At 36.3% G+C, this 72,089-nt stretch overlaps 1 protein-coding gene across 1 annotated transcript; it reads right to left on the bottom strand.

Annotated features, from left to right (window-relative positions):
• Positions 1 to 22,018: 22,018 nt before the first annotated feature.
• Positions 22,019 to 50,532, bottom strand: LOC128664321 (uncharacterized). Its single transcript, XM_053719161.1, is given in 3 exon segments — positions 22,019 to 22,071; positions 45,533 to 47,945; positions 47,947 to 50,532. Coding segments are annotated over 3 exon segments (4,464 nt in total). The 5' UTR covers positions 49,945 to 50,532.
• Positions 50,533 to 72,089: the final 21,557 nt, after the last annotated feature.

The following is a 72,089-nucleotide window of genomic DNA, read 5'->3' as shown; positions in this document are numbered from 1 at the left end:
GAATGGCTAGGCCACTCCAGAACCTTGAAATGCTTCTTACGAAGCCAATCCTTCATTGCCCGGGCGGTGTGTTTGGGATTATTGTCATTCTGAAAGACCCAGCCATGTTTCATCTTCAATGTCCTTGCTGATGGAAGGAGATTTGCACTCAAAATCTCACAATACATGGCCCCATTCATTCTTTCATGTACATGGATCAGTCGTCCTGTTCCCTTTGCAGAGAAACAGCCCCAAAGCATGATGTTGCCACCCCCATGCTTCGCAGTAGGTATGGTGTTCTTTGGTTGCAACTCAGCATTCTCTCTCCTCCAAACATGACGAGTTGTGTTTCTACCAAACAGTTCTACTTTGGTTTCATCTGACCATATGACATTCTCCCAATTCACTTCTGGATCATCCAAATGCTCTCTAGCATACTTCAGACGGGCCCGGACATGTACTGACTTAAGCAGGGGGACACGTCTGGCACTGCAGGATCTGAGTCCCTGGCGGCGTAGTGTGTTACTGATGGTAGCCTTTGTTACGTTGGTCCCAGCTCTCTGCAGGTCATTCACTAGGTCCCCCGTGTGGTTCTGGGATGTTTGCTCACCGTTCTTGTGATCATTTTGGCCCCCACGGTGATAGATCTTGTGTGGAGCCCCAGATCGAGGGAGATTATCAGTGGTCTTCCATTTTCTAATTATTGATCCCACAGTTGATTTCTTCACACCAAGCTGCTTGCCTATTGCAGATTCAGTCTTCGCAGCCTGGTGCAGGTCTACAATTTTGTTTCTGGTGTCCTTCGACAGCTCTTTTGTCTTCACCATAGTGGAGTTTGGAGTGTGACTGTTTGAGGTTGTGGACAGGTGTCTTTTATACTGATAACAAGTTCAAACAGGTGCCATTAATACAGGTAATGTGTGGAGGACAGAGGAGCCTCTTAAAGAAGAAGATACAGAAATCTTGCTTGTTTGTAGGTGACCAAATACTTATTTTCCACCATAATATGCAAATAAATTCTTTCCAAATCAGAAATGTAATTGTCTAGATTTGTTTCCACATTTTGTCTCTCATAGTTGAGGTATACCTATGATGATAATTACAGGCCTCTCTAATCTTCTTAAGCAGGAGAACTTGCACAATTGGTGGCTGACTAAATACTTTTTTGCCCCACTGTAATGGGCTAGATTAAAAGTGGCACGCAAATTGTTTGCACGCAATAGAAATTTACGTTAGAATCATTGCCGTAATCTCAGTTTTGCAAAATTAAAAAGTTGCACAAAACACTTCAAGTTTCTAAATAAATATTGGACACAAAAGTTATAAGTGCTCAAAGATATGAGGTCTCAGATGTTAGAAAAAAAAGGCAGGCGATGGAATTTAACATAAATATATACATATACATCTTTAAAGATGGATATATATGTGTATATATATATATATGTATATATATATATATATGTGTGTGTGTGCGTGTGTGTGTGTGTGTGTATGTATGTGTATATATATATATATATATATATATATAGTAGCTTTGAAGGGTGGAGGGCACTCACAGGACTTTATAGGAAAGGTAAAAATGCAATCTTTATTTACAACATCATCTTCATATCACAGAATGTCGACGTTTCGGCCCTTACAGAGGCCTTCTTCAAGACAAATCATAATCTTCTATAGTGCCAGCTGCACTTAACATAACGCCGGTGTCCCGGGCTCCCAGTAACAGAATCGGAGAGGACCGGGATAGGTACCTCCGACATCCAATACTTCTCTCACCTATTCCATCGAAGAGTCGTGTCTCCTTGCTCATCGGGACACAGACTTTAATAGGCAAAGTATAACCGCCTCTGTGATTTACCTTCCGGACAGCTAGACACTACCGCTTACTCATTGCAGGTGCCTAGATTACTGCTCCTGTTTGAAAATGTCTGTCAGACATGCGTTTCGCACCACAATGCTGAGCGAAAAGGGGCCTTGTCAGGACTGTCAATCACTCTTTACTCAAGGCTTTTGTCAATTTTCCTTAGTGGGGAGTGGCCGCAATCATACTGGCTGTCCAATATATTGGCTGTTCACGCCAAGCCTCCTTTACTTCTATAATACAAAATTACCTTTAAGGCGAGTATCGAGTAATACATATAGTAATAATCAATTGCATTATCCTAACCTAAAGCGTGCTGTAATTCAATATAAACATATATATTTCAGTTATGATGACCATAACCTTAATGGGGAGAGTATATATAGATATGAATGGAAAGTCTAATAAAAATGTATCATTAAATGACGTTTACAAAATCTTTCTAATGCTTATTATCTGAAGGCTAGCATAAACCAAATAAATTCAAACAGAGAATATCGAACACAAGGATATCTTGTTAAAAAAATGCTCATCATACGATTTTTAAATTTAGAACAGAGATAAACACAACATTTACCCTGGGTCATATTTACATGTAACCTATCAAAAAAGATTTAGTACATAGAAAAAATTTAGTACATAGAAAAAAGAAATTTAACCCAGAAAAGACCCATACTCTATTCTTCCATTAAGGCCATAAAGGGACACTGTTTTTAGCATATTTGTCCACCTTGCTTCTTTATTCAAAAGGCACTTATTTTTGTCACCTCCTCTTCCATTTTTCCATTCTTCCATTCCCCTATCAATCCCTACAAATTTTAAAGAGACAGTACTGCTATTATGTGCATCCCTGAAATGACGAGCAACACTCGTATCTCTTTCGTAGAGGATGTCATCTCTATGCTCCTGTACCCTATCTTTAAACATCCGTTTTGTTTTTCCAACGTAGAATAGGGGACAGGAGCATTGTAAGAGATAGACAACCCCCACAGAGTTACATTAGAAAAGCACCTACTGTCAAACTGTCTACCAGTATTTGCTGAGAAGGACTTGCATTTTAGCATATATGGACAGTAAATACAGTGTACACATGGATAATTGCCTTTTACCTGTTGGTACTTATTCAACCAATTGCTTTCAGGTTCTAGCCTTACAAATTTACTTTTTACTAACTTATCTTTTAGGTTAGGAGATTTTTTAGCGGTCAAAAGTGGGCTTTTTCCCACTTTGTCTGCAATTTTGTCATCTCGAGTTAAAATATGCCAATTTTGGGATAGTATTCTCTTTAATCTTTCGCTACTGACAGTTATAGGTTGTAATAAATCTTAGATTATCGTCAATTTTTTTATCTTTTTTTTAATACAGGAGCTCATTTCTATTTAGTATTCTAACTTTATTCAAGGTACGTTTTATTAGATTATGGGAATAACCTCTTTCTATAAATCGTTTACACATTGTTTCTGCATGGTGCTCAAATTTTATTTTTCAGGAACAATTCCTTTTTAATCTTAGTAGTTGGCCATATGGAATACCTTTTTTACAAAGGTTCTGGATGGCTACTAGATGCTTCCAACAGGCTATTTGTGGCTGTATTTTTACGGTAGTTCTCTGTTAAAATGTGATTGCCTTCTTTTTTAATAGAGATATCTAAAAAAGGCAATTCTTTTTCACTAAACGCATATGTAAGAAAGATGTTCCAATCATTTTTATTCAGAATCGAAACAAATTCATGTAGACAGGCCAGGGGGCCATCCCAAAGCATAAAGATATCATCTACATATCTGATCCAAAGGGACACATGGGAGTCAAACGTCACACCAAATTTCTCAAAAATATCTAACTCCCATGCCCCGAGATGAAGACATGCATAAGTTGGCGCACACACTGCCCCCATGGCTGTCCCCCTGACCTGTCTATAGACAGAGTTATCAAACTGAAACACATTGTTTTCAAGAATAAATCTTAGGAGATCAATGACAAAGGCTGTGTGTCTGTCACTACCTGGTCCTCGAGTTCTCAAAAAATGCTCACATGCATCAATTCCTTTTTCATGAGGTATAGATGAATATAGACTTTCCACGTCTAATGACACCAGGATTGTCTTAGATGAAACAAAGAGATCATCTAATTTTCTCAACAGATCTGGAGTGCCCTTCACATAGGAGGGGAGGGAGATGAGATAAGGCCTGAGAAAGTAATCAACATTTTCTCCAATGTGTTCACTGATGCCGCCAATTCCAGATACAATTTGTTGTCCCGGAGGATGAGACCTGCTCTTATGAATTTTGGGAATTATATAAAACGTATGCATCACTTTATATATATATATGCGTTCAAAGTAGCCTGTTTGCGCGCATCGGGTTAGCAGGAGCGCGTTACATTTTTACTTTCAGCTCATAACACCAGCGCAACCTGACGCACACAAAAAGATTACTTGTAGCGCAATTAGCGCTCTAGCGGAAGCAGTAAATACTGCTCCACTTGTAATCAGGCCTAAAAAGTTTCCCAAACTAAGGTAGAAAGGTGTATACACTAACTAACCAATTCATACCCAGCAACAAGTTACAAAATACAGATTTAGGGCTAGATTTATCAAAGGCTAGGTGAACTCTGTATGTGCCTTGCCTGTAACTGCGCCCCAGCTCGCCTCCGGAGAAGCGCACATGTGCGTCTGAATTTATCAAAAAAATAGACTTAACTTGCGCAGGCGAGCTGGGGCGTAATAATGATAAATTTTGCCTGTTGGAAACAGCATTTACTCCCTATTTACTCCCTATTTATCACAGTACATCCCTATAAATATTTACGCAGCCATGTTTTGATTATTAAAAAAAACGTTTTTTAAGTTAATATTTAGCTTATATTTATATTATATAATTTAACACAGCAAAGGAACAATGGCACTATTTAGGCTTTTCCCCTATTAAATAATACATGCGTGGGAGTATCTTATATTAAATCTCGCATTTGTGAAGAGGAAATGGTGCTAGTGCATAAAATAATATTAACACTCAGAGGGATGACACTAAAAGACAGCGTGCCCTCCCCAAGTATGCACATGTAGCACTCTAGGCCCTGACTATTGGGCAGTATTGTCCCAAACGGGTTTTAAAATATAACTTTTATTAACATCAACTTAAAATAAAAGTGACAAACAACTTAAAAACGACTCAGACACTGGTTATGGTTGTTGGTGACTGTGGTATGGGGAATAACAATATAAAAAATTCAGGCCTATTGGTAACTCAGATAAGTTATACTCCGTGATACTTACTATAAGTTTGCTCAATATGAGATGGATCACCATGTGTGGGTTTATATATCCATTGCTATATCACAGTAGATAAGAATATAGTGTACTGTTGGTGTGCCACTATTTGGTCCACTCTAATATAGTGGATTGATTAACACTCTTGGGAAAATGTAAAAAGTTAATTTAATCTGAAATTCTTACAGTTACACTGGTATATTAAGATACAAATCTACGATCGCTCTTCTGATTCTGAGAGAGGCACAATTCTGCTAGGTTACTATTTCACTAGCCTTCTACATATTGATCTGGGATACATCGAATAGTTACAAGATAATGTGTTTTGGGAGACAAATCAGTGGCCTGTTATGTGTTGTTTAAACCTCAGGTATCTAGCATCGCTGGCGTGATCTACAAATCTTATATAATGAAACACTAGTATTATTTGGATGCTTGGTAATCAATACTGATGTTGCAATTTATTTGAAAAATCACATACATATATTATAAGATGGTGAATCAGAATTCAGTGTAAGAGAATCATTTCTCAAAGCGCATTGCATATTACTTTGCAGAGTCAGTCATAAAAAGATATGTACTTCTTTTATTACTAGCTGATTGTGTCTGATAGAATGCCAGGTTATATTATATACCTGGTTAATTCAAACTTATATAGATTGCTGTGGTGTGAACTCTTAGAAATGATATTTAGTCACATTTGAGTAATTCGAGTTCTGCCCCTTTAAATCTGAACCAAGTGATACAATATCGGTTCTTATAGTTCAGTAACACAATTAGTGTTGGGTTACCGTTCAAGCTAATATAATCTCTGGTTTGCACACTTATAAATGCAGCATGTAGAGTGGAATAATGATTGTGTGACGGTTAGAACCCTATAATATAATGTATGTTTGTATACTTCTGTAACACAATTTCTGTTGTGTTACAGTTCAATTTGGTTACAAATAATATATCAGGTTTACACACTAATATATGCAACATGTGTACTGAGATGATGATTGTGTAACATTTAATAGTTGTTCCAGATAGTAAGATTATAAGCGTTTATGCTATTTGAGTTTACCACTGCATTGCTTACTATAGTATAGTCCCCTTTGTTCTAGTCTAATAATTGTGACCTCAAATTGTCTAGTAGTTCGGTCAAATTCTCATGTGTTGTGAATTGTAGTCTTGTGTGACTCTCTTGGTCATGTCTATGTAAGTCATTTTTAGAGTCACTCGTATCTATAACCCAGCTTTCATTCTAACCCCATAATGGAGTGGCGGTTCATTTAAATTTTAGTGCTAATAGATCCGTTGAGTATCATTCAGCTAGGTACAACCCAGACTGTACAACATATTTTACTATAGCAGTTAACAGTGTGAGCAAATTCAAATAACCAGTGTCTGGCAAATTAAAATAAGATGAGCGCCCAAACGCTCTCAACTCTCCCCTGACGCTTACTAGCATGTACTAAATGTATTATGTACGCCATCAGTGCTCCTGTAAAGAGGAGCTTTTTTTACGGAGATCTCTTAATGTTGAAAATGGCACTAATCATGAACTCCTATGTATTTATGTGTTGTCTTCCCTAAGTTATATATGCAAGTCTTCTGTGTTATTAATCTTCTGTGTCATCTCCTATTACAAATATTCGGAGTGTCAATATTTTTCCCTTATCAAAACGTAACAGTGCTTGTGATGTGGTTGTTTGTGATTGCAGGAGTGATATTGGAAAGTGACAAGTAAATTTCACTCTATATTCTAATGTGAAATGCATGATGTGCTCCCTTATACAAACCTAATAAAGTGCAGAGCTGCTGGGATTATATATTAATCTAATGTAATAGCAACAGTTAAGACCTTGATATATTCATTAATTCATATCTGAAAAAATGCCCAAATGTTTTGAATATTTCATGTGTCCTATATGGTCTTTTAAAATATTTTTCATTACAAAGTAACTAATTTGAATACTGGTGGAATGTGTGAACACCCTGGCGCTAATGTGAAATACAAAATAACATACTTAATGTGATCAGTGAAACTATGTGCAAGACACTATGCAAGTCTTACAGAGATTAGAGAACTTAACCCTTGATGAATCTAACAGGCTTGTGACCACAGACGTGGAGTCCCTATATACCTCAATAAATCATAAACAAGGCTTACAGGCCATCAAATACTTCTTTTGCCCGAAATTCAGTGGAAAATGTGGAACATGATCATTTTGTCTTGAATTTATTAGAGTTCATACTCAATTACAATTTCTTTGTATTTGACGGACAATTCTTCCTCCAAACAAGAGGAACAGCTATGGGCACCACTTGTGCGCCCACATATGCCAACTTATTCCTAGGATGGTGGGAGACTGAACATGTCTTTACAGAATGTAATCAAAACTACACAGACCATATACCTTTATGGATTTGTTTTATTGACGACATCTTCTTCATCTGGGAAGGCACACATTCTGAGTTACAACAGTTCCTTACTCATCTAAACCAGAACCAACTAAATATAAAATTGACACATGAGGAAAGTCTGACCAACATCAATTTTCTGGATATAACAATCTGTAAAACCACAGGAGGACAGATCAACACAAACCTGTATAAAAAACCCACGGCTACAAATAGTCTACTGCACAGCACAAGTGCACATGCTCCAGGCACAATGAGAGGTCTACCAACAGGCGAATTTTTAAGACTTCACCAGAATCGTTCAGTGGATCATTTATATAAAATCAGAGCTTCTGAATTGGAAGAAAGATTAATCATAAGCGAATACAGTAAAAGATCATTTAAAAGAGCCAGGTACAGAGCCTTACATACACCGAGGCAAAATGTATTGTCTAAAAGAGCCAAGAGTGGCTAAAATATACCTAGATTAATCAGGACCTATAATACACAAACGCCTCAAATCATAAATATAATAAAGAAGCATTGGGACATTTTGATGACGGATCCTACATTAAAAACTACACTGGGAGAAAGACCCTCATTTGGATTCAGGAGAACTAAAAATATTAAAGATATTGTAACCAGTAGCCACTTTCAAAGAAAGAAAACCATTTCAGCCTTCAATCCAAGAGCCCACAAATGTGGCAATTGCAGTACTTGTCAATACATGCGTATTACAGAAACAATCAGAGATAGATTCGGTAAGAATCATAAAATAAAACGCTACATAAGCTGCAACACAGAAAGTGTTATTTATGTACTGCTATGTACCTGCAATTTATTTTATGTTGGGATAACATCAAGGAAACTCCATTTCAGACTCATGGAGCACCTCAGAAATATAAAAAAGCTGCCAAAGACAGAAAAGAGCATAAAACACTGACAAGTGTTGCTGCTCATTTTTTAAAATTTCATATCTCTAACCAAAATAATTTACAATTTTGGGGGATAGAAAAAGTCAGCCTTGGTATGAAAGGAGGAAACTTGGAGTCAGCATTATTAAAATCTGAAAGCCGTTGGATATACCTATATTCGGTCCAACCTTGGGGACTAAATGAACAAAATAATTATTATGTTTACTTATAAATTTCCAACAGAGTGTACCCCAGATATTTCCTTATACATTGAACACTTACAATTAGAACAAACTTATTAATGTTAATAATAATATATATTTTAAGCACCTACAGTATGTAACAGTGAAATAATAGAGCAATAGTGTGCATATTATAATAAGGAGAACCATTAGGTCAGCTATGGTTTGAGATACCAATAGATAACAATTAGAGTTAGATTGGACCTAAGTAGTAGAATAAAATACAATGTTCACTTGGCCCAATAATCAGAGAAGCTCTTTGAAATGAGTGGACAACACTAAGATATCACATTAGTGAATTGCTATTGCACATAGTTTCACTGATCACATGAAGTATGTTATTTTGTATTTCACATTAGCACCAGGGTGTTCACACATTCCACCAGTATTCAAACTAGTCACTTTGTAATAAAAAATATGTTAAAAGACCATATAGGACACATGAAATATTCAAAACATTTGAGCATTTTTTCAGATATGAATTAATGAATATATCAAGGTCTTAACTGTTGCTATTACAATAGATTAATATATGATCCCAGCAGCTCTGCACTTTATTAGGTTGACACAGAAGATTAATAACACAGAAAACTTGCATATATAACTTAGGGAAGACAACACATAAATACATAGAAATCTGCTTAACCAAAGTTCCTCCTTACAGGAGCACTGATGGCGTACGTAATACATTTAGTACATGCTAGTAAGTGGTCATAATTTATAAGTGTCTACAAGTACTCATCATTTTTTCATACAAATAAATCATTCAATATTACAAGGTTCAACTGATTTGATAAAGAAAATTGTATACGATCCCTTTCCTTCAATAGCAGAATCACTGACCTGCTGTCAATCATTCCGGAGGTAAGCAAATACATGACCAATCAGATAAAACCCGGAGGGGCGAAACACGTCAGGAGAGAGTCAAGAGCGTTTGGGCGCTCGTCTTATTTTAATTTGCCAGACACTGGTTATTTGAATTCGCTCACACTGTTAACCGCTATAGTAAAATATGTTGTACAGTCTGGGTTATGCTGGCTTAGATAGTGCACTGAATCACTGTTCAGAAGTTCCACTCGATATCTAGCTGAACGATACTCAAGGATCTATTAGCACTAAAATTGAAATAAACCGCCGCTCCATTATGGGGTTAGATTGAAAGCTGGGTTATAGATACGAGTGACTCTAAAAATTACTTACATAGACATGACCAAGAGAGTCACACAAGACTATAATTCATGGCACATGAGAATTTGACCGGACTGCTAGACAATTTGGGGTCACAATTATTAGACTAGAACAAAGGGGACTATACTATAGTAAGCAATGCAGTGGTAAACTCAAATAGCATAAACGCTTATAATCTTACTATCTGGAACAGCTATTAAATGTTACGCAATCATCATCTCACTACACCTGTTGCATATATTAGTGTGTAAACCTGAGATATTATTTGCTACCAAATTGAACTGTAACACAACAGAAATTGTGTTACAGAAGTATATGAACATACATTATATTATAGGGTTCTAACCATCACACAATCATTATTCCACTCTACATGCTGCATTTATAAGTGTGCAAACTAGAGATTCTATTAGTTTGAATGGTAACCCAACACTAATTGTGTTACTGAGCTATAAGAACCGATATTGTATCACTTGGTTCAGATTTAAAGGGGCAGAACTCGAATTACTCAAACGTGACTAAATATAATTTCTAAGAGTTCACACCACAGCAATCTATATATATATATATGAATTAACCAGGTATATAATATAACCTGGCATTCTATCACACACAATCAGCTAGTAATAAAAGAAGTACATATCTTTTTTTTTTTTTTTAAATCAAAGTTTTTTATTAAGGTATTAGGCGATACAATATTCATAATGCAATGACATGTATGCTCTTTCAACAATATGACAACACATCTTTTGGAAAACAAAAAAGAGAGAGGAAAAAAAAAACATAAAACAATATTAGAGTGTCTACACAAGTCCCCAATCTCTCTTCACAGACACAACTCCATAAAATTGCCCAACGTCAATTAGCTAAAGTCATATCTAAACATTGAAAATAATTAAACTAACTATTTGGTGAGTACACATGTCATACCAAAGTTCTAATGTAACAGATCCTTATATATTACTATTCTTATAAGAATACCTTAGATTTTTATAAATTTTATTAAGATTATTATGATACCTCTTTATCAGGGTATACTGCCCAATAGCATGATATTTTAAATTGAACTACTTAGATTAATAATAGACTATCTTGAATGAGAGGTATAATACTTTACTATAGTTTATGTAACTCTAAATGGCATATTAAGTAAAATAGTAAAGTAATAATGACAAATAGGGTTAAGTAGGTACTGTATGTATAGGATAACTAATCCTGTAACTTATAATGTATGGAGAAATAAAGGAAAAAATATTAATGGAGCTTGGAGGATGAAAAGTGGAAAGAGAGAATGAACCTGAATGCCCAGATGAGGACACTTTTATATAATGAGGCCTGTCTAATATGATGGAAGGTCTAGTGAAAATAAAAAAAGAAGGTAGGTCACTCGCAAAGTTCAGAGCCAAAGATATATGTTGGGTTTACTATAAGAAAGTCCATAAATACTTATATCTATGTGGTAGGGTCATAAACACTAAAGCACCAGTGCTACATAACACATTGAAGCCACCAAAGGACATGACTAAACCATCCTCTTCATTCGCATAATTAAAAATTGGGACTACAAAACTGGGAGTTATGACATATAGAAAGCCACGAGAGGGCCTTGTCCCCGAGGGCAATCCAACCCCCCAATCAAAATATTTACTTGTTGGGCATCTCTGACACAAAACCAGTTAAGACCCACCATCTCGGCCGCTGACTGTTACATTATATAAGATTTGTAGATCACGCTAGCGAAGCTAGATTCCAATCCTGAGGTTTAAACAACACATAACAGGCCACTGTTTAGTCTCCCAAAACACATTATCTTGTAACTATTCGATGCATCCCAGATCAATATATAGAAGGCTAGTGAAATAGTAACCTAGCAGAATTGTGCCTCTCTCAGAATCAGAAGAGTGATCGTAGATTTGTATCTTAATATACCAGTGTAACTGTAAGGATTACAGATCAAATTAACTTTTTACATTTTCCCAAGAGTGTTAATAGTGACACACCAACAGTACACTATATTCTTATCTAATATGATATAGCGATGGATATATAAACCCACACAGGGCCTAGACTGCTACATGTGTATACTTGGGAGGGGAGGGGGCATGCTGTCTTTTAGTGTCATTTTAGTGTTAATATTAGATTATATAATGTTTCTGTGCTGTTTTTGCCATATGTTGATAATTTAAGATCGCAAAAATAAATATATCAAAATATCGATATATATATATATATATATATATGAAACTGTTGGTACCCATATGCGCCAGTGGATGCGCAAATTTCTGGCAATAACAGTCTCTTCTTGGCGCTGAGCTTTTGTAAAATCAGTTAAAAGAAGAAAGTACTGCATCACAAGATGTAAAAGCATGTATTATAATGGTGTTCACCTCAGTCTGTATGGTGAAATATATAACACGCAATGGAAGCCGAAATTGCAGTTCCCTATCGGCGCAAAGCAATGATAAATAAGAAACTGGCCGTATTTGTAGGTTGGGCTGTTAAATTACGCCTATTACTAATGTTTATTGTTGCACTCAGGAACGCGCCTGTGTGCCTAGGCGAATGCAAGCAGAGTGCGAAGAAGTTTCCTTCAGATTTGCGCAATTATAGACGCAGAGTGCTGTGATAAATATGACGATCAGTTCATATGAGTTATTTTGGCCGTAATTATAGGAGAAGGGCTTTGATAAATCTAACCTTAAATAACAAAAATAGGTTGTGCTAAAAAATCACTGTACTAAGTTTATTTTATATAAAAGAGGCTGCACTCATATTTAAACGTCATATAACTTTGTGTTTCAAATAAAATGTCTCTATAAGTAAAATACTCAAAATATTTCATTAATATGAATACTTAGGGCTCCATTTACTAACGGCCGGACGCACAAGGGCAGATATCTCAGTCAAGCAACATTTACAAGCATCAAACAGCATCTTGCATACAGCAAACATCAAATCTCTACCGGACACGTAGTGTTTAACAAGTTGCCCAGTAGTACAAATCACTAATGAGGGGGTTTAAACAGCTCGTGTTAATGTACAGCTTTTTTGTAAGTAGATGACTGAGACCCACAGTGTGGAAAATATGTGTATATCTCACACTCTGCCCATTTACAAAGCATCAACGCGTTTTGACTGATGATTTTTTCAAGATTCTTTGAAATCATCTTAACTGGAATTTATAGCATAATCTTCTACACAACTCTGTACTGCTATTGTTATCTTCCCTAGACATACATCATCATAACAACATTTCAAAACAGTCTTATATCAATCCATTATGCAAAAAAAATGATTATGTGTCCCATAATAGAATACAAGCGACTCCATATTTGTTAAGTATATTTTTCTTTTTTAAACATTTATATCTTAAGGGGGCACTAAAGTCAAAATAAACGTTTACGATTCAGAAAGAGCAATCAGTATTAAGACACTTTCCAATTTACTTCCATTACTTATATTCACACTTTCTGGGGAACAATATCCTACTGAGCATGCTCACAAACTCACATGGTATATGTATACTGGTCTGTGATTGGCTGATGTCTGTCACGTGATACAGGGGCCCAGAAAATGTGAGAAAAAATAAATATGTCAGAAAAAAATCTACTGCTTATTTGAAATTCAGGGTAGGTGTTAAATAATTGTCTTTTTATTATTCACTTGTTAATTATGCAATTCTACAGCATTTGGTGGTCTTTTAAGAGAAGCTTGAATAATAACATAAAAACAAACATCAATAATAATGCAGTGAATTGTGTTAAATCGGATATAGGAAATAAATAATGATATAATATAAATAAATAAGAATAATTCATAATTAATCAGATTGTATATAATTGTTAATATTTTTATAAAAATATAAGTAAAAATTAAAGAGACAGGAAAGAATTTCCCCATTTACTTATATTATCTAGTTTGCTTCATTCTTTTGGTATTCCTTGTTGAAAGGCATACCTAAGTAAGCTTAGAGCTGGGACCTAGATGTTGATTGATGGCTGCACATATATGCTTGTTGTCATTGGCTTACCAATATGGACAGCTAGTTACCGGTAGTGCATTGCTGCTTCTTCAATAAAGAATAAAAGAGAATGAAGAAAATTGATAATAGAATTAAACTGGGAAGTTATTTAAAATAGTATGCTCTGAATCATGAAAGAAAAAGTTTAGGTTTCATGTCCCTTTAATATATCAGTGCATATGATATTACCACATAAAAACAGTGAAAATAAATCATTATTAATAATTATTTGTAGGAATAGAGGAAAGGAGCGCTAAAGATAAGGACAAATATCAATGATACCACAAACAGCAATTTAACAGTTACAGGAAATGCAGACACTTCTGCAGAAATAACACTAGTAGCTGAATACCAACTGGTCTCATAAAAATGTTGTGTTAATTACCACTCCAAATACATTAATAGCAGTCCATATTTATCATATGTAATTGTGCTCACTTAAGGATAACGTCCCAAACAAACATGGAAGAAAAAGGCCTAAGTTTAGTGTTCACTCCTCGTTTACCTCTTCACAGTGCTGCTGCTTCTGTAGATCTCAGCAGAGAACCGGGTCAGGATGAAACATGTGGAAAGAAGAAATAACAGTGCATCCACGATTCAAGTTACACTTTAATAATAGTTAACACGCAAAAAACAAATAAAATGCACTTACAAGAAGTGAGTGTAACAGATGCCCATCTGTAGAAATGTTCTAACAGTCAGTTAATATGAAAACTCCACGGACAAGGATAGATCCTCCACTCAGCCACCAGCAGCTTTATGTGGATACTAGGATGTTAATACTCCTATTTCAGCATTTGAAATAGCTGATTTAGCCTGTGGTATCGCCACCTATACTGAACAAATTAATACTGGAAAATAGGCAATTGAATAGCCTAAGTATACACAGCCAGCAGAAGAGATTACACTCTCAGTGGGATGCAGGATAGTTAAGTAATAAAATGATAATTTTCCATTGTTCTCTCTATGTATTGAGTTTTGGTGTTCCAGTCAAATAAAAGATAAGAAAGCAAGTCTGTTTACGCAAACTTAGAACATAATGAGATCTGATATTACCTTTAAGTTCAACCCATTGTAATAGGCTGTGGTTTCAAAGCACAAAATCAGTTACTTTATATACACAAATAAGCATAAAATGGAATTTCTCAAATATTTTATACTCTGCAGTTGGTATAACAAGTCATTTAAAATACATTAATGGAAAAACAATTTTACAGTGTACTGTCCCTTTAAGTGAAGTGACCACTTTGACCAGCCAGGCTAGCTAGTCCTACCCTCACTGCTGTCTGCATTCTGTGCCGGTGCTACCTAGCCTAACTACATCACTGCTTTGCTTGGCGCCCTCAGCCTCTAGCCTCCCGAGTCCCTTTCAGCCCGCTGCTTCCCTCTCTTACAGAGTCACAGTCTCCTGCCTCACTATTGCTGCGCGTGCTGCTGTGTGCAATGATAGAATGCTGGGAGTAATGGGAGGAAGGTCAGGAAAACGGAAGTGATGAGTGTGAGTGTCAGGGCGGGAAATGGCACCTAAGAGGGAGAGTAGACTGAGTGTCAGGTCACATAAGGCCCCTGTTGTTCCTCCCACCCGTCCCCAGCACATGTTACCAGATTAATAGTTTGTTGTTTCATAGAAGGCTAGAAGCCTGCACCAGCCAGCACCACATACCGCACCGCTGTATGCTTGGGCGGTCGCGGCCCACAGTCACAGACATGTCAGTCACTACAAGACAAACAGAGGCATGTGTTGTTTCATAGCAGGCTAAAAGCCTGCGCCGGCCTGCACCGCTGTATGCTTGAGCGGCCGCGTTCCACAGTCTAAAACATGTCATCCACTACAAGACAAACAGAGACATGTGGTGGAAAGCAGTCGGTGTGTGCGGTGCAGTAAAAGTGGGTGGGGCTAAGGTAACTGGGCTGGCGGCGGCCCACCAGGCATTTGCCCGGCATGCACTATGGTCAGTCCGGGCCTGGTCGGATTGATCTCGCGAGAGCATATATAATGCTGAACATTGCAACATTTGACGATGTTGACACTTTGTTAACTACTGCGGATCAGATTTGCATAGAATATGACACGGAAGGGGGGCGGAGCCGGCCGTTGTGTGGAATGGCCGCACATTAGAGTGAGCTCCGATTGCCGATGCCCATATTCACCTAAACTGCAGGACAATTAACATCCCAAAGTCGATGTTTAGATCCTAATCACATACAGGACAAGTGCCGGACCCGATGGAGACAAATGGAGTGAGCTGCGCTAAGTATCTATACACGCTCCGTACTGCGGCCTACACTGTGAACGCCATCTTTGAGACCTAGCTGTGAGTAACCCAGTGCCGCATACGCACGGACACCATCATCACACATACCCAGCTGAAGTGACGATTAGTCACATGCGCTACTTAACTTGAGCCCCAGCCTAGACTTTAACAACTCTCAGCTGGCAAACATATAGAGAGAAAACGGCGCTGCTATATCTTTACCGCAAGGTCGGAACTTGACAAGGGAGTAATGTGACACCGGACAACTAACGGCCAGTGAGTAATGGGAACTTAAAATCATACCAATGTTTATATTACACGCAAATGTGTAGCTGCTGCTCCTAATCCCTATATGCTTTGAGTGTCATATAACAAAAAATCCTTTGTGACGCAGATGTCAAATTAACAGCTATAAAAGCGAAACTGAGGTGATACATATCATACTATTCTGATGTTAAGAGGAACTGCTTAGCAAGAGAAGGCATAAAACTGCTGCGCATTCTCTGTCAAACTCAGGACAGTGAAACACTGTGATCTGCACTATAGACATGTCGCCAAAAAAACTCCCAAAAGCAGGGAAGGAAACTAAGAAGTCAGCAGTGAATCGACCTACTGTCAGCTCCTTTTTCAAATTATCAGAAAACCCACAACCAACTACACCTGACTCTGTTAAACCACAACAGGTTGAAATGTCTCCATCAGACAGTGAAGACAGTGACACAGAGGAATGTGTTCAGATTTCCAAAGCTTTTCTAGCCTCAATCCCGTCTAAACGTGATCTGGACGATATAGTAGGTAAAGTGAGAGAATGCATCAAGGAGAAAATGGCTGGTCTGAGGAGAGATATAACAGAAATAGGTAACCGTGTTGAAGTGCTGGAGGAGGATAATGACTTTAACCAGAATGAGATTTCAACCTTGCAAACCACAGCACAATCCCATGATTTACAAATCACACAGCTACAAGACAAGCTGGAGGACTTGGAGAACAGGGAACGCCGCCAAAACCTCCGAATTAGGGGGATTCCAGAAACAGTTCTGCCAAACACTATCCCTGATTTTCTCAAGGGCCTCTTTTGTTACCTTCTGGGGCCTTCATCAAACATGGACTTATCTATGGACAGAGCCCACAGGGCTCTCCGGCCAAAACCCCCAGATCAAGCGCCTCCACGTGACATTGTTTTAAAACTCAAAGAATACCAAACCAAAGAAGAGATTCTTAGGGCTGCCAGACGCCTTAAAGATATCTCCTTTCAAAATTACCGCCTGCAAATCTTTGCTGATATAGCACCCCGCACTCTTCAGCGGCGGAGAGAATTTCAGCCATTGACATCTCTGCTTAGAGCACAGGAGATCCCTTACCGCTGGGGTTTTCCCTGCTCTCTGAACATAATTTATAAAGGCACGAAACATATATGCAAGACCCCAGACGACATCGCAGAGACCTGCATCGCCTTAGGATTAGCTCTTCCATCAGTCGCAGCTACAGAAGCAGTTCCTGATCTCCCTACAAGTTTTATCCCTACTAGGCCACCTAGATCCCCGTGGCAGCAGCACAAGAGCAAGAAAACTAAGAAAGGGCAAGACACCCCACAGGACAGTACTACCTGAGAGATCCGGCTCATCAGATGGGTGAGATTACTTTGTGTTCCAGATCAGGAGGGGAGACGTGAAAAACGTTTGCCCCTTCTCTTATGTCCAGGCTCTGCAAAAGTTGGGACTGAACTATTTCTATATTTATTGCAATACAGCCCTATTTTGACTATCAGTTCAAATTTGAACATTTGTCCTCTAAATGTTTTATTATCGAGTTCTTAATGGGATAGGCTATTCTTCCCTTTTGAGTGTGTGACATTTTATGTCAAATTGTTTGTTTGAATTCATATTATTGTTTTATTGTTTGCATGTTGTTTATTTTTTTTACCCACAGGTAATCGCGGTACGGTTCGAGATTAAGTATGATATTGCCACAATACTGTCTGGTACACTTTCATGTATTTATCTCTGTAATAGGCTTAGAAATGATGAGTTATCAGTCATACCTAGAATGCATTTACCTCTAACTTGGTGTGAATAATGACAGTTCGGAAACAGGTAACATTTATGACACAAAATGTTAGGGGTTTTAACAACCCTCATAAGAGACGAGTTGCTTTTGCTGATATTGTCCACAAACAGATTGGAATTTTATTTTTACAGGAGACACATTATTTAAGAGATCAAGAGCCTAAGTTTTTCACAAATTCATACCCCATCCATTACCATAGCAGCCACTTAGATAAAAAGATTTCAGGAGTTAGCATCCTAATCCACAAGTCCTTATTGTTCCATGTACAAGATGTAGAAAGAGATAGTGAAGGGAGATTTCTGGCTATAAGGGGATTACTATATGGCAAACCTGTCACATTAGTCAACATTTACGCCCCCAATACCCGTCAGGCATCCTTTATCCGCAAGATCACTACTGACATCCTAGCTTTTTACAAGGGGTCATTAATAATTGGAGGGGACTTTAACACTCCACTGAACCCATCACTAGATAGCTCCACCACCCAATCTCAACTTTCAAAAAAAGCGCTTAAATCCATCAAGGATGACCTGACGCTTTTGAGGGTGCATGATCCATGGCGTATCCAGCACCCCATAGGGAGAAACTACACCTTTTATTCCGCACCTAAAAGCTCCCACTCACGCATTGACTACATCCTCATAGACCACATAACCATCTCATCAGTGGTAAACACTGATATCTACCCCACAGCCTGGTCAGACCATTCCGCAGTTATTTGTACCACTCACTGGACATCCCTTCCTTTTAAACCCTACCAATGGCGCTTTGATGACACCTTACTTAATGATACCCCTACTTTACAGCAAATTGAGAAATCGATAAGCGAATACTTCTCAATTAACACCACCCCAGATATGGCCCCATGTACTGTCTGGGAGGCCCATAAGTGCTTTGTAAGAGGTGAATTGATAAAAATTAAAGCAACACAATCCAAAAACCATAAAATGAGTCACCGAGACCTCACAGACAAATTCCAACAGCTTGACAGATCCTATAGACAGAACCCCCAAGATGAGACACTGAAATCTCAGAGAGAACAAGTTAAAAACAAGTTAACAACATTTTTAGAACACTCAGCCCACACACAAGCAATGAGGTTAAAACAAAAAAATTTTGTTGAAGGTAACAAGCCGGGCAAGCTGCTAGCCAGAGCACTTAAAGTTAGACAAGCGACACATTTTATTAGCACGCTACAAGACCCACATAGAGAAAGCACTGTAGAATCACATAGAATGGCTGAAATATTTAGAGATTATTACTCTACCCTTTATAACTTAACTCCTAAAAGAAATTTAAAGGAACATCAAACACACTGTCTCCAGTACCTGGAGCAAGTGACTGTGCCTACTATCCCATTAGATGATCTGGAAACTCTTACCTCGCCAATCAGCTCAGAGGAGATTAACACAGCTATACACTCTTTAAAGCTAGGGAAAAGTCCAGGTCCAGATGGACTTACAAGCTCTTACTATAAAAAGTTTAAACATTTACTAATACCGCAAATGCTTACAGTTTTCAATCCGGCCGACTGACTGACTACATTCCCACCCTCTATGCTTGAAGCGATAGTTACGGTCATACCAAAACCAGGTAAAGACCCTACAATCCCTTCGAACTACCGCCCGATCTCACTTCTAAATGTAGATGTGAAGATTTATGCAAAGATCTTGGCTACTAGGCTCAACAAATTCTTGCCCCTGCTCATTCACCCAGACCAGGTGGGTTTAGTACCGCAGAGAGAGGCTAAAGATAATGCCGTAAAAGTTCTTCACCTAATGCAATATGCTATAAATCATGACATACCCTCCGTTTTACTCTCGACAGACGCTGAAAAAGCCTTTGACAGACTAGACTGGACTTTTTTTAAATTGACCTTAAAGAAATTTGGCTTCCCCGACAGTTTTATCTCAAGTATATTTGCACTTTACTCAAAACCGACGGCTAAAGTTAAAGTAAATGGGATTCTATCCACCCCCTTTCCAATTCTCAACGGCACTAGACAAGGCTGCCCATTGTCCCCTCTTTTATTTGTTTTATCTATGGAGATCCTGGCAACAGCTTTACGAAATGACCAGAACATTCATGGACTCACCATAGGTTCCACCCCTCATAAACTTGCGTTATACGCTGATGACTTGTTATTAATTCTGACGCGCCCAACCACTTCTCTCTCTGCGGTGCGGAATTCCCTGGAAGCGTTTGGCCACTGTTCCAATTACTCAGTGAACCAAAATAAGTCAGAAATTCTCCCCATCAACTTAAATAGTACTGCTATACAACACCTTAGGCTACAAGTACCCTACCAAATACAACAATCTGCTTTAAAATATTTAGGCATTTATCTAACAGATGACAAACAGAAATTAATTGATCTAAATTATGAAGCCCTAATGACTAGGATATGCGGAGACACTTCTTTATGGCTACATAAGCAAATCTCCTGGCTTGGTAGAATTGGAGTAACCAAGATGACTATCCTTCCTAAGATACTCTATGTGTTCCAGACCCTCCCCATACCCCTCCCAGAAACTTATATCTCTAAACTGCAAAAGGTGCTGAACTCCTACATCTGGAGAAAACGCCCACCCAGGGTAGCTAGATCCACCCTATACTTACCAAAACAATTTGGAGGCTTGGGGGTTCCAGATTTATCTAAATACCGTAATGCCATATTTTTGAGAAGAGTGATAGATTGGTGAACACTCCCCATAAATAAGAATAGACTCTGGGTGGGACTGGAGCATGACCTTACCAACTCAGCACAATTAGGAACATACTGTTGGCAACCTAGAGGAAACCAACCACCACTAGCTAAAGATTATCCAATCATAAAAGAAACATTCGAAATCTGGTACGGTGTTTTACATAGACATCCACATATATCCGCGATCCCCTCCCCCTTAACAACAGTGTTATCAAATCCTGACTTTCCCATAGGGTTGCCACTGACGCCTAAAATACCAAAGGGACTGGATGATTTAATCCCATTATGTTCCATACTTGAAGAAGGTAAATTGTTCTCGAGACAGCACTTAGAGGAATTGGAGGTCACACAATTCACACACTGGTTCAGATACCTTCAACTTAGTCACTTTGTCGACTCCCACAAACTCAAACACCAAATCACAAGAGAATGTACCATATTTGAGAAACTTTGCACTCAGGACTCACCGTTACTGCACGCCATCTCCCTCCTTTATCAACTCCTAGTCACTCCCCCCAAAACTTTACACACTTCCACAGTTAATTCCTGGCACAAGGAGCTCCCCTACACTCTTACGGAACAAGAATGGTTAAAGATCTTTCAGAACACAGCTAGATCCGCACACTCAGCAGCCCTACTGGAAACAAATTACAAATTCCTACTCCGTTGGTACCTTACCCCCCATAGGTTGAAATTTATATTCCCCGAAGCATCTGATAGGTGCTGGAGAAAATGTACAGGGAAAGGAACCCCTTTCCACATTTGGTGGGAGTGCCCCAAGATAGTAGATTATTGGAAGAATATCAACATAGAGATGAATAAGATGCTGAATCTTAATATTCCGCTAGACCCCTTAGTATACCTGTTTAATACAATCCCTAAATTCCCCTTCAAGCAATACACATCACTTCTCCAACTAGCTATATGTAGTGCAAAGCAGATTATTCCTAGACTTTGGAAGTCAGATACAGAACCCACTGTAACTATGTGGATAGCACAGATGAAAACTAATTTATCATTAGAAAGATTCTACTACTACACAGTGGGTAGACTGGATTACTTTGCAGAGATGATGTTCCTCTGGGACTCCTACTATCATCCTAAAACCGAAGAGAGATAGGATCTACAGGATTAGTCTAGATATTCGTACATAATGAAATTATTCTTGCAGAACTCATTGTCTCCTTAGTAAAAACGAAAAGGCTACGGATAAACAATACTATAAGCAACTTGTTAATGTAATATTTTGAGTGTGCTGATTTCTGACTGTCTGTTTGTATTATCATGTGGTAATATACCTTGTGAACTTTAGAGATAAAGACAAACTAATGATCCTGAACAGAAATGCGAACTTGATAGAGCAATATTTTTCTATTCTGTGGAATTTTTCTTTTTGAAATGTTTGTAATTTCTTTTTTGTTTCTTTATTGTTGAATAATTTTTGAATCACCTAAATAAAGAAAATTAAAATACAAATTAATATTTAAAAAAAAAAAAGAATATGACACGGAATTCAAGCCCATTATTAGTTGACACTTTGATAAATAGGCCTCCATGTTTGTAATTCATTTTATATCATATCATATATTTACATTTTTTTTTCCAATAGCTGAAAACTTCCCTACAAAATATAAAAAACATTCTGATGACCATATTTAATTTCAAGCAATAGTTTTTACTTTTTTATTGAAGACAAAATTTTCATTTTAAATTTGAAATGTGTAAAAAATCATTTGGAAAATTAAACTTATTTTTTTTATATACAAACAAGCATGATTCTAATTTAGCCAACAATTTTGATACAGGCATTATACCAATTATTAGAAGAGCAAATATCTAATATACATTGAGCACATAATTTAAAGGGACATTAAACATAAAGGGCAAGATTACAAGTAGTGTGCTAACAGTTAGTTCCGCACTAGCATTATATGGTTTATCACTGCTGTTAGTGCACGTCAGAAGGAGCATTTGTAATTTACAAGTTGAAAGTAAAGGGGAACACGTGAGGGCAATCGCAATTTATGCTAGACTGATTACTGGGACATCAGATCTCTGGTTAACTGTTACTCAAAACAAAAAAATATTTCGAAACATATCAAAAATACATTACAAAGTTTAGTTACACTTATAATAACACTATAATTTATATATATATATATATATATATATATATATATATATATATATATATATATATATATATATATAAAACAAAAATTCATTAAAATTATGGGGGGAGATAAAAAACTGAAATTAAAATTAAAATCCTCCGGCCTAGATTTAGAGTTCGGCGGTAGCCGTCAAAACCAGCGTTAGAGGCTCCTAACGCTGGTTTTGGGCGCCCGCTGGTATTTGGAGTCAGTGATTAAAGGGTCTAACGCTCAATTTTCAGCCGCGACTTTTCCATACCGCAGATCCCCCTACGCCATTTGCGTAGCCTATCTTTTCAATGGGATCTTTCTAACGCCGGTATTTAGAGTCGTTTCTGCAGTGAGCGTTAGAGCTCTAACGACAAGATTCCAGCCGCCTGAAAATAGCAGGAGTTAAGAGCTTTCTGGCTAACGCCGGTTTATAAAGCTCTTAACTACTGTACCCTAAAGTACACTAACACCCATAAACTACCTATGTACCCCTAAACCGAGGTCCCCCCACATCGCCGCCACTCGATTAAAAATTTTAACCCCTAATCTTCTGACCGCCACCTACGTTATACTTATGTACCCCTAATCTGCTGCCCCTAACCCCGCCGACCCCTATATTACATTTATTAACCCCTAATCTGCCCCCCACAACATCGCCGCCAGCAACTTAAAATAATTAACCCCTAATCTTCCGACCGCAAAGCGCCGCCACCTACGTTATCCCTATGTACCCCTAATCTGCTACCCCTAACACCGCCGACCCCTATATTATATTTATTATCCCCTAATCTGCCCCCCTCAACGTCGCCGACACCTGCCTACACTTATTAACCCCTAATCTGCCGAGCGGACCGCACCGCTACTATAATAAAGTTATTAACCCCTAACCCGCCTCACTAACCCTATCATATATAGTATTAACCCCTAATCTGCCCTCCCTAACATCGCCGACACCTAACTTCAATTATTAACCCCTAATCTTCCGATCGGAGCTCACCGCTATTCTAATAAATGTATTAACCCCTAAAGCTAAGTCTAACCCTAACACTAACACCCCCCTAACTTAAATATAATTTACATATAACGAAATAAATTAACTCTTATTAAATAAATTAATCCTATTTAAAGCTAAATACTTACCTGTAAAATAAATCCTAATATAGCTACAATATAAATTATAATTACATTGTAGCTATTTTAGGATTAATATTTATTTTACAGGCAACTTTGTAATTATTTTAACCAGGTACAATAGCTATTAAATAGTTAAGAACTATTTAATAGTTACCTAGTTAAAATAATAACAAATTTACCTGTAAAATAAATCCTAACCTAAGATATAATTAAACCTAACACTACCCTATCAATAAAATAATTAAATAAACTACCTACAATTACCTACAATTAACCTAACACTACACTATCAATACATTAATTAAACACAATTGCTACAAATAAATACAATTAAATAAACTAGCTAAAGTACAAAAAATAAAAAAGAACTAAGTTACAGAAAATAAAAAAATATTTACAAACATAAGAAAAATATTACAACAATTTTAAACTAATTACACCTACTCTAAGCCCCCTAATAAAATAACAAAGCCCCCCAAAATAATAAATTCCCTACCCTATTCTAAATTAAAAAAGTTACAAGCTCTTTTACCTTACCAGCCCTGAACAGGGCCCTTTGCGGGGCATGCCCCAAGAAGTTCAGCTCTTTTGCCTGTTAAAAAAAACATACAATACCCCCCCCCCAACATTACAACCCACCACCCACATACCCCTAATCTAACCCAAACCCCCCTTAAATAAACCTAACACTAATCCCCTGAAGATCTTCCTACCTTGTCTTCACCATCCAGGTATCACCGATCCGTCCTGGCTCCAAGATCTTCATCCAACCCAAGGGGGGGTTGGCGATCCATAATCCGGTGCTGAAGAGGTCCAGAAGAGGCTCCAAAGTCTTCATCCTATCCGGCAAGAAGAGGACATCCGGACCGGCAAACATCTTCTCCAAGCCGCATCTTCTATCTTCTTCCATCCGGTGCGGAGCGGGTCCATCTTGAAGCAGGCGACGCGGATCCATCCTCTTCTTCCGATGTCTCCCGACTAATGACGGTTCCTTTAAGGGACGTCATCCAAGATGGCGTCCCTCGAATTCCGATTGGCTGATAGGATTCTATCAGCCAATCGGAATTAAGGTAGGAATTTTCTGATTGGCTGATGGAATCAGCCAATCAGAATCTAGTTCAATCCGATTGGCCGATCCAATCAGCCAATCAGATTGAGCTCGCATTCTATTGGCTGATCGGAACAGCCAATAGAATGCGAGCTCAATCTGATTGGCTGATTGGATCAGCCAATCGGATTGAACTTGATTCTGATTGGCTGATTCCATCAGCCAATCAGAAAATTCCTACCTTAATTCCGATTGGCTGATAGAATCCTATCAGCCAATCGGAATTCGAGGGACGCCATCTTGGATGACGTCCCTTAAAGGAACCGTCATTCGTCGGGAGACATCGGAAGAAGAGGATGGATCCGCGTCGCCTGCTTCAAGATGGACCCGCTCCGCACCGGATGGAAGAAGATCGAAGATGCCGCTTGGAGAAGATGTTTGCCGGTCCGGATGTCCTCTTCTTGCCGGATAGGAGGAAGACTTTGGACCCTCTTCTGGACTTCTTCAGTGGATGTCTAGCCCCCGCTTGGGTTGGATGAAGATATCGGAGCCAGGACGGATCGGTGAACCTGGTATGGTGAAGACAAGGTAGGAAGATCTTCAGGGGCTTAGTGTTAGGTTTATTTAAGGGGGGTTTGGGTTAGATTAGGGGTATGTGGGTGGTGGGTTGTAATGTTGGGGGGGGGTATGGTATGTTTTTTTTTACAGGCAAAAGAGCTGAAATCCTTGGGGCATGCCCCGCAAAGGGCCCTGTTCAGGGCTGGTAAGGTAAAAGAGCTTGTAACTTTTTAAATTTAGAATAGGGTAGGGAATTATTTATTTTGGGGGGCTTTGTTATTTTATTAGGGGGCTTAGAGTAGGTGTAATTAGTTTAAAATTGTTGTAATATTTTTCTTATGTTTGTAAATATTTTTTTATTTTCTGTAACTTAGTTCTTTTTTATTTTTTGTACTTTAGCTAGTTTATTTAATTGTATTTATTTGTAGCAATTGTATTTAATTTATTTATTGATAGTGTAGTGTTAGGTTAATTGTAGGTAATTGTAGGTAGTTTATTTAATTATTTTATTGATAGGGTAGTGTTAGGTTTAATTATATCTTAGGTTAGGATTTATTTTACAGGTAATTTTGTATTTATTTTAACTAGGTAACTATTAAATAGGTATTAACTATTTAATAGCTATTGTACCTGGTTAAAATAAATACCAAGTTGCCTGTAAAATAAATATTAATCCTAAAATAGCTACAATGTAATTATAATTTATATTGTAGCTATATTAGGGTTTATTTTACAGGTAAGTATTTAGCTTTAAATAGGATTAATTTATTTAATAAGAGTTAATTTATTTCGTTATATGTAAATTATATTTAAGTTAGGGGGGTGTTAGTGTTAGGGTTAGACTTAGCTTTAGGGGTTAATACATTTATTAGAATAGCGGTGAGCTCCGATCGGAAGATTAGGGGTTAATAATTGAAGGTAGGTGTCGGCGATGTTAGGGAGGGCAGATTAGGGGTTAATACTATTTATGATAGGGTTAGTGAGACGGATTAGGGGTTAATAACTTTATTATAGTAGCGCTCAGGTCCGCTCGGCAGATTAGGGGTTAATAAGTGTAGGCAGGTGTCGGCGACGTTGTGGGGGGCAGATTAGGGGTTAATAAATATAACATAGGGGTCGGCGATGTTAGGGCAGCAGATTAGGGGTACATAGGGATAACGTAGGTTGCGGCGGTTTACGGAGCGGAAGATTAGGGGTTAAAACTGTAATGCAGGGGTCAGCGATAGCGGGGGCGGCAGATTAGGGGTTAATAAGTGTAAGGTTAGGGGTGTTTAGACTCGGGGTACATGTTAGGGTGTTAGGTGCAGACGTAGGAAGTGTTTCCCCATAGGAAACAATGGGGCTGCGTTAGGAGCTGAACGCTGCTTTTTTGCAGGTGTTAGGTTTTTTTTCAGCTCAAACAGTCCCATTGTTTCCTATGGGAGAATCGTGCACCAGCACGTTTTTGAGGCTGGCCGCGTCCGTAAGCAACTCTGGTATCGAGAGTTGCATTTGCGGTAAAAATGCCCTACGCTCCTTTTTTGGAGCCTAACGCAGCATTTGTTTTAACTCTCGATACCAGAGTTAAATTTATGGTGCGGCCAGAAAAATGCCCGCGGAGCGTTAACAGCCCTTTTACCGCCGAACTCCAAATCTAGGCCTCCATGTGTCAAAATTTAGCACATCTAGGCAAGATTCCCCTTTTGCTTTTTACCAGAAATGCCTCATAAACAATGTTACCAATGTACAAGAGAATTCTGGGTAAGATATGCAAATTAGATATGCAAGTTCTCAGTTTTTTTGCTTCAAAATACTGTTTTAACACAGCTATCCTTTTAACAGGATTATAGCAGCAAACCAGAAATCACTCACTAGACAAGCCTGTTTTGTTCTTTTTGGAACTCATCAGTAGGAGATAGATTTCTGGTTGCTGCATTGGTAAAGCTATTTTCAAGGTTAAAAGAAAATTCATTAAAATTATGGGGGGAGATAAAAAACTGAATTTAAAATCCTCCATGTCTCAAAATTAAATCAATGTAAATATTTGCATAGAAAATTAGCACATCTAGGAAAGATTCCCCGCTTGCTTTTTACCAGAAATACCTCATATACAATGTTACCAATGCACAAGAGAATTCTGGGTAAGATATGCAAATTATCAGTTTTTTTGCTTCAAAATACTGTTTTAACACAGCTATCCTTTTAACAGGATTATTGCAGCAAACCAGAAATCACTCACTAGACAGCCTGTTTCGTTTGTTTTGGAACTCATCAGTAGGAGATAGATTTCTGGTTGCTGCATTGGTAAAGCTATTTTCAAGGTTAAACCTAGATGTGCTAATTTCCTATGCAAATATTTACATTGATTTAATTTTGAGACATGGAGGATTTTAATTTCAGTTTTTTATCTCCCCCCATAATTTTAATGAATTTTGGTTTAACCTTGAAAATAGCTTTACCACTGCAGCAACCAGAAATCTATCTCCTACTGATGAGTTCCAAAAAGAACGAAACAGGCTGTCTAGTGAGTGATTTCTGGTTTGCTGCAATAATCCTGTTAAAAGGATAGCTGTGTTAAAACAGTATTTTGAAGCAAAAAAACTGAGAATTTTCATATCTAATTTGCATATCTTACCCAGAATTCTCTTGTGCATTGGTAACATTGTATATGAGGTATTTCTGGAAAAAAGCAAGCGGGGAATCTTGCCTAGATGTGCTAATTTCCTATGCAAATATTTACATTGATTTATATATATATATATATATATATATATATATATATATATATATATATATATATATATATTGAATAAAAAATGTATAAGGGCTCAGAGATTTGAGGTCTCAGGTGCTAGAAAAAAAGTCAGGCAAAGTGCTTTAGTATAGAGATACATGTATATATATATATATATATATATATATATATATATATATACATACATACATGTCTAAAGGTGTATTTGTATGTGTATGTATATATATATATATATATATATATATGTGTGTATGTTAGTATTTAAATGTGTATATATGTATTTAATGCATTGGAGCCCAAGTATATGAAAAGCATGTAAAAGCATATTTATGCAATATTTATATTTAAAGAGACATGAAACCCACAATATTTATTTCATGATTTAGATGCTTCTATTATCTACTTTATATCTATCTATCTATCTATCTATCTATCTATCTATCTATCTATCTATCTATATATATATATATATATATCTATATTGAATAAAAAATGTATAAGGGCTCAGAGATATGAGGTCTCAGGTGCTAGAAAAAAAGTCAGGCAAAGGGCTTTAGTATAGAGATACATGTATATATATATATATATATATATATATATATATATATATATATATATATATATTATATACACATGTCTAAAGGTGTATGTGTATATGTATGTGTATATACATATATATATATATATATATATATATATATATATATATATATATATATATATATATATATGTTAGTATTTATATGTGTATATATGTATTTAATGCATTGGAGCCCAAGTATATGAAAAACATGTAAAAGCATATTTATGCAATATTCATATTTAAAGAGACATGAAACCCAAAATATTTCTTTCATGATTCAGATGCTTCTATTATATACTTTGCTTCATTCTTTAGATATCCTTTGTTGAAGAAATAGCAATGCACATGGGTGAGCGAATCACATGAGACATATATGTGCAGCCACCAATCAGCAGCTACTATTTAGATATGCTTTTCAACAAAGAATATTAAGAGAATGAAGCAAATTAGATGATAGAAGTAAATTGGAAAGTTGTTTAAAATTGCATTCTCTTTCTAATGCATAAAAGAAAAAAAAAACATTATTCATGCTTACCTGATAAATTTATTTCTCTTGTGGTGTATCCAGTCCACGGATCATCCATTACTTGTGGGATATTCCCATTCCCAACAGGAAGTTGCAAGAGGACACCCACAGCAGAGCTGTCTATATAGCTCCTCCCCTCACTGCCATATCCAGTCATTCAACCGAAAACAAGCAGAGAAAGGAGAAACCACAGGGTGCAGTGGTGACTGTAGTTTAAAATTAAAAAATACCTGCCTTAAAATGACAGGGCGGGCCGTGGACTGGATACACCACAAGAGAAATATATTTATCAGGTAAGCATAAATTATGTTTTCTCTTGTAAGGTGTATCCAGTCCACGAATGAAGGGAGGGACAAGGCAGGTACTTAAATGGAAGGTACCACTGCCTGTAAAACCTTTCTCCCAAAAATAGCCTCCGAAGAAGCATCAAATTTGTAGAATTTTGAAAAAGTATGAAGCGAAGACCAAGTCGCCGCCTTGCAAATCTGTTCAACAGAAGCCTCATTTTTAAAGGCCCATGTGGAAGCCACAGCTCTAGTAGAATGAGCTGTAATCCTTTCTGGAGGCTGCTGGCCAGCAGTCTCATAGGCTAAGCGGATTATGCTTCTTAGCCAAAAAGAAAGAGAGGTTGCCGAAGCCTTTTGACCTCTCCTCTGTCCAGAGTAGACAACAAACAAAGCAGATGTTTGACGAAAATCTTTAGTAGCTTGTAAATAAAACTTTAAAGCACGAACCACGTCCAGATTGTGTAATAGACGCTCCTTCTTTGAAGAAGGATTAGGACACAAAGACAGAACAATTGATTGATATTCTTATTATATACCACCTTAGGTAAAAACCCAGGTTTGGTACGCAGAACTACCTTATCTGCATGGAAGATCAGATAAGGAGAATCACATTGTAAGGCAGATAACTCGGAAACTCTACAAGCCGAGGAAATAGCTACCAAAAAAAGAACTTTCCAAGATAAAAGTTTGATATCTATGGAATGAAGAGGTTCAAACGGAACCCCCTGAAGAACTTTAAGAACCAAATTTAAGCTCCAAGGTGGAGCAACAGGTTTAAACACAGGCTTGATTCTAACTAAAGCCTGACAAAATGCCTGAACGTCTGGGACATCCGCCAGACGCTTGTGCAAAAGAATAGATTGCGCAGAAATCTGTCCCTTTAAGGAACTAGCTGACAATCCTTTCTCCAATCCTTCTTGGAGAAAAGATAATATCCTGGGAATCCTGACCTTACTCCATGAGTAGCCCTTAGATTCACAGCAATAAAGATATTTACGCCATATTTTATGATAGATTTTCCTGGTGACAGGCTTCCGTGCCTGAATTAAGGTATCAATGACTGACTCGGAGAAACCACGCTTTGATAAAATCAAGCGTTCAATCTCCAGGCAGTCAGCCTCAGAGAAATTAGATTTGGATGGTTGAAAGGACCTTGAAGTAGAAGGTCCTGTCTCAGCGGCAGAGTCCATGGTGGAAAGGATAACATGTCCACCAGATCTGCATACCAAGTCCTGCGTGGCCACGCAGGCGCTATCAAGATCACCGATGCTCTCTCCTGCTTGATTTTGGCAATCAGACGAGGGAGCAGAGGAAACGGTGGAAACACATAAGCCAGGTTGAAGGACCAAGGCGCTGCTAGAGCATTTATCAGCGTTGCCTTGGGGTCCCTGGACCTGGATCCGTAACAAGGAAGCTTGGCGTTCTGGCGAGACGCCATGAGATCCAGTTCTGGTTCGCCCCAACGAAGAACCAATTGTGCAAACACCTCCGGACGGAGTTCCCACTCCCCCGGATGAAAAGTCTGTCAACTTAGAAAATCCGCCTCCCAGTTCTCTACACCTGGGATATGGATAGCTGATAGGTGGCAAGAGTGAATCTCTGCCCAGCGCGAATTATCTTTGAGACTTCTAACATTGCTAGGGAACTCCTTGTTCCCCCTTGATGGTTGATGTAAGCCACAGTCGTCATGTTGTCCGACTGAAATCTGATGAACCTCATTGTCACTAGATGAAGCCAAGCCTGAAGAGCATTGAATATCGCTCTTAGTTCCAGAATGTTTATTGGAAGGAGTGACTCCTCCTGAGTCCACGATCCCTGAGCCTTCAGGGAGTTCCAGACTGCAACCCAACCTAGAAGGCTGGCATCTGTCATTACAATTGTCCAATCTGGCCTGCGAAAGGTCATACCTTTGGACAGATGGACCCGAGATAGCCACCAGAGAAGAGAATCCCTGGTCTCTTGGTCCAGATTCAGTAAAGGGGACAAATCTGTGTAATCCCCATTCCACTGACTGAGCATGCATAGTTGCAGCGGTCTGAGATGTAGGCATGCAAACGGCACTATGTCCATTGCCGCTACCATTAAGCCGATTACTTCCATGCACTGAGCCACCGAAGGGCGAGGAATGGAATAAAGAACACAGCAGGAATTTAGAAGTTTTGGTAACCTGGACTCCGTCAGGTAAATTTTCATTTCTACAGAATCTATCAGAGTCCCTAGGAAGGAAACTCTTGTGAGGGGGGATAGAGAACTCTTTTTCTCGTTCACCTTCCACCCATGCGACCTCAGAAATGCCAACACTATGTCCGTATGAGACTTGGCAATTTGGAAGTTTGATGCCTGAATCAGGATGTCGTCTAAATAAGGGGCCACTGCTATTCCCCATGGCCTTAGGACCACCAGAAGCGACCCCAGAACCTTCGTAAAAATTCTTGGGGCTGTAGCTAACCCAAAGGGAAGAGCTACAAACTGGTAGTGCCTGTCTAGGAAGGCAAACCTGAGAAACCGATGATGATCTTTGTGTATCGGAATGTGCAGATAAGCATCCTTTAAATCCACTGTAGTCATGTATTGACCCTCCTGGATCATAAGTAGGATGGTACGAATAGTCTCCATCTTGAATGATGGAACGCTGAGGAATTTGTTTAAGATCTTTAGATCCAAAATTGGTCTGAAGGTTCCCTCTTTTTGGGGAACCACAGATTTGAGTAAAATCCCTGTCCCTGTTCCTCCTTTGGTACTGGATGGATCACTCCCATAACTAGGAGGTCTTGTACACAGTGTAAGAATGCCTCTCTCTTTATCTGGTTTGCAGATAATTGTGAAAGGTGAAATCTCCCTTTTGGGGGGGAAGCCTTGAAGTCCAGAAGATATCCCTGGGATATAATTTCCAACGCCCAGGGATCCTGGACATCTCTTGCCCACGCCTGGGCGAAGAGCGAAAGTCTGCCCCCTACTAGATCCATTACCGTATAGGGGGCCTTTCCTTCATGCTGTCTTAGAGGCAGAAGCAGGCTTTTTGGCCTGCTTACCCTTGTTCCAGGTCTGGTTAGGTCTCCAGACCGTCTTGGACTGAGCAAAAGTTCCCTCTTGTTTTGCATTAGAGGAAGTTGATGCCGCACTTGCCTTGAAGTTTCGAAAGGCACGAAAATTAGACTGTTTGGCCCTTGAAACCAGGCCCGAATAGGGTCTGCCCCTTGAAGGGAATGTTAAGCAGCTTCGATTTTGAAGTAACGTCAGCTGACCATGATTTAAGCCATAGCGCTCTGCGTGCCTGGATAGCAAAACCAGAATTCTTAGCTGTTAGTTTAGTCAAATGAACAATGGCATCAGAAACAAAAGAATTGGCTAGCTTAAGTGCTCTAAGCTTGTCAAGTATTTCATCCAATGGAGTCGCTACCTGTAAAGCGTCTTCCAGAGACTCAAACCAGAACGCCGCAGCAGCAGTGACAGGCGCAATGCATGCAAGGGGCTGTAGGATAAAACCTTGTTGAATAAACATTTTCTTAAGGTAACCCTCTAACTTTTTATCCATTGGATCTAAGAAAGCACAACTGTCCTCGACAGGGATAGTAGTACGCTTTGCTAGAGTAGAAACTGCTCCCTCCACCTTAGGAAATGTCTGCCATAAGTCCCGTGTGGTTTCGTCTATTGGAAACATTTTTCTAAAAACAGGAGGGGGAGAGAACGGCACACCTGGTCTATCCCATTCCTTAGTAATAATTTCTGTAAATCTTTTAGGTATTGGAAAAACATCAGTACACACCGGCACTGCATAGTATTTATCCAGTCTACACAATTTCTCTGGCACTGCAATTGTATCACAGTCATTCAGAGCAGCTAAAACCTCCCTGAGTAACACGCGGAGGTGTTCAAGCTTAAATTTAAATGTAGAAATATCAGAATCAGGTTGCATCATCTTCCCTGAGTCAGAAATATCACCCACAGAAAGAAGCTCTCCTTCTTCAGCTTCTGCATATTGTGAGGCAGTATCAGACATAGTTCTTAAAGCGTCAGTATGCTCTGTATTTCGTCTAACTCCAGAGCTATCTCGCTTTCCTCTAAATACAGGTAGTCTGGCTAATACCGCTGACAGTGTATTATCCATGACTGCCGCCATGTCTTGTAAAGTAAACGCTATGGGCGCCCTGGATGTACTTGGCGCCATTTGAGTGTGAGTCCCTTGAGCGGGAGTCAAAGGATCTGACACGTGGGGAGAGTTAGTCGGCATAACTTCCCCCTCGTCAGATTCCTCTGGTGATAAATTTTTTAAAGACAGAATATGATCTTTATTGCTTAAAGTGAAATCAGTACATTTGATACACATTCTAAGAGGGGGTTCCACCATGGCTTTTAAACATAATGAACAAGGAGTTTCCTCTATGTCAGACATGTTTATACAGACTAGCAATGAGACTAGCAAGCTTGGAAAACAATTTAAATCAAGTTAACATGCTTGTTGAGAGTTGCAAGAGAATGACTGGATATGGCAGTGAGGGGAGGAGCTATATAGACAGCTCTGCTGTGGGTGTCCTCTTGCAACTTCCTGTTGGGAATGAGAATATCCCACAAGTAATGGATGATCCGTGGACTGGATACATCTTACAAGAGAAAAGGGGTTTCATGTCCTTTTAATCAAGTGTTATAATGTGTATTTACTGTAAATATTTCACATTCCAATGCTCTGCACATAGCATATCTGTATCTATCTATCTAGTTTTTTTGTCACTTATTTTGCTCCATTGACGATAATACGTCACAATATTTGAAGTTAGGCTTCTTGCGAGTGCAAGCGCGAGCAAAAATTTTTTACTTTTGAACTGTATTATGAGCACTACCCGACGCACGCAAAAAGCTTACCTCTAGCGGAGTTATCACAAGTGCGGGAGCGATAAATAGCGCTCTCCTCGTCAGATGTATTTTTTAAAGTCTCATTAGCTGTGTTAATATTGGCAAAATAAGTGTAAAGTTTTAGTGTCTATAAAACAATTGGAGCTGCCATGTTGTAACTTAGGTTACCTTCTCTGCTGTGGCCAATTAGGGACAGTTACTAATATGTCACTAGAGTGTGCAGCTAATAGCTATGGAAACATAACAGTGTTCTTCACTTTTCTAACAGGAACTGAAAAGCTCACAAATTCAGAATGGAATTACAGGAAAAGGGGACCAAATAAATAATGATAGTATATTGCAGAGGTTTTTTTATATATACGATTTATCACTTTATTTTACCATCTCAAAGTGTGTAATTACCCTTTATATATCACAATATCTAAATGACCTTTTCTGTCACCCACAACAGACGCTTTCTAGCACAAGCTTCTGCATTTATTTTCATACTCTGTTTTTAGTGTCTGTTTTATACATAATTCCTCCAAGGAAAGTTCACTTAATCTTTCAAGTTTTTAATACCTATTTATCCGACTTCTGAACTGTCTCATCATTTTGCTGTTATTGGTACATTTGCCTCTTGATAACTCATTTTCATGCTTGGTATAGACCCCAGCTCTTCTAAAAACTGTACATGACATCAGTTGTCATGGATACTAGCTTTACCTATCGGCACACGCTAGATTTCTATGGACTCAGTGCTGCGTCTTAAAATCAATTTACACTGAAATTCCTAAGCTTAAATGAATGAAAAGCATTAGCTTTATAGATCATATCTACATTTCAGATTTAAATAGCATTGTGTTTAAAATTATATAACCTTTACATTGTAAACTCTTTCAATGTTTAACAAGAGTTCTGTTTATATAATTTGTTTGTTTTTTACTGGCCATACTGACTGCTAATGCTTAAAGGGACAGTCTAGTCAAAATTAAACTTTCATTATTCAGATAGGAGATGTAATTTTAATCAATTTTCCAATTTACTTTTATTATCAAATTTGCTTTTTTCTCTTGTGATTCTTAGTTGAAACTAAACCCAGGTAGGCTCATATGCTAATTTCTAAGCCCTTGAGGGCTGCCTCTTATCACATGTTTTTTAAATTGCTTTTAACAACAAGAGACTGTGGGCCATATAGATAACACTGTCTTCTTTGCACAACACAATGCTAAATGCAACTCAATAGATTTTATATAGTCACAGTCATGTGATCAGGGGGCTGTAAGAAGGTTATTGGATACAAGGTAATCACAGAGGTAAAAAGTGTATTAATATAACTGTGTTGGTTGTACAAAACTGGGGGATGGGTAATAAAGGGATTATCTGTCTTTTAAAACAATAACAATTCTATTGTAGACTGTCCCTTTAAAGGGACATTCCAGCCAAAATTGCATTCCACATGTATGTATTTCAGTTTTGAATAGAAGAATGTTTATAACATACATGCATTAGCAAAAATGCTTCTAATAAAAGCTCAAGCTGTTTTAAGCATGTATTTAAGTATGCACCGTGCACCAGCATTTTAAGCACAGCACTTGCTTAGAGGGCCTAAGGTGCTAGTAGTATCTGGCAATGACTCAATTTGTTAATTGTTGAAATGACACATTATTTAAAATGCTGGTGCACTGAGAATATCTAGCTATGCTTCACATGCACGTGCAGAGAAAAATGTTACAATTAAAGTGGTGATAACTTTTACTTGAAGCATTTTTGCTAATGCATGTATATTGCAAAAGTGTTTCTATTCAAAGATGTAATTCATCTATGTGCATTTACATTTTAACCAGAATGTCCCTTTAATTAAATTGGTGGCTTCTTCAGCATTGAAATAAAATATATGAAAATAAGTTTTCTGAAACATCACTAATTTATTAGGAAGATTAGGAATAATAAAAAAAAAGAAATAACAGTGACATTAAAAACAATACTTCAAAGAAATTAAATTAATGTCCAAAGCTAAACAAAATGAATCCAAAGTATTTTACCCATAATTTTTAAATAATAAGCCCAAACTCTGGTGTTCCACTTATCCTCAAGAATTCTTCTTTTGCACTTCATGAAGTTATTTCAATAATATATAAATGTATAGATAATTATTTATTAAGAAAGTTACTTCTGGTGCACTTTGCTGTATGTGGACATTAAAGGGATACTAAACACAATTTTTTTTGTGTGATTCAAATAGAGCATGCCATTTTAAGCAACTTTCTAATTTACTCCTATTATCAAATGTTCTTCATTCTCTTGGTATTCTTATTTGACAAGCAAGAATGTAAGTTTAGATGCTGGCCCATTTTTTATGAACAACCTGGGTTGTCCTTGCTGATTGGTGGATAAATGAATTCACCAATAAACAAGTGCTGTCCAGGGTGCTGGAGTTTCTTTTTCAAATATAGATAGCAAGAGAATAAAGAAAAATTGATAATAGGAGTAAATTAGAAAGTTGCTTAAAATTGCATGCTCTATCTGAATCACGAAAGAAAAATTTTGGGTTCAGTATCCCTTTAAGTGATTTGTCTATCTAGGTACTAAATTAAACAGACACTACTATTGATGCATTAGAACCATGTACTGACGTTAATACCTTCCCTACAGTTCTTAAATAGAATGCAGTTTAATAAATATTTGCTAAGCTTCTACAGTATATTCACTATACAGGTTTGCTTTACAGAATGGCTAAATAAACATGGTTTCGGTGCATTAAGCATCATTACAAAGTAATGACATAAATGAAATGAAGCAGGATTTTGAACCAGCACAAGGAAGGCAGAGTTTAGTGGAACATAAACAGTTCAGCTGCTTGTAATAATAAATATATAAATATATTGTTTTTAATATGTGCTTTTAATAATATGTATTGTAAATTAAATTGTTGATTAAAGGGACATGAAGCCATTTTTTTTCTCTCATGATAGAGCATGCAATTTTAATCAGTTTTCCATTTCACTTCTATTACCTAATATGATTTGTTCTCTTGGTATTCTTTGTTGAAAAGAATACCTAGGTAAACTCAAGAACAGAAAAGCACTCCTGCAAGCTGCAAGCAAGAATACCTAGGTAAACTCAAGAGCAGAAAAGCACTCCTGGTGGCTGTACACAAATGCCTCTTGTCGTTGGGTCACCTGATGTGTCCAGTTAGATCCCAGTAGTGCTTTGCTGCTCCTTTAACAAAGGATATCAAGAGAATAAACCACATTTTATAACAGAAGTAAATAAGAAATATGTTTAAAAGTGTATGCTCCATCTGAATAGTGACTTTAAAGGGACAGTGCACTGTAAAATTGTTTTTATATGAATGTATTTTCTATGACTTGTTATACCAGCTGCAGAGTATAAAATGTATGAGAAATTGCATTTTCAGGTTTATTTGTGTATATGAAGTAGCTGGTTTTGTGCCTTTAAACCACAACCTATTACAATGGGTTGAGCTTCAGGTAATATCAGATCTCATTATGTTATCACTTTGTGTACACACACTTGCTTCCTTATCTTATATTTGTCTGGAAATCTAAAGCTCAACACATAGAGAGAACAATGGAAATTTGTTTACTTAGGTTATTCAATAGCTGAGACTTCAGTATCAAAGCTTTCAGTATAGGTTGGGATACCACACACTAAATCAGCTATTTCAAAGGCCAAAATAGGGGTAAAGGAGCTACTTGTAAACAATTTAATACACTCCAGCAGGTAAAATGGACCATTAGGAACAATTTAAATGGGAGAAAATATTTGGGTGAACTGTCCCTTTAAGAAGAGATCCTGAATTTCCATATGGTCTTTAAAAGTGCACTTTCCCCAGAGCTGTTGAAGCTCTGGTATGAGTTCCCTTCTTCTAAGTTGTGTTTTAATTAATTGCATAGTGGTGTTAGGCTATAGAGATGTGCAGGGAAGAATATTTAGTTTCTGACAAAATTTACGTCCCGAATATTCAAAGAATACATTTCTCCAGGTATTGGTTCGTTTTTTGTTTAGTTTAAAACTAAACAAAATTTAATTTTTGTTAAACATTTACATTTGTTATTGTTAATCAAATTTTCACCTATAGCTACAATACTTACCCTAATGACGCGGCCAGGGAGCTGGCAAGAAGAGGATCAGTTTAGCGCACTCTCCAGAGCGTGTAAAGGTAAGTATTTAGCCTTTAAAAGTAATTTAAAGGAAACAAATAAATACTGGCGAATTCCATCAATATTTTTTTCATTTTCTTTAAATGTTACTGGTGAATTCATAGGTAAATGTAAAAGAAAATCTGATTTTCGGTACGAATGTGCATTCATACGAGAATGAATGCACATCTCTATTAGACTTTCAATATCCTTCTTACACAGGTTCTGATTTATATGACATTCTATTATTGTTTGTGTTATTGTTATATCTATTTTTTTATTATGCTAATTTATTTTGCTTTCCTTTCCTGTAATTTAAGTCTGAAAATTATTTATTATTTCTGATTTTAACAACTGGAAGTTTACATGCAGGCTTCACATATCTTTTTCTAATTGGCTACAGCAAAGATTATGATATAAGGGACTTTAAAATAAAAATGGTGATTTTGCTAATGTATTACTGTCACTAGCCTTGTCTACTCTAGTCATGAATCTGGGTAAGATCCCCTGAATAAGGGAAGTGGTGGGAGGAGTTTGGCAATTGAAAATCAATTGCAGCATACAAGCTGTTCGAAACATTTTCAGACTCATCTAACAGGTTTTTTTATAGCAAGACTGCAAAAGAAAAAGCAAATATATATATATATATATATATATATATATATATATATATATAAATATAAATGAAAGAGTGCAGGATAGCGCAGGAAAAACAGGGGTAGAAAAACACATAGTCCCAAAGATGGATAAAAAATGAGGTCAGATAGGTTATCTTCTTCACTTTTTCCCCTTTTGGATGTACACTTACTTCCAATGCCCTCAATCGTATGAGGTAAGACTGTAGCAGAATCACAGATGGGCAACTCCCGTGGTATGGATCAGGTTAATAAAGGATCTCTGGAGATTGTAGAATCTTGTCACACTTTACTCATGTAGAAATCCTGCAAACTCTCCAGATACCATATTAATTGGGGTACCTTGCATTCCTATTGGCTGAAATTTTGAAATCAGCCAATAGGATAAGAGCTACTGAAATCTTATTGGCTGATTTGAACAGCCAATAGGATTTCAGTAGCTCTAATCCTATTGGCTGATTTCAAAATGTAAGCCAATAGGAATGCAAGTTACCCCAAATTGAATGTGTTACCTTGCATTCAATTTTCAGTGTATGCTGGAGATTGGATGAAGAGGATCGTTGCCGCTGAAGACTGCCGCTGAGGACTGATGCTGAGAACTGCCACTGAGGACCGCCGCTCCGGATCCGCACATCGGGGAAGACCGCTCCGGATCCGCACATCGGGGAAGACCGCTCTGCACCTTTGCTCCGCACCACCTTCGCACAGGATGAAGATAGAAGATGACGGAGTCGCCTGGAAGAAGACCTTCTCCATCAGACTTCAGGAACGGTGAGTACCTATTTGGGGCTTAGTTTTAGGATTTTTTTTATTTTTTTTTATTTTTAAGATTAGGGTTTTAATGGGCTGTAAAAGAGCTGATTGCCCTTTTAAGGGCAGAAAAAGAGCTAACTGTGCTTTTAAGGGCCTTTAGGGGCAATGGGCAGTTTAGGTTTTTTTAGTGTTAGGTATTTTTCATTTTGGGGGGTTGGTTGGGTGAGGGGTTTTACTGTTAGGGGTAATTGGTAATTTTTGTAAATAAAAGAGCTGTTTTGTTTAACTTAGGGCAATGCCCTACAAAAGGACCTTTTAAGGGCTATTGGTAGTTTAGTATTAGATTAGGGGGTGGTTTTATTTTGTGGGGGATTTTTTATTTTTATAGGGGTATTAGTTTAGGTTTAAATTTTTTTATTTTGGATAGCTTTGTTTTTTCTGGAATTTTACATTTTGTATTTTTAGTAAAATTAGCTTGTGGGCTTAGATTTTTTTTAAACATAGACTACCCTCAGGGCAGACTTATCGCCTAGTAGTAATAATAATAATAATAATAATAGCTGTATTTTTTGATTTAGAGGTGTGATATATTGGAGAATATTTTTTAATGCAATAATATAATCATAAACTGTTATTTTACACTTAAAGGGACACTGAACCCAAATTTTTTCTTCCGTGATTCAGATAGAACATGCAATTTTAAGCAACTTTCTAATTTACTCCTATTAGCAAATGTTCTTCATTCTCTTGGTATCTTTATTTGAAATGCAAGAATGTAAGTTTAGATGCCGGCCATTTTTGGCGAATAACCTGGGTAATTCTTGCTGATTGGTGGATAAATTCATCCACCAATAAAAAAGTGCTGTCCAGAGTTCTGAACCAAAAATAAGCCTAGATGCCTTCTTTTTCAAATAAAGATAGCAAGTGAACGGAGAAAAATTGATAATAGGAGTAAATTAGAAAGTTGCTTAAAATTGCATGCGCTATCTGAATTACAAAAGAAAAATTTGGGTTCAGTGTACCTTTAACATGTGTATAAAAGGATCATACACAGTGGGTTTATTGGTACACTGCAGCCAAAATTGAAATGAATGTAACAAAATCATTTTTGCAGTATACTTATTTTAGGAAAAATTCTCCTAGAGGAACCTTTCTACTGTTTCAGTGACTGGTTTACTGTTCACAGGCATGTGGAGCATAAATTAAGTTATTGCTTGTATGATACAAAACCCTGTATCTGTCTTAGCTGACACACTGTTTAAAATGCTGGTGCACAGAGCACATCTAGGGCCCGATCCAATATGCAGCGTCGCCCGCTAAAGCCGGCGACGCAGAAATTTGCGCTGGTTTGGTATCCTATATACGGCGTAACCTAGAAGTTACGCCCGTATATTTCTGCCGTTGCCCGTAGTTTTTTGGGCCATAGGCAGGTATACCAAACCAGCGCAGTTTGGTATCCAATATACAGCGTAAGGACTTACGTGGCGAAAATGTAGAAATCTTACTCAGTTTTCACCTCGCCACAAAATGCAGCCGTAGTAAGCCTTACGCTGTCAATTTGAGCCCCGTAACTCTCTAAACTGCCTGCTAAATTAAACCTAACACCTAACGCATGCGCAATGTCTATCTACCTGTCAACCGTGATCCCCCGCCGCAATCCCTAATAAAGTTATTAACCCCTAAACCGCCGCTCCCGGACTCCGCCGCCACCTAATAAAGTTATTAACCCCTAAACCGCCGCTCCCGGACCCCGCCGCCACCTAATAAAGTTATTAACCCCTAAACCGCCGTTCCGGACCCCGCCGCCAGCTATATTAAATCTATAACCCCCTAATGTGAGCTCCTACCCCGCCGCCATCTACCTTACCTACCCCCTAAAGTGAGCTCCTACCCCGCCGCCATCTGTTTTAAAAATATTAACCCCTAATCTAATCCCCCTACACCGCTGCCAGATATATTAACTAGATTAACCCCTAATCTAATCCCCCTACACCACCGCCACCTATATTAAATTAATTAACCCCTAATCTAATCCCCCTACACCGCCGCCACCTATTTTAAATTCATTAACCCCTAATCTAATCCCCCTATACTGCCGCCACCTATTTTAAATTCATTAACCCCTAATCAAATCCCCCTATACCGCCGCCACCTATTTTAAATTCATTAACCCCTAATCTAAACCCCCTATACCGCCGCCGCCTATATTAAATTAATTAACCCCTAAAATACTAAACTATCCCTACCACTAAACCTAAGTCTAACCCTACAAATAGCCCTGAAAAGGGCTTTTTGCGTGACATTACCCTAAAGTAAACAGCTCTATTGCCAGCCCTTAAAAGGGCTTTTTGCGGGGCATGCCCCAAAGAAAACAGCTCTTTTACCAGCCCTTAAAAGGGATTTTGGCGGGGCATTGTCACAAAGTAAACAGCTCTTTTGCATCTAAGCTAAATCCCCCTACACCGCCGCCACCTATATTAACTATATTAACCCTAATTATATTAAGGTTAATATAGTTAATATAGTTAGTATATTATATATATTAACTATATTAACCCTAATTATATTAGGGTTAATATAGTTAATATCGTTATTATATTATATATATATATATATATATATATTAAGTATAAATAACCCTATCTAACTCTAACATCCCTAACTAAATTCTTATTAAAATAAATCTAATTAATATTAATATTATTAATTAAACTATTCCTATTTAAATCTAAATACTTACCGATAAAATAAACCCTAAGATAGCTACAATGTAATTAATAATTACATTGTAGCTCTGTTAGGGTTTATATTTATTTTACAGGTAACTTGGTATTTATTTTAACTAGGTACAATAGCTATTAAATAGTTCATAACTATTTAATAGCTACCTAGTTAAAATAATTACCAATTTACCTGTAAAATAAATCCTAACCTAAGTTACAAATACACCTACACTATCAATAAATTAAATAAACTACAAATATCTAAACTAAAATACAATAAAATAAACTAAACTAAATTACAAAAAAAAAACACTAAATAAAAAAAAATAAAAAAAAGATTACAAGATTTTTAAGCTAATTACACCTATTCTAAGCCCCCTAATAAAATAATAAAGCCCCCCAAAATAAAAAAAATTCCCTACCCTATTCTAAATTAAAAAAGTTCAAAGCTCTTTTACCTTACCAGCCCTTAGAAGGGCCTTTTGCGGGGCATGCCCCAAAGAATTCAGCTCTTTTGCATTTAAATAAATATACAATACCCCCCCTACATTACAACCCACCACCCATATACCCCTATTCTAAACTCACCCAAACCCCCCTTAAAAAAACCTTACACTACCCCCCTGAAGATCTCCCTACCTTGTTTTCACCCAGCCGGACCGAACTCTTCATCCGATCCGGGCGATGTCCAATCAAGCGGCAGTGAAGTCTTCTTCCATCCGGGTGATGTCTTCAATCAAGCGGCAGTGAATTCTTCTTCCATCCGGCGATGTCTTCTTCCATCCGGCGATGTCTTCAAGCAAAGCGGCATTTTCAATCTTTTTTCTTCGCTCCTCCGCCGCGGAGCATCCATCCGGCACGACGACTTCCTGACGAATGAGGTTTCTTTAAATGACGTCATCCAAGATGGCATCCGTCGAAATCCGATTGGCTGATAGGATTCTATCAGCCAATCGGAATTAAGGTAGAAAAATCTGATTGGCTGATTGAATTAGCCAATCAGATTCAAATTCAATCCGATTGGCTGAACCAATCAGCCAATCGGATTGAACTTGAATCTGATTGGCTGATTCAATCAGCCAATCAGATTTTTCAACCTTAATTCCGATTGGCTGATAGAATCCTATCAGCCAATCGGAATTCGACGGATGCCATCTTGGATGACGTCATTTAAAGGTACCTCATTCCGCGTTCAGTCGTCGTGTCGGGTGGATGCTCCGCGGCGGAGGAGCGAAGAAAGAAGATTAAAGATGCCGCTTTGCTTGAAGACATCGCCGGATGGAAGAAGACTTCACTGCCGCTTGATTGAAGACATCACCGGATGGAAGAAGACTTCACTGCCGCTTTATTGAAGACATCGCCCAGATGGAAGAAGACTTCACTGCCGCTTGATTGGACATCGCCCGGATCGGACGAAGAGTTCTGCCCGGCTGGGTGAAGACAAGGTAGGGAGATCTTCAGGGGGTAGTGTTAGGTTTTTTTAAGGGGGGTTTGGGTGGGTTTTGAATAGGGGTATGTGGGTGGTGGGTTGTAATGTTGGGGGTGGTATTGAGTTTTTTCTTTACAGTCAAAAGAGCCGTTTTATTTGGGGCATGCCCCGCAAAAGGCCCTTTTAAGGGCTGGTAAGGCAAAAGAGCTGTTAATTTTTTCATTTCGAATAGGGTAGGGAATTTTTTTTATTTTGGGGGATTTATTATTTTATTAGGGGGCTTAGAATAGGTGTAATTAGCTTAAAAATCTTGTAATTATTTTTTTATTTTTTGTAATTTAGTGTTTGTTTTTTTTGGTAATTTAGTTTAGTTTATTTTATTGTATTTTAGTTTAGATATTTGTAGTTTATTTAATTTATTGATAGTGTAGGTGTATTTGTAACTTAGGTTAGGATTTATTTTACAGGTACATTGGTAATTATTTTAACTAGGTAGCTATTAAATAGTTGTTAACTATTTAATAGCTATTGTACCTAGTTAAAATAAATACCAAGTTACCTGTAAAATAAATATAAATCCTAAAATAGCTACAATGTAATTATTAATTACATTGTAGCTATCTTAGGGTTTATTTTATAGGTAAGTATTTAGATTTAAAATAGGAATAGTTTAATTAATAATATTAATATTAATTAGATTTATTTTAATAAGAATTTAGTTAGGGATGTTAGAGTTAGATAGGGTTATTATACTTAATATATATATATATATATATATATATATATATATATATATATATATATATATATATATATATATATATACTAGTGTTAAAGCCCGTGTACACGGGCCAAATATATATATTTTTTTTTTTTATTCCAAAAAATAACATAAGATATAAATATTAAAGTAGACATAAAGTCATATTTTTATTTTTAGTAAATTAAATTAAAATAAAGTTTAATTTGTACATGAATAATATTGTTGCTCTAAATAATACAAAATTACTTCTAACTAATTAAAAATACACAACTTATTTATTTATTTAAAGTATATTTCTTTATAAACAATGTTTTTTGTATAAATTTTATCACTGTTTGGTAATATCTTTCCTTGCTTTGAACTTTGAAGTATCTTAATTTTGACATCAGATGATGTACGAACTCGAGACATTGCAACATAAAGTTGTCCATGACTGAATACTGGTTCTGGAAGAAATATTCCTACTTTGTCTAACGTTTGACCTTGTGATTTGTTGATGGTCATTGCAAATGCAAGTTTGATTGGAAACTGTCTCCTTCGTAAAATGAATGGTAGTTCAGTGTTGGCAGGGGCTAAATCTATTCTCGGAATAAACACTATTTGTTTTTTTGCTGTTCCTGTGAGTACTTCTGCAATTAATAGATTTGGCTTAAGATCTTTAACTATCAATCTTGTTCCATTGCACAGACCTTTTTTTGTGTTCAGATTTCTGAGCAACATAATAATACTTCCCAATTTTATTTTTAACTTATGAAGAGGCATTCCTGATGGAGCTAATTCGTTTAGAAACTCTATGGGATAGTTTTGTGCATCTTCATCTGTCTGATCATCAATTGAATCTGAACTCAGATATATTTTTTCCTCACCATCGAGTATATTTAATACATGCTCATTAATTTGATCAACATGACAATTTTTCGTACACAAAATGGCCTTTTTTGAAAAACTGTGAAGATCAGATGGAAGAATTTTTTTTCCAAAAATTTCAGATATGATACAATCATTGCATATTAATTTGGAAGGGATCTCAACTAAATCCTCAGGAAGGCCCTCTGAATTATTTAATGAACCCTGTCCTAATTTTAGTAGCCAATTGCTAAATTCTGGATCCACTGAACGCACATTATTCTTCAATTGTAAAATTTTAAATTTATCCCAGTGATCATAGAACTTTATAGTAGCTTCCACAATAGCAGTTCTATTGCAATGAGGAAGAACTGGGAGTGTTTGTCTGAAGTCTCCACCAAGGAGTATAACTTTTCCACCAAATGGCTTATTGTTCTGCATAATTTCCTGAAGAAGGTTATTGACACATTTTAGAGCTATACCGGGTGTCATTGAGGCCTCATCCCAAATAAGCAATTTAGCATTACGTATGAACTCTGCATCTTTTGAAGTCATTCTCATATTTGATGTTGATGTTTCCAGTAATGGAATTGGAAGCTTAAACTGTGAATGGTAAGTTCTGCCACCATCAAGTAGATTAGCTGCTATTCCTGTAGAGGCAACAGGAAGAACTCCATCTGTGCGTCCACGTAAAGTACTCAATAATGTTTTATATAAATAAGTCTTGCCACTTCCACCAGGTCCATCAATAAAAAAACATCTGTGTGGTAAATTTTCATTATCAATTGCAGACATTACATTGTCAAATGCAGCTTTTTGCTCGATGTTTAATGCTTCTTGAAGTTGTGCTCCAACTTGTGCTTCCAAGTGTGTAACATAGTTGAATTGCATTTCTGGAATGAAGTTTGATGGATTGGGTAGTCCAAAATCTTCACAACGTTTACTATGCAATATGAGAACATTTTGAATATCTGTTAATGCCAAATTTTTGCAAATTTTGCAATCATCAATGTGGTCTTCATGACGTGAATAATCTTCATAAAGATCATGTTTGTATTTTTCAAAGAGTTGTGGGACATTAGGTGGGACAACAAATATACACAAATAAGCAAACAGTTCCCTCATTTGTTTAGGCATTTGTTGAGATGCTGATTCGTTAAGTGTAAGATCCCATGTAGCGTCGTCATCTAAAAGTGAAAGCTTTTGGGCAGCTTCTTTGAATGTGTGACAAACTTGTCCATTAACAGTTCGTAAGTCCTTAAAGGATATTGCTCCTTTTAAGTGCAAGAGCAATAACCTCAAACAAAATCTCTCCAAATCTGATGAAATATTTACATTATACAATCTGCCAATTGTTGTATCTGCTCCTCTTTGTCTTGGATTCCACTTACGGTTTTTTACATCAAATACAAAATGTTGAGGAATGTCAGAGTAAAAAAGTTCACGTGCCGCATTATTATCCACATTCAACTTAAAGTATGCTGTCAAAGTGGTATCCCTGTCTTGTGCCTTTTCTGCAGCTAATTGTATGTTTTCATTATGGAAATATACATCTTGTTCGCCTGGAAGATGAACTTGAAGTCTTATTATTGTATGTGTTTGATGGTGCATCAAAAAACCATACAACCTCCAAACAGCTTCAGGAGCACTGACATATCTTGTGTCCAAAAAATTTTGAATTTCATCATGCTGTAGTGTATTTTGTTCGTTAATTGAAATATTTGCACAATCGTAACCTTTATATACATATTTGAAGAGATATTTAACACTTTTAACAGAAACACAACTCTCTACATTTATATGGCAGTTGTATTTCAAGCAGAAGTATGGGCTATATGGAACTACCCATGAGTTGTCAATTTTTTTCCCTTTGACAATTACAGTGGTGTCATTTTTTTTGTCTACGATATCGCGGATATCCATCAACATTAATTAAAGTTTCTTTTTGAAAATTTTTTGGAAAATTCTTGCTGCAATTACCATCAACCATGCATGGAGAATTTAAATTATGTTCTCCACATGGACCATGTATCATATGCTTTATTACAATAGCATGTAGTCTTGGATAAATCTGTTCATCAGGAATTTCAGCTGATATAAAAGTGTCAATGGTTTCAGCATCATTTGGCTTGTCTTCGGCTTTCAATATTAAAAGGATATGAGCATGTGGTAATCCTCTTTTTTGAAACTCTATTACATGCACTTTTGCGCAAGGACTTCCAAGAACATGTTTGTTCAAGATATCATTCAAAAGAGAATTTAATTTGAGATTGAAAACTCTTGCTACCAAATCTGGTCTGAACTCCACTGCTTGACCTTCTAATAGGTTATCAAGTATCTCAGGCCATTTAGGGTTGCAGGTCATGGTGATGAAGTAATCCGGTTTTCCATATTTTCTAACAATGGCCATAGCATCATGGTAGTTTTGGGCCATATTTCGTGGACTTCCCTGAAAAGATGATGGCAAAATAACTGCTTTACCAGGCATCAGGCCCTGTGCAGCAGCCTCACTTTGAATGTAATCCATTAATCCTGTATATTTTTCAATGCGAAGATTAGATTGATTTTGACGGATATAGTTGAGTCTGTTGGCCTCAGTCTTGACATAAGCATCAACAAAGTACTGCTGCGTCAACTTGCCAGCACTAAGGAAAGGATTGAATTGATCCCTAATTGAAATTCTGTAAGAGTAGTATTTCATTTGGCTAACTCTTATCCTTGGATTGGTGGTTACTCTTCTTTGTACATCACTAATTGATGTTGGCCTGTAGTTAAGAGCAATATTGGAACCCCAACTTTGGTCCCCATATGGAAACAACAAAGGATACAGCAATGGTTCAAGATTAGGATCTAAAACACTTATTCTTTCAGTTTTTTTTGTTTGATCTGTAGATCGGCAATGAATAAGAAGGTCACGTTCAAGAGGAGGTTCACCATCAGAATTTTGGAAAATAACAGCAACCTCATTAACTCTTTGTACGTTATATCTTCGGTAATCTGATGTTCTGTCCTGCAGAATTACCATTGAAACTTTAGAATTTTGAACTCCATTTAAAGATGCTTCATGGATGCATTCTTGCTCTACCTCATAGAGCATTTTACATGCTTTTGCAAAAGGGTTATACTGACACATATATGAACTTAACTCCCTCAAAAGTTCAATGTGACATCCTGAATTTTCTTTTAGTGCTGCTCGTTGGTCCGCAGCTTCCTCAGGACTCAAAATGTAGAGTTGTGCAAATTTGCGTTGATCATCATTTTCTGGATGCAAAGCACCAGATCGGTGATAAATTTGGCCATTTATTCTAAAACAGTATGGGCCATATCCTGGAGGTGGTGCAATGTTTGCTCCCATTGATGCAAACGCCAATGCACTATTTATAGAACGGATATTTTGCATAAAATTATTTGAATGTGTGTGTTGTCCAGTCATTAGTTGTTGGATCAGTGGTGAAATTTGTATATGAGGTAATGTTATTTTTCCTTTATTGCAGCATTTATTAAAAAGCTTATCGCTTGGTTGTTCCTCTGGAAAATGCTTTGCCATGCAAAATGTGCAATAAACATTAAGTTGACCACATGTGTGCATCGGAACATTGTCTTCATTAAATAGTGAATGGTTATAACTTTTGTTATATTGATTAGTGATAGTGATGTTAGAACTTTTTTTTTTTTTTTTTCTACGTGCAGCAGAACGTGATCTTTGCATGTCCAGTTGGACACATTTTTCCTGAGCAGTCATATTGGCCCTACAAATGCGTTTTTTTGAAGAATCCTTTTTGCGTAGAATTACCCTTTGTTGTTCAGTCATATGTGTCCGTCGTATACGTTGAGTTTCTTTTCTTCTGCGTTTAACGTTTTCTGCATCTTCCTGTGTTAAAATTCTTTTAGGAGGCATTCTTCTATTTTTATGTTTATGCAGCAGTCTTTAGTTTGTTTTAAATATTTTTTTTTTTTTATGCACGTCTTTGTAGTTACTTTTTTTTATGCAGTATATATGTTTTTTAAGGTTTATTATTATTAGGCACTCTTTATTGCCTTTTTTATGCTGTATATATATGTTTTTTTAAATAGGTTTGTTATAATGCTGCTTATTTAGTATTAAGCACTCTTTATTGCCTTTTTTATGTTGTATATATATTTTTTTTTTAATAAATGTTTTATAATGCTGCTTATGTAGTATTAGGCACTCTTTATTTTCTTTTTTATGCAGTTTATGCAGTGTCTTTATTTGTTTTAGGCATTCTTTTAGGCACTCTCTTTGTTAGATTGGCTGTCTTTTTTTTGTATTAGGCAATGTTAGGACAATCTTTATTTTGTTTAACAAAGTCTTATGCACTCTTTACTTTGTTTTATACACTTTTTATTTTCTTTTTGGCAGTGTTTTTTTTTTTTTAATGCAGTCTTAGGCACTCTTTATTTTGTTCTAGACATTAGGCGTGTTTGTCACTCTTTACTTTGTTTTTATTATGCCCTTTTTTTATATTTTTTTTTTTTATGCAGTATATATGTTTTTTTACGGTTTATTAGTATTAGGCACTCTTTGTGGGCTTTTTTATACAGTATATATATTTTTTCTTCAAAAAGTTTGTTATAATGCTGCTTATGTAGTTTTAGGCACTCTTGATTGCCTTTTTATGCAGTATACATGTTTTTTACGGTTTCTTATTAACTTTGTTTTTTGCTGTCTTAATTTTGGTTCATGCAGTCTTAGGCACTCTTTATTTTCTTGTAGACATTAGGCGTGTTTGTCAGTCTTTACTTTGTTTTAAACACTCTTTTTTTTGTATTATGTCCTTTTTTTAAGACACTTTTTTTATACAGTATATATGTTTTTATATGTTTTGTTAAAAAGGTTGATTAAAATTCAGCTTATGTAGTATTAGGCACTCTTTATTTTCTTTTTTATGCAGTTTATGCAGTGTCTTTATTTGTTTTAGGCAGTCTTTTAGGCACTCTCTTTGTTAGATCGGCTGTCTTTTTTTTGTATTAGTCAATGTTAGGACAATTTTTATTTTGTTTAACAAAGTCTTATGCACTCTTTACTTTGTTTTATACACTTTTTATTTTCTTTTTGGCAGTGTTTTTTTTTTTTAATGCAGTCTTAGGCACTCTTTATTTTGTTGTAGACATTAGGCGTGTTTTTTTCACTCTTTACTTTGTTTTTATTATGCACTTTTTTTATACACTTGTTTTTTATGCAGTATATATGTTTTTTACGGTTTATTAGTATTAGGCACTCTTTGTGGGCTTTTTTATACAGTATAATGCTGCTTATGTAGTATTAGGCACTCTTGATTGCCTTTTTATGCAGTATATATGTTTTAAACGGTTTCTTATTAACTTTTTTTTTTGCTGTCTTAATTTTGGTTCATGCAGTCTTAGGCACTCTTTATTTTCTTGTAGACATTAGGCGTGTTTGTCACTCTTTAATTTGTTTTAAACACTCTTTTTTTTGTATTATGTCCTTTTTTTAAGACACTTTTTTTATACAGTATATATGTTTTTATATGTTTTCTTAAAAAGGTTGATTAAAATTCAGCTTATGTAGTATTAGGCACTCTTTATTGGCTTTTTTATGCAGTATATATGTTTTTTTTTACAAAGGGTTAATTATAATGCTGCTTATGTAGTATTAGGCACTCTTTATTGCCTTTTTTATGCAGTATATATGTTTTTTTTTCAAAGAGTTTATTATAATGCTGCTTATGTAGTATTAGGCTATTTTTTTGCCTTTTTTATTCTGTATATATGTTTTTTAAAAAATGTTTCTTATAATGCTGCTTATGTAGTATTAGGCACTCTTTATTGGCTTTTTTATGCAGTATATATGTTTCTTTGTTTTTCAAAGGGTTTATTATAATGCTGCTTATGTAGTATTAGGCGCTCTTTATTTCCTTTTTTTTTAATTTTTATAGAGACTTTTTATATGTGCAGTGCAGCACAGTGTTGAGCTCTTTTATGAGCTTATGACTAAAATATTTTTTTTCTATGTGCTGTTAGCACAGTGTTGTGCTCTTTTATGAGCCTATTAATCCTTTTTTATTTTTAAATGCTAAAATTTTGTTTTTTGATCCTATTAAGTTTTTTTTGAAACAACTATGTTGTGGTATGTAGCACATGCATAAGTCCTGAGCCTATTATTCCTTTTTTTGTATGTGCTGTTAGCACAGTGTTGGTGTCTTCTATGAGGCTAATATTTTTTTTTTTTGTATGTGCTGTTAGCACAGTGTTGTGCTCTTGTAAGAGGCTATTAAAGAGCAAATGTGAGGTTTTTTTTTTAAACTAAAAAGCTTTTTTTTTTTTTTTTTTTTTTTTTATGCAGAGCTTTCAAATAATGTCAGTGCCAGTGAGGTAATTTTTTTCCTGAGGGCATTAAATTTGAAGACCCAATTATTTTAAAGTAAAGTAAAGAAGTTCAATAGGCAATTCTTTTTTGTTGAGGTAATTTTTTTCCTGAGGGCATTAAATTTGAAGACCCAATTTTTTTAAAGTAAAGTAAAGAGGTTCAATAGGCAATTCTTTTATAGTAAAGATTTTTTTTTTTTTGTTGAGGTAATTTTTTTCCTGAGGGCATTAAATTTGAAGACCCAATTATTTTAAAGTAAAGTAAAGAGGTTCAATAGGCAATTCTTTGATAGTAATTTTTTTTTTGTTTTTTTGTTGAGGTAATTTTTTTTTCCTGAGGGCATTAAATTTGAATACCCAATTATTTACTAAAGTAAAGAGGTTCAATAGGCAATTCTTTTAAAGTAAAGAGGTTTTTTTTTTTTGCGGAGCTTTGAAATGTAGACCTTTCTTATTGGCAGTGCAATAGAAATGCGCAATGTATTATGGCTCGCGACGCTTTTATTAAGGGTTGCGTGCGCGTGGGTTCGCGTGCGCGTGCGCATGCGCATGAAGTGTGTTGTTGGCTTGGCGTGCGCATGCGCGTTCGCTTTGCTATGGGGGGCATTGCTAAGGCTAACGTTGTTGGCTTAGCGTGCGCATGCGCTAGACGGCTAAGGTTGGCGTGCGCGTGCGGGGGGGCAAAGTAGGCTAATGGGGCTCAAAAGGTGCGCGTGCGCGTGCGCGTGCGGGGGGCTCAAATGGCTAATGGGGCTCAAAAGGTTCGCGTGCGTGCGCGGGGCTCAAATCAAAGTGAGGGGTAAGTGCTTCAGGGGCTCAAATCAATGTGTGAGGGGTAAGTGCTTCAGGGGCTCAATAGTGTGTGTGCGGTAATGGCTAATGGGGCTCAAAAGGTGCGCGTGCGCGTGCGGGAGGCTCAAATGGCTAATGGGGCTCAAAAGGATCGCGTGCGCGGGGCTCAAATCAAAGTGAGGGGTAAGTGCTTCAGGGGCTGAAATCAATTTTTTGTTAATGTGTGAGGGGTAAGTGCTTCAGGGGCTCAATAGTAGGGGCTCAATAGTGTGTGTGCGGTAATGTTCGCGTGCGCGTGCGGGGGCTCAAAGGGTTGCGCGTGCGAACAGCTGGCCAAGGGTGCGCGTGCAGCGGCAAGAGTTTGTCTGAACTGCGCATGACGGCTTCAGACAAACTCTTGTCTTTTATAATATAGGATATAATATAATAACTATATTAACTATATTAACCCTAATATAATTAGGGTTAATATAGTTAATATATATAATATACTAACTATTTGAACTATATTAACCCTAATATAATTAGCGTTAATATAGTTAATATAAGTGGCGGCGGTGTAGGGGGATTAGATTAGGGGGTAATACATTTATTATAGGTGGCGGCGGTGTAGGGGGATTTAGCTTAGATGCAAAAGAGCTGTTTACTTTGTGACAATGCCCTGCCAAAAGCCCTTTTAAGGGCTGGTAAAAGAGCTGTTTTCTTTGGGGCATGCCCCGCAAAAAGCCCTTTTAAGGGCTGGCAATAGAGCTGTTTACTTTGGGGTAATGTCACGCAAAAAGCCCTTTTCAGGGCTATTTGTAGGGTTAGACTTAGGTTTAGTGGTAGGGATAGTTTAGTATTTTAGGGGTTAATTAATTTAATATAGGCGGCGGCGGTGGTATAGGGGGATTAGATTAGGGGTTAATGAATTTAAAATAAGTGGCGGCGGTATAGGGGGATTAGATTAGGGGTTAAGGAATTTAAAATAGGTGGCGGCGGTATAGGGGGATTAGATTAGGGGTTAATTAATTTAAAATAGGTGGTGGCGGTGTAGGGGGATTAGATTAGGGGTTAATCTAGTTAATATAGCTGGCGGCGGTGTAGGAGGATTAGATTAGGGGTTAATGTGTTTAATATAGGCCGGGGCGGTGTAGGGGGATTAAATTAGGGGTTAATATTTTTAAAATAGATGGCGGTGGGGTAGGAGCTCACTTTAGGGGGTAGGTAAGGTAGATGGTGGCGGGGTAGGGGCTCACATTAGGGGGTTATAGATTTAATATAGCTGGTGGCGGGGTCTGGGAGCGGCGGTTTAGGGGTTAATAACTTTATTAGGTGGCGGCGGGGTCCGGGAGCTGCGGTATAGGGGTTAATACATTTTTTATTGTTAGGATAGTGAGGGGGGATAGCGGATAGAGGGTTAGACATGTCAGGCTATGTTAGGTAGGCGTGTTAGACAGTGCAGGTGATTTTATAACTTTAGTCAGGTTTTGTAGACGCCGGCAGTTTCTAAAGTGCCGTAAGTCACTGGTGACTCCAGAAATTTGTACTTACGCAGATTTCTGGACATCGCTGGTTTGTCAGACTTACGGCACTTTAGCCTCTGACAGCGCCGTATATAGGATAGCTCGAGTTGCGAGCTGAAACTGCGGGCGGCGGGGGTTACCTCGCTTGCGCTGCAAACTACGATCTTTATCGGATCGCGCCCCTAGATATACTTCAAATGCTGATGAAATGATGATATATTTTACTGGTAACATTTTTGCTATTATAAGTATATTGTATCAGTTATTATATTCAAAACTGTTCCTTGAACTCTACTTTTAACTTATTTCATGTACCCAAAATTTACCAGTGATTTATAAACAGCTGCTGTTTTTTCAGCTTTAGAAAAGTAGTTTTAAAATATAGTTTTCTTTCACAAGAGTATTCAAACATTACTGCTGTTTTCAGTTTGAAAATTGATGTCAATGCATTAGTTTTCGTCTTTGTTGACTTATATTCAAAAATATGTTTTAATCAGGTTATAATATTACTGTATACTAATACATGAACCAGAAAAAAATAAAGGAGAGGAGGAAACTCGGGGGTATTTATGTTACAGTATATTACAGAATGAAAATTATATGTAATTTCCCTAAAAAAAAAAAATCAGCAATCCATAATATTTAAAAAATATGTAATAATTCAGTTGTAACTGCCAAGTTAAAGTGAAGGTAAACTTTGATGAATAAGAGCCCGTTTTTTAAAAATACTATTAAAAACAGGGGCACTTTCATTCATCAAAGTTTACAAAGCAGCCATTTTGATTAAAAAAACTTACCTTTTTTTTTCACAGCCAGAGCAGCTTCCCCCTCCTGGAAATCCTCTCTTCACACGTCAGCAATGACTAATCCGGCTTCCTCCAATCACAGCATGGTCTCAGGCAATAACCACCATGGGGGGAAAAGCCGTGATTAAAGGAAACTGGATGAATCAATGCTAACGTGTGAAGAGAATCTTTATCTTTATCATTTGTTGCTGCAAATATTTTGAAAGTTCACACCGCTGGCAATAGGCATGGACAAAGGCTGTGGCCGACATTTTCTAAATTACAGACCATAGTAAAGGACACCAAGGTACATTTCAAATAAAAACATAAAAAAACACTCTCTTTACCGTGAGGGTAGTGGATGCATGGTGGAATAGCCATCCAGCAGAAGTGGTAGAGACAGTGAAGGAGCTTAAAAATGCATGGGATAGGCATAAGGCTATGCTAGGTATACAATAACAACAGGAACTAATAAAAGTATTCAGAAAATTGGGCAGACTAGATGGGCCGAATGGTTATTATCTGCCAACACATTCTACGTTTCTATAAGTCAGGAGAGCGGCACTTTGCTGTGAAATGGGCTGCTTGTTGATTGCCCCTGGTCTAGTTCCACAAGTACAAATTAGTCATTTAATCAAACAAGTTTAACATAACATTTATATAAAGATTGCTCGTGGTATACTAGTAAAAAATGTTTTCAAAATTCTAACCTTTCTTTTTTTTTTGTGTATTGAAAGTCTGCAACTCCTAACCATGCTCACCTACCTTGATGTTAATCGCATGATCATCATGGTTGGTTACCTATTTGGTTAGGTAAGGTTTATCAGAGTAGGCGGCAGTCTTCTACACACAGACACCAGCACCACGCTGCCACACAGATCAAGGAATCGGGATGGGTCATGACTCACGAATGGTTGATACAGGCTGCAATGCAGGCAGCTTGCTTCTTCCCTCTCTCTTACTCACTTTCCCACTACTATGCGGTGTCCCGTTCGTGCCGCCCCAACCCCGCAAAACGTGGTGCCGTCTGCGTCAAGGAGAAGTCAGGACCAGCATTCATCTGTCCTACTCATCCCTCCCCACTGCAAAATGGGTGGCGGACACTGCAAGGGCCAGTCACGGACACCAGTTTCCGTGTACGGACACCTTGCCTATCCCTGGCCTCCGCACAGTTAGCTATGACCTTTACAATGATATCCATGATACCCTTACTGTGATGTTGCAGTAAAGTATGGAGGTGAATACACATGCACTAGCGACTGTTACTATTGCAAGTGATATGTACATCATAGTGATTGGAAGTTTCTATCTTTTTTGGGGGGCATCGGTTAATAAAATAAAATGTAAAAAAAGGTGTTAAACACAAAAATTGCTAATAACTTTTAATAATTTCTTAATACAAAGATGTTTAGACTGATATGTTGCATCTGATAGTGTGAAGATACGTAGCAAGTTTTTTATTCCATATTTGTTTTATCTTCAAACGGAAACATTTAGAGTTGGCCTTGTGAAAACTTATTCACTACTCTTTTTCACTTCAAATTCAAACCTGATCCAATTCATCTGAACTCCTTTTAATTTGCTAATTTCATCTACAAAATTTCAATCATTAGCATATTTTGCCTATTGGTATGTTAATGGCTGCAGATGAGACATTTTTGATGTTGATGTGATCATGATTAGGCGGTTTCATTGTTTATTTCTGACAAATTTCAAAATGGACTTCAATTTGCCGGCCCCTTGTATCACATGACCATTAGCCAATCAAAAACTAATATACGCAAACACTATAAACTCTTACACATGCTCAGTAGTAGCTGGTGGCTCAGAAAGTGTGCATATGAAAAAACTGTGCACAATTATAAAGTCTCTTAAAACTATCTGAATCATAAAAGTTTAACTTTAATTGTGTCCCTTTTAACTGCAGAAATATTTTAGGATCAATGGAAAAACACAAAACCGGTGAATGTTCAGAAACATTATCTGCTGAAAACAAACGCAAGAATTTGATTAACGCCATCTCCCTGCAAGTATGTGGACTGCATATAGATGTCTTGTGTGACTGGCTCACCCATGTGCATAGCTATTTCTTCAACAAAGGATACCTAAAGAATGAAGCAAATTAGATAATAGAAATAAATTGTAATGTGGTTTAAAATTGTATTCCCTATCTAATTCATCAAAGAAAAAGTTTGGGATTTATGTCCCTTTTTTATAGGATTTTGCAGTATGAAATCAGTAATATTTTATGCTACAATATTTTCATGTAAATTCAGTGTTCATTTATTTCATCTTTCCCTAGTTTACTTTGGCAGCTTTCAGTTTCACGTTTCTAATTAAGAGTTATTTATTTTGTGACTGGAGAACTTGCCAAGAATATCAATTTTGTTATACAATGAATTGGCTGGGAACACCTTCGCTTTACTAAATGCTGGAATGACATCTTTAATAAAAAAAAAAATGTATTCCAATTGATCTTGGTCCCCACATTTTGTTAAAGTGTATTAATAAAAAAGATATAGACTTAAAATGAGCATTTTTTTCTGTGTGTTTTAAAGTGTGACGTGACATGTATGCTTTTGTTGTAAATTTATGCTACAAAAAAACAAAAAAGCTTAACAAATGTTCAATTACATCACAGAACGTCTTATTTCTCCAAAGGACCTGTTCCAACTTTCAACAATGCTATCATTCATTTTACACTCTGCCTGAACTAAAACCTTCTGAACTCATGAAACACATAGGAATCTTAGCGAGTTATTTTATTTGTTATTCCACATTTGTATTTGGTGTATTTGCTTTGTGAAAGAGAGTTATGATTATCAATGTTTTTGCGATGATTAACAAAATCTCCATAAAAACAAAACTAACTTGGAGATACTGTGGGTTTTGGGAAGGAAAAATACACAATACAGTGACATTTGCACATCTTGTAGATGGAATGCGCAAGAGCGGTCCTTTCTACTGGAATTGTTTTTCACATAATTTGGGATTTCAGTTGACCACCTTGCAACTACCAAAAAAACTGTTAGTAAGTTCAAACACTAAAGGATATCATGGCACCTAGTTCTCAACATTAAGATCAATCCAAAGTTATAGTTTGATTCCAAGTCCAGACTAGAGCTGATTAAAAACCTAGCTGGCCATGTGAGAACTCCCAGGGTCTATCAATGTCTATTGGCAAACTGCTCCGCAAATAGCTTTTTGCTTTCCAGATTAATTCATTTTACCTGTTTTCTAAGTGATCACAAATCACAATGAAAGTTCCTGAAACTGCCTTTTTGCTTGTTAATTACTGGTTATCAGTAGAGAAACTGGGAAGTCACCCAAAACTGACATATATAATAGTCCTTTCACACCTCTTAAGCTGGCAGTAAAGTGCTCTTGAATAACCCATTTGTTCACTGTGGAAGAGAAATGCTCATTTACATGAGTGAAATGAACCTATTTCATTCAAAATCCATCCTCACAACTGCTTAACTATCTGAATGCCATTTGTATACGGGTATGACGGGCATACTGGGCAAGAGTAATTATACATTTGTATCACTCACTCAATGTAAAACATTAGTGCTCCCAGGTTAGTACTGGTATTAAACGTTGCAAATAAAAAGTTAGCGCAAGAGTAAAAGATTAGTGTAGAATTAGTGCAATCCTGTCAGACTTATGTGCACAAAGCCGACAGGAGAACACTAATTATTCATGTGCACTAACCCCACATGAGTTATATTAAGGTGCCTTATGTATTTATTAAATATAAAATATGTTAAAATATTAATAATTTATGTAAATAATTATTATTATAGATGTACTGAAATCTAAAAAATCAATAGAATATATATATACACACACACATATATATAGTACAGTAACTGTAATCTCTATTAATAATAATAATAATTTTTTTTTTCAATATTTACACAACGCACCTTAAGATAACTAATTCTTCATGTGCGCTAACCAGACACCACATTAGACCTAAAGCGCGCAACTGGAAACACATTACACGTATTTTACATTGCAATGCTCTTCCCCCCAAATAAATACTTTTTATTTTTACACACACATATATATATATATATATATATACATACATATATACAGTATATATATATATATATATATATATCTGATAATGTTAATGTAAATAGATATATATGTGATATATATATTTATTTATTTAAAATAAAAAAGACATTTTCCTGTACGTAAAGAATATTGGAATGTTAAATATTAACAGTAAATACACAGTAAAACATTATTAAATATAATTATAGAATTATTATTTAGACACATATATAGATTATAGCCCTTTGCTGTCAATTACATGGTCATATACCATATACTTTGGAACCCTTTTAAACATTTTTATTAATATTTATATCAGATAGTGTTTATATGAGTGTAATAGTATATTTTAATGTATTTATACTGTGTTTGTTGCAACTTTTATTTAATTCCTAACCATTTTCATGAGGTCTTCGGTCATGCTAACCCTCGCATAAATTAAATTGCACTTGAGCAAACGTGTTTACTTTCAACTTGTAATAAGCACGCAAATTAATGTGCCTGTTATATTTTAATATTACACATGCTAATGTTAGCACGCCACTTGTAATCTAGCTCAGTATGGTGTCAATCATAATTACAGGTAGCCCTCAGTTTACGCCGGGGTTAGGTTCCAGAAGGAATGGTTGTAAATTGAAACCGTTGTAAATTAAAACCCAGTTTATAATGTAAGTCAATGGGAAGTGAGGGAGATAGGTTCCAGGTCCCTCTCAAAATTGTCATAAGTAACACCTAATACATTATTTTTAAAGCTTTGATATGAAGACTTTATATGCTAAACAGCATTATAAACCTAATAAAATAACCACACAACACAGAATATATAATTAAACTAAGTTAAATGAACAAAAACATTTGCTAAACAGCATTATAAACCAAATAAAATAATCACACAACACAGACTTCACTTGCATTTTTCTGCAAACAGTTCTTTCTATGCATTCCGATCTAGACTGATTTATAGACAGGAAGATCTTGTTCCTTTGAAATCTGCTCGATAGCTCAGGTCTGGTTAAACTGATTAATTTCAGCTTGCTTGGCTTTGCTGCAACACAAGCGGACAGCTCCACCTACTGGCTATTTTAATAAATGCACTGCTTCTCAATGCTTTTCAATAGCAGTCACATGACTGGAAAAAAAGGTTGTTATTCTGAAACGGTGTAAAGTGAACCGTTGTAAAACGAGGGCCACCTGTATTCAGAAAAACTAATCTAATGATTTTTAACGGAGAGTAACAATTAAAGTCTATTGAGATTTTTGTAGATAAATCATTAAATATGTATTTTTAAAATGATTGGGATCAACCTATATATTATATATTGTGAAATATTTAAGAATTTATCTACAAAATCCACATATGCTTTAATGGTGATTTTATGATTAAAATCATTAGATACATTTTTTTAAAAGGATAATCATTCCCACAGTTTTTAGACCATTATTCAATAAACAAATTTCAGGACAGATTTGAAACCTAAAATAACAGCTAATAATTTTTGGAAGCACTGTATCAACTGTTCCCATAAACTTAATTACACATTAAAAACAACAAAAAAAAATAATTAAAAAAATAAATATGTCTAAAAAAAGAAATCAGTAGACAACCCCCTGGATTTTGGTGAATTAGAAGCGTTTTTTACAAGTATAATCCCTCTAGCAAAGAAAATGTGCAATTAAATAAATACTAAACAAGCACTCCTATGTTTAAGCTTAAATACTATTCCTATAAAAAACTATAAAAAAAACTGTAGATGTGGTAATTGAAAGACATTTAAAACAATAAATATTTTCCTATAAGGTCCCCTTAAAAACAGCTGTAAATTTATGAGCGGTTTGGGTATAATTAAATGTTTTGTAGTTAGAAGTATAAATGGTTTTATCAAGTCATAATTAAATTATAACAGATAGATTACTATTTGTATTTTTCAGTAGTGAATGTGTGCTAATTTTAGCCCTAGTTACAGAAAGATAGGGCAAAGATAAAAATGGAGATCAATAGGTATTTCTGAAAGAAAATGTGAATTTAAAGTCAGTGAATAAAAAATGACTTTAAGAGCGTACTTCCATCAAAAGCAAACCAATGTTTCTTATTCTATCCTTTGAAATGCAAATGTAATTCAGTTTAGCAATAAAAGTCAGTACTAGGCAGAATGAACAGAGTCCTTTTATGCAGTTTATAAGTGGATAAACATTGAATTGGTGGTGTTTCATGTGACGAACTACATTTCCTGGCTCGACAAAATACAAGTTTGTGATTCATTTCTAAGTGGTTCATTAAGTTACAGAAATTGCTCCGCTAAGAAGAAAGCTTTATTTGTACTATTATTCTAAATGTAATAAACGTTGAGTGTATTTCTTTCCCTATCTCCTTTTTGAGAGCCGTCTCAACTTGCCAAGTATTTTATGCGTTTAGATGACTCATGATAAATTTGTTATCATCCATATATTTTATGTACTGTAATTCTTTATCTGTATATTAAATTAATGATGATCAGTTTGGCACTGGAAAAGTGTAAACGTGTCATACAAGGTTATAATTTTATTAGGTTGAAAAATAAATTTAACGGCTGATTTTCGGGCATTGATTATTTTAAAGAGACATACATTTCAGGGGCTAAATGATCTGCATTAACAAAAGGCTAGTCCAGTCTCTATGAACTCAGAAACTAGAGATGTGCATTCATTTTCCGATGAATGCACTTTCGCCACGAAAATCGGATTTTCGTTTTGTTTTAAGGAAATAAAAATCTGAATGAATGCACAATGAAAAAAATACTGATGAAAATCGTCAGTATCCATTTGATTGCTTTAATTTTTTTTGTAAGGGTTAAAGGGACAGTCAACTCAAAAATGTTATTGTTTAAAAAGATAGATAATCCCTTTATTAATACCCATTCCCCAGTTTTGCATAACCAACATGGATATATTAATATACTTTTTACCTCTGTGACTACCTTGTATCTAAGCCTCTTTTGACAGACCCCTGATCACCTGAATTTTTATTTATTATCTATTGACTTGCATTTTAGCTGTGTTGTGCAGAAACCATGGGCATGAGCAAAATGTTATCTATATGGCCCACATGAACTAGAAGTCTCCTGTTGTGAAAAGCAAATAAAAAGCATGTGATAAGAGGCTGTCTTTAGTGACTTAGAAACAGGCAGAAATTTAGAGGTTTAAAGGTTATAAAGTATATTAATATAATAACAATGTTGGCTGTGCAAAGCTGAGGAATGGGTAGTAAAGGCGTTATCTAACTTTTCAAACAATAACAATTTTAGTGTTGACTGTCCCTTTAATATCTTTATGTGCTCTCAAGAGCACATTAAAGGGATTGTCTACTCCAGAATGTTTATTGTTTAAAAATATAGATAATCCCCTTATTACCCATTCCCCAGTTTTGCATAGCCAACACACTTATATTATTATACTTTTTACCTCTGTGATTACCTTGTATCTAAGGCTCTGCAGACTGCCCCTTTATTCAGTTCTTTTGACAGACTTGCATTTTAGACAATCAGTTCTGGCTTATAAATAACTCTACGGGACTGAGAACGTTATCTATATGGCACACAGGAACTAACGCCCTTTAGCTGTGAAAAACTGTCAAATGCATTCAGATAAGAGGCCGCGTTCAAAGGCTTAGAATTTAGAATATGAGCCTACCTAGGTTTAGCTTTTAACTGAGAATACCAAGAGAACAAGGCAAATTTGATGATAAAAGTAAATTGGAAAGTTGTTTAAAATGACATGCCCTATCTAAATCATGAAAGTTTAATTTTGACTTGACTGTCCATTTAAGGTAAGTATTGTAACTGCAGGTGAACTTTTCTCCTGTAGCTTTGAAACATTTACATTCGCTTAAACGAAAACAAATGTAAATGTTTAACGAAAATTCAGTATTTATTTTTTTTAATACGGAATAGTGCACTGAATATTCAGAACCAAAATTTCATCCTTAACAAAATTTTCTTAGCTGTACATGTCTATCAGAAACTAGCACCATCTGCACGTCCCTGGTATCTGATTGTTAGGAACTCACTGTGCACTAGTCTGGCAGTCAGACACTTCATACTATTTGTTCTTTGTTGCATATAATGGAGGAGATTTTCAGAAATGTATTTCATGGTTTTTTTGCTGTTGGGTTTTTTAAACTTATGTTACTATCTTGAATTAATCAAAAGTTGTTTTTTTATCAAGGGAACAGTGCCCTTAATTCCTCCTGTATGTGTTTGTAAAATTTTGTAAAATCTTTGTTTTATTTAAATTAATTGTACCCATGGACAGCGCTGCGGAATATGTTGGCGCTTTATAAATAAAGTATAATAATAATATAATAATAATCATCAGTGGTAACTGACCTATTGGAGCAATGAGGGTAACATCCCTTTAAATACCCCCAAATAAATAATTACTGTTACTATTATTATTAGTAGCAGTAGTAGTAATAATAATAATAATAATAATATGTCTTTCTTAAAGGGCCATAATACCCAAATGTTTAAACACTTGAAAGTGATGCAGTATAGCTGTAAAAAGCTGACTAGAAAATATCTCCTGAACATCTCTATGTAAAAAAGAAAGATATTTTACCTCAAAAGTTCCTCAGTAGCCACCTCCCATTGTAAAGGATTTCTAAGCAGCATTTTAGTGCGTCTGTCCTGGGACAGCTTAGGGGATGAGCCTTGTGAACTCTCATATTATTTCACCAATCAGGTAAAGGAAGCTTACTATGAAATCTCATAAGAGTTAAGTCAAATCTCATGAGATCACAGTAAGAGTTCATGACCTCAGCACTGCTGATGCTGATTGGCTGCTGTTCATTTCTTCATTTTTTTTTTTTTTTACCTGCAGCTGGGAGCAGGTGAAGTATAACTTTTTACATAGAACTTACTCTGCTGAGCTGAGGAGATTGTGAGGTAAAATATCTTCCTTTTTTTACATAGAGATGCTCAGGTGATATTTTCCTGTCAGCTTTTTACAGTTATACTGCATCAGTTTCAAGTGATTTAGCATATGAGTATTATGTCCCTTTAATTTAATTTTTTTTTTTCAGTTTTTTATTTTGATTATTTGTATTTAGGTAATTTTTAATTTAATTTTCATACTTTTCTTAATAGAATCCTGCATCCGTGAAGCACCTCCTTAACAAGACACTTCTTAGTCTTCTGCTTTTTTCCTCTCAAAAATCTTAAACTGTCCCATGCATGCGGCTATTTGTAGACACCTTTCTTCCTGTCCATTTATTGTAAAATTATCATTAAAGAAACATTAAACCCAAAATTTGTCTCTCATGATTCAGATAGAGCCTACATTTTTAAAGAAGTTTCCAACTCAATTATATTATCAATATCAAATTTGCTTCATTCTCTTGTTATTCTTTCTTGAAGAAACAGCAATGCACTATTAGCTGAACAAACCTGGTGAGCCAATGACAGGAGGCATTTATGTGCAGGCATCAATCATCAGCTCTTGAACCTACTTAGGAATGCATTTCAACAAGGGATACAAAGAGAACAAATCCAATTTAATAACAGAATTTGAAAGTTGTTTAAAATTGTTCTTTATGAACCATGAAAGTTTAATGTGTCAAATTAAAGATGCAACTGCTAGGTAAATATGATGATTATTGCAATAAATAGTGATGAGACCTCCAGCAGCCCTGTACTCACTTCATTTTTCCCGCTTCTGAACAGCCAATGACGAAGCTGCTGCCCGCCCCTATTCTTTCCTACTGTGCCCATTCCAGATGGCTATTTTTTAGCGAATGTGCAGAATTAAGGCGCATAATGTATATTTATACAGGGGGGCATTTAAAGGGACATGAAACCCACATTTTTTTCTTTCATGTGTTAGATAGAGCATGCAATTTTAACCCCTTAATTAAAATAACGTACCATGTACGTCACCGTTTGTTAAGGGGTTTTTGGCCCACAATAGAGTGGGTCTGGCCGGCAGGCCTCCAGAAATAGCTTGGTTTTGCTGTTGGCGGCTAGATTTTGCTATCAAAAACAAGCCCCATTGAAAGGCATACATTGCTGGTCATTAAGGGGTTAAATAGCTTTCAAGTTTATTTCTACTATCTATTTTGTTGAGGCCTAGGTACTGGTAGGCTCAGAAGCTGATGATTGGTGGCTGCACATCTATGCCTCTTGCCATTGGCTTTCAGCTAGCTCTCAAAGGACACCAGGAGAATGAAGCAAATTAAATAATACAACTAAATAGGAAAGTTGTTTAAAATTGTAACAATCATGAAAAAAAAATTGGGTTGTGTGTCCCTTTAACTCCTGTTGGCTTTAGCGCACATGCACAACAATGTCTCTATTAATAATATGTTTTTAACCTACTTACATTGTATTAAACATAATTTAGGGGGAAGATATTAGGGTCAAAAGACTGGTGGAGTTAAAAAATTACTTTCTGAGAGTATTTTTTAGTTGTACTTTACTTTAACACATATGCAGGTCCACAAATACATCCTCAATGCTTTCCCAACATCCCTTGTCATAAATCATTTCTATAATACCTCTTCGCAAACACCACACACCTTTTTAAATTATTAACCCATAGTTACAAAATGATTAAAGCTTATTTCAGGTCATATACTTCCCTTTAAATCATACTCAAAACATTTAAGCCTAAATTCATCTACATTCATTTATTTCAATAGCATTTTAATGTGTTCTTTATGCACAATAACAAGGTATAATACTCAACACTTGAGGGCAAAATGTATCCCATGACTTGTAATACAAGCATAATAAGCGCACTACTACAGCTTGACTATATTAATAGAAAGTATTGTATTGGGCGGCACTAAATAACTTTTTAGTGCTAAAATGACATAGGGGCATCACCAGATTGTGAGTTTTTCTTTGCGCGAGGTCCCACAAAAAAATAACTCAACCAGCTCTATCGATTGCGCTCCACTTATAATCTAGGTTGTAGTGTTTTAAGTGTTTAGCTTTGGTTTTATAGTTTTAAACACTTTATTATTCTTTTTTAATTTTTTTAACCTTCAACAATAATGAACGTAATAATTAAATAGTTAATTAAACAAACCATTCTACACAAAAGCTGCATTTTTAAACGAAAGAGCAATTATAGGACTAAGCACAGTAGAACTGCATAATCAATAAGTGCATAATTAAGAGACAATGCAAAAGCACTTAGTTTGAATTTCAGTAGTAGATTTTTTTCTGACAAATGTTACATTTTCCTTCATAATGCATCACGTGACAGCCATCAACCAATCACAAAATGCATATATGTATATCCTGTAAATCTTGCACATGCTCAGTAGGAGCTGGGGCCTCAGAAAGTGTGCATATAAAAAGATTAAAGGTGAATTGGAAAGGTGTTTAAAATTGCTCTATCTGAATCAGGAAAGTTTCATTTTGACTTGACTGTCCCTTTAATTAAAGGGTTCTTCTGATATTTTATATATGTAATCATTCAAACACTGAAATTATTTCAATCAAATAAAAGGCTGACATTAAAAAAAAATGTGATTTTAAAGAAGAATTCAGTCCACTATATCACAATTAAATAAAGGGCTTGCTTTATGTATTTGTATTTTATTTTTCCACTCTTTTGTCAAAAATATCTGTAATTATAATTGTGTTCAGAAAAAGTTTACAATAGATAACAAAAACGTAACTACTTATTTATTTTGTATGATGAGTTATGTATATCAGCTCTCCTTTTCCAGGTCACATATCAGCGTTCAGTGTGACTAACATTGTGGCAAATGAGTCACAGTTAGCAGACAGACCCCTTTTCTGGTGATGTGCTTGTTTTTATGATTTAAGTGTTCTGTAATTTGTGGTTTACCAAACATAAAAATGGGACAATGCATTTTAATATTACTGGTATACAGTGAATATCATTGTGAATGACTAAAAGGACCAGTAAATACAGTAGATTTGCATAATCAACAAATACATGATAAAAAGACAATGCCATAGCACTTAGAGGTCAACAATATATCATGCTCCGTAGTGAAGGCTCGCCTGAAACAGAAGTCTAAAGACCACTGCTTTATAACCTGTCCGCCTGCTCTGAGGCGGCGGACAAAAATCAACCCGAATCGGATACAATCGGATTGATTGACACCCCTGCTAGCGGCCAAGCGTATGCTGTCTGCATTTATTGATGTGCAGTGGATACGATACGCTACATCGTATCATGTCCTCTCGCACATTAGTAAATTGACCCCTTAGGGGCCTATTTATTAATGTGCAAGCGGAAATGATCAGATATTGCGGATCATGTCCGCCAAACATCGATAAATGCCGACAGCATACACTGTCAGCATTTATCATTGCACCAGCAGTTCTTGTGAACTGCTGGTGCAACGCCGCCCCCTGCAGATTCACGGCCGCTAGCAGGGGGTGTCAATCAACCTGATCGTATTGGATTGGGTTGATTTCCGACGATGTCTGTCTGCGGCGTCAGAGGAGGCGGACAGGTTATGGAGCAGCAGTCTTTTTGTATAAAATACCGGGTATATGTTCCTGTAATGTAATTATTGGGTGTGTAACTTTCAACCAATAAAACAACAAGATATCTACTTGTAAGTTACAGACCTGTTAGACCTTAAGATCAACATGAACTAACTTAACTTTTTTAAGAATATACTAGGTGATAAGCTTGCCCAGAGGGCAGTCTATGTTTAAAAAATACAAACCCTCAAGCTAAAGTTACAAAAAATAAAACAAGTAAAATTACAGAAAAAAATAAACAAAGCTATCCAAAATAAAAAATGTAAACCTAAACTAATGCCCCTATAAAAATAAAAACACCCCCTAATCTAATACTAAACTACCAATAGCCCTTAAAAGGGCATTTTGTAGGGCATTACCCTAGGTTAAACAGCTCTTTTAGATTTAGGCTCTTTTATTTTCATTTTTGGGGTGTTTTTTTTTAGATTAGGTTTTTTTTTTGCTTTAAAAAAAGCTGATAGCTGAATGCCCTTTTAAGGGCAATGCCAATACAAATGCCCCTTTAGAGGCAAAGGGCTATTGGTAGTTTAGATTAGAGGTTGTTTTTATTTTGAGGGGGCTTTTTTATTTTCATAGGGATTAGGTATAATTTTTTTAAATTTTTTTGTAATGTTAGACTTTTTTATTTTTTGTAATTTAATGTTAGATTTTTTAATTTTAATTGTAGTTTAGTAGTTATTGGGGTGTATTTAGGGGTGTTAGGTTAGGGGGCTTAGTAATTAAATGAGCTATTTGCGTTGTGAGGGGGTTCGCGGTATAGGGGTTAATATATTAATTAGGGTTATTGCGATGTGAGGCATTGGTGATTTATTGGTTAATATTTTAATTGTGTTATTTGCAGAATAGGGGTTAATAACTTTAATATTTTGCATTGTGGGGGTTGACGGTTTAGGTCTTTGGTAATACTTTATGCGGGAGGTTAGGTTTTTTTTGTTATACTTCGTGCGAGCGAGTACGTGTTTTTATTTTTTTATTTCTTGCAGGCGGTTACGTGCTTTTTAGCTATGTTGTGCGGGTGATTGCGTGTTTTTTTTTTTGTTTTTTTTAAAGGATTTGCTTACGCTGCATCCAGGTGGATTCTTTGAGCTGTGTGCGCAGCCAACATTCTTATGGCTGCCGCACGCAGCCAACATTCCTTTGAGGATGCGTGCGCAACTGGCGACGGACGCGTTACAAACGCGATTTTAATATAGATATTTGAACATGTTTAGAAATATGATAGAAATTTAGAAATTTGAAGAGTGTTTTGTTCCTAAAAGTGACCTTCTAAAAGCTGCTAAAAGATGCCTGCACGAAAAGTTGATAGATTTTGTTATTTATGCAGTTAGAGTAACCTTTTGCCTTTTTTCTTAAAGGGACACTGAACCCAAATTTTTTCTTTCATGATTCAGATAGAGCATGGAATTTTAAGCAAGTTTCTAATTTACTCCTTTTATCAAATTTTCTTTATTCTCTTGGTATATTTATTTGAAATGCAAAAATGTAAGTTTAGATGCCGGCCCATTTTTGGTGAACAACCTAGGTTGTCCTTGCTGATTGGTGGAAAAATTCATCCACCAATCAAAAACTGCTGTCCAAAATTCTGAACCAAGAAAAAAGCTTAGATGCCTTCTTTTTCATATAAAGATAACAAGAGAACAAAGAAACATTGATAATAGGAGTAAATTACAAAGTTGCTTAAAATTGCATGCTCTATCTGAATCACAAAAGAAAAAATTTGGGTTCAGTGTCCCTTTAAATACTTTTCAAAACTGTCATCAGCTCTGGATTATTTACTAGGACTAAAAACATAATACTTACTATAGGGATATCAATAAGTTAATATGTTAACAGGATATGGAAGCCAACATTTTTCTTTCATGAGTCAGATAGAGTATGTAATTTTAAATAACTTTCTAATTTACTTATATGATAATTTTTACTTAATTCTCTTGGTATCTTTTGTTGAAAAGCAGGGACATAAGCTTAGGAACCCGCCCATTTCTGGAGCAATTTATGGCAGCAGTTTTGCCAGAATGTTATCCATTTGCAAGAGCACTAGACTGCAGCACTATTTCCTGCAATGTAGTGCTGCAGATGCCTACCTAGGTATCTCTTCAACACAGAATATCATGAGAACAAAGCAAATTTGATAATAGAAGTAAATTGGAAACTTGTTTAAAATGGTTTGTTCTGTCTGATTCACAAAAGAACATTTTTGGGATTCATATCCCTTTCAGGAGACAGAGATGGAGTTTGGAAAGCAGACTGAACTATTTAATTAAATAAGGTGTTGTACTTCCAAGCAATAAAAGCTAAAAATCATATTATCCAATCATACGTTTCATTGTAAGAATGTACTACCAAATAAAAAAATAAGGGGTGGTTCTAAAACTTAAAGGGACATGAAACCCACATTTTTTCTTTCACGATTTAGAAAGAGCATGCAATTTTAAACAACTTTCTAATTTACTTCTATGATCTAATTTGATTTATTCTCTTGATATTCTTTGCTGAGTATCTAGATATGCTCAATAGCTGCTGATTGGTAGATGCAAATAGATGCCTTGTGTGATTGGCTAACCCATGTGCATTGCTATTTCTTTAACAAAGGATATCTAAAAAATGAAACAAATGAGATAATAGAAGTAATTTGGAAAGTTATCTAAAATTGTATTCTCTACCTGAATCATGAAAGAAATGTTTGGGGTTTAGTGTCCCTTTAAAGGAACCTGATTCAGGTAGATAATTTGCTTTTAAACAACTCTCCAATTTACTTCTATTATGCAATTTTATTTAATGTCCTTGGTAGCCCTTGTTGAAAAAGATACCTAAGTAGGTAACAGATGCTGCTGATTGGTGACATTATACTGTATATATATATATATATATATATATATATATATATATATATATACACACACACACACATATACATACACACACATACATACACATATATATATATATATATATATATATATATATATAAACACACACACATATACATACACACATACATATATACATACATATATATATATATATATATATACATACATACACACATCCAAAACCCTGTATAAATGAGGGTTCCTTGATTAATTCCTAGAACCAATCTTGCAGGAGATGTTTTGTAGGCAGAAGTGAGGGAAAGGCTAAAGTTTTCACTATGAAAGCAGTAGCAACTTTCAGGATACAAGGAATGTCCAGAAGAATAGGAGACAACAAGCCAGAGTCAACAGCCAAAATATCAAACAGCAACCAGACATAAAAGTAGGAGGGGTAGGCAAAAGAGTAATCTTAGCTCACTCCTCTCCAACCAACATTGACCTCAGGACAAGCATAGCACATCCCAGACTCTCCACTGCACCAATAATCTTCTCTTTAGCATGACCCCGGACTCTACACCATAGCTGAACCTGGCTGGCATAGCGTGACCTAAAACTCCTGCCACTCTGCCCATTTTCAGGTATTTTGACACACATGAAACCATAAGTAACCAACCATTTGTAAAAAATAATAGTACAAAACAGCAAAGATTTAATTCTTATATCTTCCACCCTACCTTAGCCCTGTGGTCATATTTTGATTTGGCACCTCCAAGAATTTTTCTAAACTACATATGTTCATTCGGATTCTGGTAAAGGCAAACTAGCAATCATTTTTCTGTATTCTTTGAATTCCTTTGACAATCCTTTAATTTAAAAATAATTAACAAACAAATGCATGTATCAATAAATACATTACTTTAAAAGCATGTAATGGTTTTCTCCAGGCTGAAATGGCTTCAAATTTAATATTTTAAACTATTCAATAATAATCCAGCAATGTCCTTATTGTCATGCTCATGGGTTCAGAGATTTGGAGCTTATGTGAGGTGGTGTTAGATTTAAGGCCGTTTTGTGCTCTAAAAGTGGCCAGAGGAATAGACTTCACAGTGGAACTACCCTTTTTTAGGCATGATTGAATAAACAGGTAGCCAAAGCAAGTTTTATTGTACAGGAACTGGAGACTCGGCTATTGGAAGCAGGATTGGACAGCAGTAATGTCCACACAGGA

The sequence above is a fragment of the Bombina bombina genome, chromosome 6 (genome assembly GCF_027579735.1).
Source record: "Bombina bombina isolate aBomBom1 chromosome 6, aBomBom1.pri, whole genome shotgun sequence".
NCBI classification, from domain to species: Eukaryota; Metazoa; Chordata; class Amphibia; order Anura; family Bombinatoridae; genus Bombina; species Bombina bombina.
Note: the sequence above shows the minus strand (reverse complement) of the source record. Positions and strands in the feature narration are given on the sequence as shown.